General features: G+C 33.4%; 1 protein-coding gene across 1 annotated transcript; it reads left to right on the plus strand.

Moving 5' to 3' along the window:
• Positions 1-15,168: 15,168 nt before the first annotated feature.
• On the plus strand, positions 15,169-40,275 carry elB (zinc finger protein elbow B). Its single transcript, XM_085951309.1, has 2 exons — positions 15,169-15,651; positions 38,847-40,275. Exons 1-2 carry the CDS (start codon positions 15,583-15,585, stop codon positions 40,122-40,124), a joined length of 1,347 nt encoding a protein of 448 aa, XP_085807435.1. The 5' UTR covers positions 15,169-15,582; the 3' UTR covers positions 40,125-40,275.
• The last annotated feature ends 31,814 nt before the right edge of the window (positions 40,276-72,089 follow it).

The following is a 72,089-nucleotide window of genomic DNA, read 5'->3' on the forward strand; positions in this document are numbered from 1 at the left end:
ATGGACACATGTACTGCTTGAAAGAAATTTTCAGTTCCTTCAGGACCTGTCTAATTTTATATAGTCTATCTCCGGGAACCTGCGTTTCATTGTCACAAAAATGCAACATTCGATGCATCAGTTCGAAACGATTCCTGGACATGGTTTCGGAATAACATGGTGAAAATAACAATCTGTGGATAGACCAGTGTTCAGATATTTTATTCCGTGAATTCCTTGACATTAGCATACACAGCCCCAAAAATGTGTACATATCATCAATTGTGCAGTCTACCCATCGCCGTAGACGATCAATCAAAACTGTGATATTTTTTGTGGCAAATACAAATTGTCTGTTGGTCTCTCGGACTAACATTTCAACAAAAGAAATATCGATGAAACATTTGAAATAGTCCATTTCGAGTGCATCCGAAGTCAAATTATCAGCTTTGCATCCCGAAACGTTAGCATCGAAGGAAAATGCGCGTGGCTCAAACATATCCGATTTCCACTCAAATGTCGGTCTTTCAGTGGATTCCGGTGTGATAATTTCACTTTCATCGACTTCCAAAGTTTCCTCAAGTTCGACATCCGAATCATCACTTCCATCGTCTTCAGATTCAACTGTTTCGATAAGGTTATCGATTTCACCAACTTCGTCGATCTCATCCATTTTGAATAATAAAATTTGTAAAACTAAACTCGTAAATAAAACACTTTGTATACGCAAATCGAATCCGAAATACAAATAAAAAATAGTCACAACACTTAGTTCTTTGTCAATTTCTATCTAAAAACATCGAAAATATTTCTTTTCATTCAAGTTTAGTAGGTAAAATCTAAAACAAAACTCGTAAATATAACACTTTTTTATACGCAAATTGTATATGAAATATAAATAAAAACACTTGGTCACTCAATAGAAATTAAATTTCAATGTAAAAACATTGAAAACATTCCAATTATAACGCAAATCTGAATAAGAAAGCATTCCGAATTAGCATCCCGACTAAATGATATTCCGGCGACAACTGACTCATCACTATCGAATCATACCAACTGCCTATTGTACAAGATATCCCAGTGTGCAGGGGAATTTTGAGCTAACCCTGATTTGGCCTCTCGGGAAATTCCCTTATTCTCGCGATGTATGCGCCGTACAAATGTTTTTTGCTTGATGATCAGAAATGTAGTTACACGTTTTAAAATTAAATAAATAAATATTTGACTCATACAAGCGCGTAGAACGGCTCGGCGTATATCGTACGGTACGGGCGCCTGAATCACCGCCGTGCATGACGTAAACGTTACGTTACGGGCAGCTATCAGGTTAATGCTCAGAATTTGTAGTAAAATGAAATTTACAACGTAGGAATCAAATGATGTAATAATTTAATACATACTGAATCATTTATCTTTAAAAATAATGGAGACCCACTAAGCCTGCACAACTAGCATTTGGTGCTACAATATTCGGGGGATCCGGAACTGAGAACCTCTCCTTAAGGCGATACAACAAAATAATTGTGCACACTTTTTCATTCATACTTATTTGTTTTCATTGGATTAAAAATACATATTGCACATTGAGCCCTACCTAAACCAAACTATAGTAAATAAAACATATTATTTTACCAATAAAATATCCAAAGTTATCTACAATCATTTAATTGCATAATTTCCGACATTTTATAGATAGACGAGTACTTTTTGACTAAGTATTAGCTATTATGGCCTAATTTTCGCAGGGTTTAATTGAATTTTAAAAACTAACAATAATTAATACTATCTACGCATTGTAGTCTTAGTTGAATGAATATAAATACGTATGACTGACAAAGTTAACTGTGCACTATTTATTGCGGATATTATCAGCCTACCTGCCTACCTTCACCCTTCGCCACTGGTAGATAGGTATGTAGGTCATGGCCCCCACATCCTGAAGCGGGCCCTAAGGCTATAATCTATGTCGGGCCCCTCTACCTATCGCTAAGGTTAAAGGCAGTGTGTCGCTCTATAGTGACGTTTTCCAAATGGCGTACACGGTCAAATTAACCCTTAGAATGCTACGCAATGATATATCGTTGTTTTTGATGTTGGCCACAACGATCGTCGTTTTGCATTTGATGCCTGAAATGTTAAGTTAATTTTGGAACATACTACTGCTTCAGCGGTATGAAACATTTTTGATTTATTTAGTTTTATTGTTGTGTAATATAACTTGATTTATATATGTTTTGTGGCTGGGTAGGGTTAGAACTTATAACTATTGTATTTTTTTTCATCGCATCAGTATTTTTATAATAAAAGCATTAATTTCAAACACAAATTTCAGTTTACAATATAAACAAATTTCCTTTTTTATTTGTTTACAGTCAAATTCTGGGTGGAATGACAATTTTTTATTTAATATTATACATTTGAAACAGTGGGAAAAGTATTTTAGAACAGTGTTTCCCTAAAAATACTAAAGATTATACTAACTTAATTAATACTAACTTACTTATTTCTCATTTATTAAAGTAAAATACACGGATCGTGACTCCCTGAAAGGACCGTAGATTTTCTATTAAATTAAAGTGGATTTATACTATATAAAAACAATTTCATTTATAAAAAAAATAATGAAATAAAAATCATTTGCAATATTTTAAATGTTCCGATAAGCAAACACCATGAAGACCTTTTTCACAACTCAAGCATATTGTACGCGATCTTTTAACGGGGCCACCATTTTCCTACTGCAAACAATGCAAACTTTTTCTTTTCGGCCGGGTGATTTCCTAATTCCACTATTTTGTATTATCCCTCGTGTGGGATTGTTTCCAATAGCTGTTAAAAATAAAAACTCGATAGTTCGTTTCGCTCGCACACGTGGTCGTCAGTATGATAGAGCGAGAAAGAGAATTTCAATTAATTTTAAAGGCAGACGAAGTGGGGGATATCTAATAGCCTCATTACCTATTCAAAACGATAAACTAATTACAAAACGTGTTTTCATAATATTCCGATTTCGCAGAATCAATTAGAGTGGTAAGGTGTCTAAAAATAATACAATACTTTAATTTATCGACAATTATTGGTAGCAATCTTCGACCGGATTTCGCACAACATCGTAGCAGCCAAAGGGTTATTAAGGGAAGTGTTTAGTGTATTTTTAATACTTACAACCGCTTGAATTATGGAGTTAATATCAAGTAATGACACAATTAAAAATTCCATCGCACAATCACATATTTTAAAATATAATCATTATTAAAGGAAAAAAGCGCCACAGGCGCCTTTTTTTACTATTAGAGCAAATTTGTGATGTGTTTATCTGATTTATTTGGTCGCCTCGTCACGCCGGGCCCCAGGCTAGAGCCCTGTCAGTCTCCCCCTTGTGGGGGCCATGATGTAGGTATTCGTGGATGGTACGTACCGTTTCTAATAATGCAATAAACAACGTAACTTAATAATAAATCAAACTTGGTATAATCACAGAAATTGTTTCTCGTATTTTTATTGTTAAAACAATACAAGTGTGAGATATTTTTAAGACTTAAAACAATGTGTTAGAATAATAATTATGTGGTTAGGTAATCATTAATTAATTATATTTTACCTGCCCATATAATAGGTAGGTAGGTACCATTTAATTGTCGTCTCGCATGAAGTGAATAAATAGATACATCGATAACAATTGATATTTTGCATAAAATGTAGTTTGTTACCATAATAATAAATATTATATGACTATGTTATATCAGGAGTCGACAACCACAGTTCCATAAGTAAATAGTTAGTTGTCCATGTTAAGGCGATACATCGGTGAAACGGCAAATAATTTTCAACTATAGGCGCGACGAAATTTTGGACTCGCTCACTACTCGCTGGCATTCTGAGAGAGAACGTCGAGTTGGGCACACGTCAATTTGTTTCGCGATGGCGACGGGCGTATTAATTCCTGTGTAAAGACATCGAATGAATAAAAAAATCAACAATAATTCGTTAAGACGATACATCAGTGAAATGGCAAATAATTTTCAACTACAGGCGCGACAAAATTTTGGACTCTCTGGCATTCGGAGAGCGAACGTCGAGCTGGGAACACGTCAATTTTTTTCGTGATGGCGACGGGGGTATTAAATCTTAAATTGTGTAAAGATGAATAAAAACTTTACCCATTTACTTTAAAAAGAAAACATGTCAATGATTATATTATCATTATTGTTACTAATAGAACATACGTTAAAGTGCCCACCACCACCCGTCATATATGCACAACCGTGGATATGCACGGCCGCTTTCTATGACGCTTTAAACGTGTCTGAAAGAAGTGATTTTAAGTGCTCATTCCGTCCCGAGACGGAGCCGCACGGGACTGATGCTGCATTAACAGAACATTAAATGAATGCATGTTGGATTTATATGACAAAATATATTTCGTTTGGCATGCGTCATTTGCACCCGCTACCCGCAATCCGCGCATCGCCTAGCTACGATATTTTTAGACCGTGCCTCAACTGAGGTATAGCCTTAACATAAAATGCAACCAGATCATTTTAAATTATTTTAATAAAAACTGTATAAATATTAATTTTATTGTATTATGAATGAGATGTTGCAGATCTGTATAATATACATTTTTGTTGATATTATTGAAGAATTACAATTTCATTTTTTTAGGTAGGCATCAATGACGTAATAAACGAAGGTTCTTGTCTGTTTAGTGGAAGCCAGCGGCAAACAAATTTTGAAAATAGCCGATATACTTGATTATTAAAATTTATGGTTAGGTTATCACTTTGGAATTCATGAATTTTTCCGAAATCGGCTATGACAATAATTGCCACTGCTCCCGCCTGGCTTACAATAGACAAACTTGTACCCAAACTAACAATGATGTCCCACAACAACAACAATGATGATGAAGAACAATGATGATGATGTGATAAAATAATAAGTTTTCTCAAAATTTTAATTAAAAAAAATTGATATTGAAGTATTTATTATAGGTACCTACTGTGATTTCCCTCCATTTTAGAATTATTTAATTTTATGGTTTTTCATCTAGATTCTGGATTTGGAGGTGGACAAATAACACACCGGAATTGTGGTGGAAACGACGAGGTTTATTTACGTGGCTACATTTTATATAATTTCAATCTTTTGCTGAGCTCGAATAAACGTGTTTTTTTTATTTTACTGTCAAAATCCTTCTTCTTTCTTCTGCGCATGCGCGCCAAGATCCGGCGCAGAAATCAATGTGCAAAATGGTGTGTTGCCATTCTTGTTAAATTACATATTACAATATTATTAACAGTTTTATTATTTATTTATTTATTTTCGCAATCAATCCTTAATATTTGTCGGTTTGATACCGATTCGGGTTTCTCCAGATTCACAGAGACATCCCCAAATTGGGACCATTCGGGAGTGTAACAGTACTTACCCTGTTATTGATATTATAAGTTGAATGTGGCACATAACTCTGTAAAGGTTTCCAACCTCTGCATTAGATAGTAGATAGTTGCCACTTATCTATCAAAGCCAACGATAAAAAATAAACTCTATGACTACCTAATAATAGTAATAAAATAATGTATCTACTTACAAGTTACTTGTAATATAACGTGCACATTTTTTATGAATTCATTTTTATACCTCACACCTTTTTCATGTCGTGATAATTATCTACTTATCTTCTACTAACTACACACAATCAAAGTGCAAAAACAGCAATTGTACCTAATTTTATTTTATTATAAAAAGTCATGAAAAAATTTAATTTACACTAACATTTCAAATTGATTGCGTATTGCAGATAGATACAATTTTTAATAAAATAATAATCCCACTATCTTGATCGTAATATGTATTTTACTTAGGTAGATACTCATAACTAGGGATTCCAATCCCGAGATCCCGAGCTATTTTCGATACCTATGAATCCCGGGATTGATAAACATAATACCGGGATTTCGGGATTGATTTTTTTATCAATTTTTATGAAAAATAAAATAAAAGCGAAAATAAAACAGAAAAATAACTACATTAGAAATAAACTGAGTTTGAATGAAGTTTGATTTATACCCATGTGTAGGTTGCCGATTCATTTTATTTGTTCACATGAATTATTAAAAATGAGAAAGATTGGAAAAAAACAATGCTTCGACAGTTTCATATTTGGCTGACTAATTAGATTTATGATGCGGAAAGGCCATAAGTACGCCATTATTATTTGCTTTACTATTTTAAATCTCGCTAATCCATTCATTATGTCTTTACTATCAGAAACAGCAATCTCATATTAAATTCACATTATTATTTATATTACAATATTATTTACTCCAATAAACTTTGTCTTAAATAGTATAAATTATACTAGATTTATTTTTGACCGATTTTATCAATGTTATTTGTAAATATAAAATTTTTATATTAACAATAGAAAAAAAATGCCAATCCCGGGACCAGTCCCGGGATCCCGGGATTGTCAAATTGTAATCCCGAAATCCCGGGATCAGAATTTTGGCTCGGGATTGGATTCCCTACTCATAACCTTAAAAGAAAGTAGGTAATAACTAATAAGTAAACTTAGTTATGATTATAATATTATTAAATTGGCATCTCAGACTTATCTTCCAGAAACTACCCGCTGCTGATTGAATGCTTCTCCGAGCTGAGTACCTATAACCTATTTATCTTGGTCGCGTGTCGATATTATTACGTGCCAACTTCCGTAGAACGTATTTTTACTAACCTCAGCGATGATTTCTTTAATACTGACTGGTTGCGCCATTTATGCTCCCATTCCACTCCGTATCTCCTCACCCATCACCTAACCCCCAGTGTTATTGTCACCAGACAATCAATAAGCAATTATGTGTGATGAGAGACGGTGTTACAAAGAACATTCAGTTGCATCTCGATAGCGGGCGTGAGCGGGCTTCTAATAGCTTTACGTCGCTTAATTGATTGACTCAATAGATACAGACTCATTCAAAATCTATCACTATCATTCATACACCATCACATATAATCCATAAAACTGTGTCACAAAGTGCGTAAGTGTACGAACCGGGTGACCCAAAACAACAATACCGCGCGAGCGAAAGTTGAAACCAGACCACGGAGCCATCACACATCATCACAAAGGTATTCTGGCATTCTGTTCCATCGTCCCCACCCCTAGATCCGACCTCCTCATCTTCCCTTAAAATAATTACAGTCCACTGAAAAAGGTCAACCATTGAATTGACGAATTGACAAATTGACGAATTGAAATCAATTTGTCAGAAAAATTAAAAGGTGCTTAGAAATATGTAGTTCAAATCGGTCATACAATTCTCAAATTCTCAAAAAATACCAAAATCTTAAAAATAGGCGTATTTGAGACAAATATAGTTGATATTAAAATATAACTCAAAGGAAAATGAAAGTATTGTAATTAACTTCAAAGGGGCCATTATCATAACTACTAGAACACAACATACAGCAAAAACAAAACAATGATTCGGTTGGTCGATGGTGTGCGTGGGGATGGGGAGCCGGACTAAATACCTGGCAGCCGATGAGCGCGTATTCATACGTATACGTACGCATACAATCCACGAGCCGAATCATTGTTTTGTTTTTACTGTACTTCTACGCAATTAACCACTAATTTTGTTACGAGTGTCCAGTGTATTATTTCTGGTTAGAGTTATTTATTTTATTTTTTATCGTGGGGCCTCAAAATCAGTCAGTGCGTCGGGCCTCCACGTCCCTAAAGTAAATGAAAAAATCTTAACACCACTGCACAGTTATGTACTGAAAAATGACTATATTCTATAACATTTGAGCGAGAGGTTTAAAAGAATACTATTTTATGTAATAAAAATACTTTATGCAGTCATCAAATGTTTAAAATAAATATAAAGGATAATAAGGCATCAAAATTATATAAATAGATTATCTACAACGTTTTAGGTATGTCCAGGATAATGCTTTGAAAATGGAAAAAAAGCTCCATTTTGACCCACGCTGAGCACTTCCGCCCTTAAACGATCAAAAAAATTTGTTGGTACTTGATAGAAATAATACTGAAATGTCATTTTGACATGTCATATTGATTTCCATAGTAACGCACGTATATATTAATAATTTAGTTGCTAGGACCCCAGACACCTAGCAACAATTAATGGTGTCGAAATAACTTTTCATACAAAACAGAATTAACTGAAAATGAATTCAATTCTACTTAAAGATGGCTAAAAGTATTAAAAAAATGCATTGGCATCGTATTCTGATATATTCTAAAAGTTTCAAATGTCTAGCTAGTCGGGAAGTTAGTTAAAAATCGATTGCAAGATTTGTACCGGACAAATAAGAATACGAGCTAAGAAAAACGTTGTAAAAATATATAGGTATACACAATCATGAAGTATACCTATATGACGATTAATGAATTTGCGTTTTATTTTCCTGATTTAATAAATAATTGAAGTTTTAAAAGAAATGGTACCATTGAATTTGAGAGTTATTACTTTTTTTCTTGTCAAAAATTCACCATTATAACCACATAACTCAGAATAATGGTAACTAAAATACCTAACGGCTGTGTAGAAACTCGAGTGTGGAAGCATGTGTAAAGAATACGCTTGTCGTTCGTTCTGACAACTGCTCTCGTTTTATGCACTGACGCTCATTCAATATTGATGTATTTGAAGGCTGCAACACACATTATTAAAGTCTATAATGTGTGGTTCATTTTCGTAGGACACTCATACATTTTGAACCCTGCGTCAAAATGTGGTGTATTGGGAAATAGCCTATCGGAATTCTATTTCTTAATCTGTTCTGTGATAACAGTCAACAAATAGGTAGGTACCTACTGTAGATATGTACCTACCTACTTACCAACAATCGATGATATTTTTGAAAACCACATTTAAATAAAATATACTTAAGGGGGGACATGCTCGTCGAAGGTCAAAATTGAGTTTTTATTGTATTTTCAAACCATGATCCTGGACACTCCTTAAACGTTGTAGATAATCTATTTATATAATTTTGAAGCCTTATTATCCTTTATAGTAAACTTTAACTATAAATAAAGTAGGGAGTAAAATTATGTTAACGCGCGTGTTTGAACATGTACCTAACTTATTTTTTTTTATTTTTTTTTAAACGGTACATGTTCAAACACGCGCGTCAATATCATTTTACTCCCTACTTCAATTATAGTTTGTCAATTTATGGCTACGGCCGTATGTTGTAGCTTAACCACTAGGGAATGACAAAAGAAATGGCGTATTTCAAAAAAACACTACCTTATTCTTAGGTCAATAATTATTATAAAGCAATCATTATTCATAAGATGTTTATCACACTTGAATGGTCAAAGACATAGCTTATAATAAATATCTTTAGAATCATCTTGAAATGTGTTAATCTTGCCGATTTTTTGAATAATAAAATGCCTAATTCTTGTCAAATTTGGGATCACAGAGATTATCAATATAATTTTTTATCGTGAATATTTTACAAAAATTATCTCATAATAAATTATGCTAATGGTTTTATAAATGCGTTTAAAAATTAATAAATGTAAAAAATCTTAACACCACTGCACAGTTATGTACCGAAATATGACTATATTCTATAACATTAGAGCGAGAGGTTTAAAAGAATACTATTTTATGTAACAAAAATACTTCATGCAGTCATCAAATGTTTAAAATAACTATAAAGGATAATAAGGCTTCAAAATTATATAAATAGATCATCTACAACGTTTAAGGAGTGTCCAGGATCATGGTTTGAATATACAATAAAAACTCAATTTTGACCTTCGACGAGCATGTACCCCCTTAAGGTAGATTAACACTGACATCAAGATAGACAGGTGAGTAAAGGAGATGGGACCATTTGACTGCAGTCAGCCGTGAGTCAGTGGAAGGCAGGCAGAGGTAGAGTGCATACTTAGGTAGATACTACTTACCTGTGCATGTGAGAGACACTTTAAAACCTGCATAAGTATAACATTTTATGTTTACCTTACAAAATGTGCCATACTCGCACCTTTGCTGTAGCTCTTTTGACGGAATGTGATGTCTGACATGTAAGAATATGTAGAAGGTTGTAGCAACCAAACAAACACGCATATTTTACAACGTTTTTCTTAGCTCGTATTCTTATTTGTCCGGTACAAATCTTGCAATCAATTTTTAACTAACTTCCCGACTAGCTAGGCATTTGAAACTTTTAGAATATATCAGAACACGATGGTAATGCAATCTTTTAATACTTTTAGCCATTTTTAAGCAGAATTGAATTCAATTTCAGTTAATTCTGTTTTGTATGAAAAGTTATTTCGGAAGAAATCCGTAAAAATTAAAACTATTATTGGTTGCTAAGTGGGTCCTAGCAAATAAATTATTAATATTAATATATACGTGCGTTACTATGGAAATCAATATGACATTTCAGTATTATTTCTATCAAGAAAAAAATTTATTGATCGTTTAAGCTTGTCAAGTCAAGTTTATATGATTCAACATAAAATTGAAAAACGTTGTATATAAAAAGTTTTTTTTATCTTGTAATTATGTATAATATATTATAATACAATACCTGTGGTATTGTCTATGTAAACACGACCAATGGGGCTAATTAATTAATTATGTTATTTGATGATCTCGGTACTTAATTATTAGGTAAGTATGTATTTTAGTGATTTAGTTAAACTCTAATGTAATGTAAAGCCTCAATTACATTATGCTTCTTTACGAGCTGTTTAATGGCGAATTTACAATCTGCCTGTAAAGTCGCCCAGTGTAATCATCTAACAGGCTAATAAGCAGGTTGTAAACACTCGACCGAGAAAAGTTGATAGCCGGTCAACTTTACACGCTACACGCCGGCGTGTGGGCCTACTGCGTCTGCGCAGTAGAACGCAGTACCAACCTCCCGGTAAAAAAACGAACTACGTTCTGTCAAAATAGTCGCTGGCTTGTGGCTTCTCAGGGAATGGAAAGTTTTGTGTGTAATTATCAAATCGCAGTAGGTGAATCGCCCGTTTTTAAATTCGCCAACAAACAGCTCGTAAAGAAGCTCAATGTAATTGACGCTTAATGCGGGCTAAAAAAAATAATACTGCAGTGGAATAGACATAGACAATAAAATGGAGAAGATAAACTGTAGAATTAATGGATACATGGAACAGTGACGTCCCGTCGGGGTAGGCAAATTGAGCGTCGCTTGGGGGTGGCAGTTACCGAAAGGGCGGCAAATCGAGGAGAATCATTAGGTGTATATAGAAATAGCTACATAAACTTAGTAATAAAGGAAATATCTTTCCCTTAAAAAAATCAGCTCACTGGTTGGAAACAAAATGTATTAAGTAATTAGGTAGGTACTATAAAAGTTTTAACAGGATTTTTTTTTTGTGGGGTTTGCGATGTCTAGTTTACTTCCGTTGTCAAGTGTATTTTAAATGTACCTATCTGAAACCTTAGACTCGCAATATTTTCTATTGAATCAGAGATGGCATTTAAACCTAATGTATCCATACAACACATTTCTTAGATATTGGAGTCATGAAAAGATGAGAAAGAATACTTTATAAAAAAGCATTTTGGCACTGCCTAAGGGCGGAATTTTGTGTAGGGACGTCACTGTAAAACAATGTTAACTTTAATAAATAGGTATTAAAAGTTTGGATGAGAATGAAAGCGGTTAAAACCTATATAATTTTTACATATTATTATTTTATATGCACCTAATATAAATCAAACTGTACGTTGTCGTTTTAATCCTTTGGTTCATGGTGTCACGGGAGCATCAGATGTTTGTTCTGCGAAAAACCTGCCATTTGTGATGTCAATTGGGAAACCAATAAGTCTGTTTAACCAAATCACTTCGAAAATTAATATATTTGAGAAAATATTATGTAAGTATTCGCATAATAAAAAGTTTTCACTAAATGCAGACAACATTTATATGAAACTCATAGCGGAAATGAATGGTTTTCTCAGTACCAGTAGGTAAGTACCTACTTACGTAAAAATGTAGAATGAAAATTAATTTGAGTCGTAGCTCATCCTACGTTACTACAACCATCCCATCACACTGTCAAACAAGCACACAGGAGCGTAATATTCACATGTTCAAAACAAACATGCATGATGCACAAACACTTGACACTGCACTTTATTCCAGGGCTGCATTAGTGACACGACATCACTGTACAAATATAATTAGGTAAGTAACTACCCACCTACCCAAAAACTTAAAATATACAGTTAAGGATTTTTTCATACATCATGCGCGTACACAAGGAGTAGAAGTCCTCAGGTCCTTAGGAGGAATTATAAAGAATAGCCACCTTGACCATTTTCTGGGCGAGACAGTTCGCATCAAATCGTAGGTGAACATCCGTAGTTAGGTATATTATAGCTGCAGGCTTCAGACCAAGAATTCGTACGTAGACACAAAGTGCGGAGTGTCTGGGTATGAGGAAAGTACCCATCTAGGCTGCCGAAAAAAATAAAACAATTGATAACTTATGATTTTTTTTAAATCGGAATATACATTCCTACATAACTACATGATAATAATCTAATTCTAATAGATGACTGATTGATAAATAATATGGTAGGAAGGTATACCTATATCTACGTCTAGAGGTGCAGTATCTACCTATTGAAAATCAAATCAATCGATATAATGCTGATTAATTAGGAAAAAAAATCGTCATTAGCCTCCTTCAATAAATTTCTCCATATCCTCCTATCCTGAGCCAGTGTCCTTCAGCTGTCTGCGCTAGCCGCTCTAACATCTTTGTTGGCATTTAATTTACGTAGGTACCCTTACGTTTAGGTAGGTACTTCAATGAATTAATTTTAACTGCTAGCTTTTTTGAGATTATAGAAGACACATAATAGTTTGGAAGCTCTTTCTTTTCTTCTTTCACTTTCAAGTTTTGAATGAGTTGTCAAATTAAAAATAATGCTCGCCGCCATGCATAAAAATAATGGTCAATCAAATACAAATATAAATTTGACAGTACCTGTTGGTTTGTAGGCTAGGTAGAATGGTGACAGATTCTTGTAGCAGTGCAGGCGACTCATATATGTGATTTCAAGATTTCCATAAGAATATCTACGTCTACCTACCTATCTCAGTATTTGCTCTAGCCTAAATAATAGTTCAAGAAAAAATATTAAACTTAAAAGAACGCACATAACTACTAATAGAATAAAATGATTTAACCATCATTGATCACCATTCATACACCCACGGTGGCCGCGCGGCTTAAGCGTTGGACTATCACGCCGTGCGTCCCAAGTTCGAATCCTGGGTCTGGCAAGTACACATATTATTTTTCAATTTGTGTCTGTCATGGTATGGATGAGCAAGTGGCTGACTTACATTTTTCGTAAAAAACAAAATCTGTTAATACAAACCTCTACTCTGTGGAGGCCCATATTATGATCCTATTAGGATCGGAAATGGTCGAAAGAAAAAGAAAAGATCATCATTCACCACACAAAGTCACAAACCAAACATTAAAATATAATTGATATTGACCTATAGGCCATCCATGGAGAGAACCCGTATGGGGTTTCGAACCGTGTGCCATACTTAGCTTATCTTTTCTTTTCATGGAAATATATTTTCACAAAGTATATTATAAGCATCTGATCGTATCCGTTTATACCAGGGGGGGCAAACTGCGGCCCGCGGTCCGCATGTGGCCCGCCGGGTATTTTTTTGCGGCCCGCCATCATTAATTGTACTTCTGATTACGAATAACTTTTTTATATATATTTTTTTTTAAATATTGACAATAGATTAAAATTTGAAGAATTTGTTGTTTCGTAAATGTATTATCTCAGTAGGTACGTCTTCCTTGCGTCTCGTCTCACACTATGTAACCTCTATTTTCTACGTTGAACATCGTGATACATTTAAATACTTTTAACTCCGCGTTGCAAGGAAAAAAAAATTATGCCCATGGTATGGTAAAAAGTTTGAATGGATTCCCTTCCTTCGACAAATATCAAATAACAACGTGGACCACTTTCCAACGTTGAAGTTGCTGAATATACCAGAATATAAATTTGAAGAATACGGTAAAATTATTAAAGCTCTGAATGACGATTTTTCACAAAGATTTGGTGACTTCCGAAAAATTGAGACAAGTTTAGCAATAGTACGCGATCCATTTTCAATAGATATTGATAGTGTACCGACAGAGCTACAACTTGAGATTATTGATCTGCAGTGTGACACTGATTTAAGAGAATTGCATCGTCGTGAAGAAATCTCCAAATTTTACAATGTCCTTAATTCAGACAAATTCGACTAACTTAAAGATTATGAAAGGAAAATGTTCATTATTTTTGGATCAATCTATGTATGTGAACAAACATTTTCGATCATGAACCTCAATAAAAATTCTTTACGATCAAATATCTCCGATGCCCATTTAGAAGTAGTTTTGAGAATATCAACTACAAAATTAACACCTGGATTTAAAAAAAATGTACAACAGTTTCTTTCTTCTCAGTAATTTTTTTGTAATGTTTAGTTTTCGCGATAATAAATAGTGTATATCTAAAAATGGTATTTGACTTGCGGCCCGGCGCTCATTTTGAATTTTTGAATTTGGCCCTCCTTCCAAAAAGTTTGCCCCCCTCTGGTTTATACCATACACTTACACTTAAAAAATTAGTGAAAGTATAATTTCATGAACAAACATCATAAGTTTAGTATGGCACATTGATCTAAACCGCATACGGTTTTAGTCCATGGATCCTACTAATTTCAAGTAACCTGTTTTTATAATGTAGATTTTCATTGAATATGAATTTAAAAAATAGTGTCATCGTGCATGGAAGGGTTAAGTACCTAACGCACCGACACATAGAAATGCAGTATGATGCGAAGATGCATCTGCACACACATTCGCAAAATGTACGCTTCACGTGACCTGTGTCGATATACGTGTGCATAGAAACGTCATGTTCACACATGCAAAGCTCGCCGACCGACAAACGGGGTGTCAATCGTTGGAGGGGATAAGACACGGCACTCCACAAAGTCTGTGAAATGCAAAAACCAGACGTGGAGAGGGTAAGGGTGAAAGAGAGAACTGTCAGAGCGAGACAGCGAGCTCGTTACGTCACGCGCGACAGGAGTGCTTTGAAATGAGCCGCCAGTCGAATTAGAACCATTGTGCGGAGCGTTTGTGTAACACCACTATGAAAACAGCTGTCTAATTACGTGAATATTATTGACATTTATTTATGTGTTTTTTTACGTTTGAAGTAAGACATTAGTGTGTTTTTTATGGATTCGCTACACACTGGATACAAAGTTATGTGACGTAAGATTTAATAAAACACTGTGGTATTTAGTAAAACGAAATTATTAACAAATTGTGGATTTTTTAATAAAAAAATAAATATGTGGTGGAAAACTAAATGAATACAATCGTTGCCTTGTGCAAAATATTTTAATGAATTTATTACTGTGTTTTTTATTGTGATTTTTCAAAAAATATTTTCATATTGTTGTGGATTTCTGTGGATTACTTTGTGAAGATCAGTTTTTGAGGATTTAAAAAGCAAAATGAATACAATGTTGACTTCAAGTAATCAGTATCTGAGGCCGGAATATCTTACACCACTTCCAACCACGGTAAGTGTCGTTCATTATAATTTTTAAAAACTTAAATATTATTGTACCTGACTCTGACACCTGTATCTGAGAGGTTTTTAAATTTTGAATTTTGATTTTATGTTTTTATTAATCTTATCATAGGTCATAGGGTATACATTCGTATGGATACATACATAAATAGGGAGACACGTCAATACCGACAATACGACAGTAATTTATCAGGCTTATAATATAACCACGGTTATCGTGACGACGTGATTTCAGTGACGTTCTTCAGGTACAAATCTAAAAACAATATAAAAAATACATATTTTTATACGCTACCTATATCATAATTCTTTTAAGGTTCTTAAGTTGGTGAATATTTAGTTTATTTACCTAAATTATAGGTATTATGTTATATATTTTCACACAAAGTTCCTTACGTATGTATGTACCTACTTTATTTCTAGTAATATCCTTGTATGTACGAATCAGTAAACAATAACAATACAATAATACCCATAAACCATGGTAATTACAGATTACCTACGTATGTACTTGTTATGATGGTCTTCAATCACTGGGAAATGGAAAACAATTGTCACATACATAATATTATTATGATTAAAAAATTATATTAGTAGATACATTATTTCTTCTTTGACTCACTTGGTAATTTGAAATTTCGAACCCAATTCAGTGATACCGAACGTTTTTTTCTGGACGTCAGTTAAATAATAAATTTAACTGGACTAAACATAAACAAAATGTTTTATTTAGGTAACTCTAGTACCTATAATTAAAATATAACTGTAAACTTTTCTTATATGTTAAATGAAGATGATAATGTGATAATTTAAGTATACCTAACGATTAACGGGGAAATATATAGGATCTTATTTTCGATTTGAGGTTTATAGTAATTATCGCAATTAAATTTTTCGGTTCTTGGTTGTCTATTTAGTGTAAGCCAGCGGCAAACAAATTTTAAAAATAGCTGATATGCCGGATTATATTTTGTTAGGTTAGATTAGGTTATCATTTTTGAATTTTGCCGAAATCGGTTATGGAAATTGCCGCTGTTTTCGCCTGACTTCCACTTACCAGACCTGCACCGTATTTTCTTTACTATGTCGGTTTCTCTCTACAGATTTATTTTTTGCTTCTTCATTTTTTTCTCCATGGGTACAAAACTATTTTGAGACTCAAGTGGGTACAAGTGGGTACCTAAATCGCTAAAATCCTCCAGCCAAATAAAGCATCTCTAAGCCTTTTTGTTTTTTTTAATAATTACATGTCGTAGATTTGTTTTTATTTTTAATGTATATTTCTCTAAGTCTAATGGTACATGTTGAAAAAAATTATGATATTTTCCTTGGTATTATTTTCAAAATTTATTTAAGTTTCACAATTCTTTTAAATTTGCAAAACGTCATCCTACTTATCATAAAGTAAAATTAATTTTATTATTGTAATGTTACTTGCGACATCTAGTATCAAGTAGCGTTACAATTTAATACAACCGATGAAGAGAAAAACAATTCTTAGATTCCTAAGTATTTATTACAATTTATACAAATTACCTATATTATGACGCGAAGTGTAAAGTAGAAATTCATACATCTAATCGGTGGGAACTACAAGGGAAAGTTTGAGGAAGGAAAACCGATGAAAATTGGGTAACTTCCGTAGGTGAGAGGAACACACTGTTACTCGGAAACCTTACCTGTCTCTGTATCCAACTTTTTACGGACAGTGAGAGTCCAGCTTCTTTTTTGCCAGATTTAGCATTTTTGAATAGGCATCTTGCAGAATTTGCATCTGGCATAATATGCAACATTATGGTGTAAAACTCTATCATTGTTCGACACCGCCAACAGCTTAAAAGTTATCATACTAAAGCCAGAAGATTTACTTTAAAATTAAAATGGAAGTCTTTTGTACCTACAATGTATAAGTATAGGTACTTAAATAAAATTCATGTTACATATAAAATTATGACTAAATTATTTTTTCATTATATTAGTATTCTTCTTCGATATTTGTTTTTGATTGTCACACACGATGGCCGCGTCGGTCTATAGCGTCGTGGGTTCCAGGCTTGAATCCTGGGTCTGGCAACTTTTCAGTTTGTGCATGAGTCAGAGTATGGACCTAGAAGGTTGAGCAAGTTGCTGACATCCATTTCTCGTAAAAACAAAATCTGTTAATACAAACCCCCACTATGGGGAGGCCCATACGATTCTATTAGGATCGGACATGGTTGGAAAGTTTTTTTTTCCATCTAGCTTATTTTCTTACACCAACCTGGCATATGATAATATTATGTCGTCGGTGTTTTGTAAAAAGGGCGAATCAACCATTTTGGCGAAATCGAGATTTTAATGAAAATACAATAGGTATGTACCCCACTAGCTTTGTTGTGTAAAACGGCGAATTTTTATCTCCACAGGAAAGTACCTACTTAAAAACGATAATCGACTAAAATTAAATTAATTAAAATTACGAATATAAAGCGAATATTAGGCCTTTTGAAATATTATATAATAATGCCTTTTATAATGTCAGTATTCTTTCTAAGCTTTATTATAAACTTGTTAGATATTTATAATAATATAATCATTCACAGATCATAAACAAACAAATGTCAATAGTTAAAAATCCTCCTGTAAAATAGCATTTTGGTTAATTCTCCCTTTTTACAAAACACCGACGATGTATAAACAAAAGTGCTAAAAGTTTGTCATCACTAATTTCAACTACTACTATTAGTATCTACCTATTTCATTCATGTTATTTTATTACGCATGCCAATATATAATATTTTATATTATTAAATCAATTAAAATAATATCTATACCTATCTAGGTCTAGTAGTTATGGACTATATAGCATGTACCTATCTACATTCATTATTTTGTCGCCGCCGGTATGTTTATTAATCTTCATAAATCATTTTGACAGTGCGTTTTTGACACTTGGGCTAGATGAATGAATAATAAAATAATCAACGTCATGTTTTATTTGATTGATTTGAGATACAAACGGAATGTCAGTCAAAGGTTAATGCAAAATGTTGTTCTATGCATGATTAACATGTTGTCATATTAAATAAATTTTATTAATGATTAGGTACCTACTTATGTATATTATTATTCACTGCGTAGTTATTCGATATTTATAAATATCTACGGATGCCTATCTAGTTAACTAGGAGGCTCCGTAGAAAGCTACTATAAATAATGATCACCCCGTTTCTAGCTTAAAAGGCTTTCTTAAATTTCCACCCTTCATTACATCCGGCATTTAATGTAATATGTAATTTAGTCTCTCTTCAGTAGATATTGCTATATTTTCATCCATTACCTCGTTTAATACCCCGTTTACGCGTCCATGGACATTTCGCTAACACTGTAGTGTAACATGTAGTGTAAGTTACAAGATTGCATACTGGGATCTAACAAAATCAGAAGCTTCTGAATTTTCACGCGATAGGCCACTGCAAACCTACCGTAAAAAATTAACTACCCCGCGCAGCGCATTTTGACGTTTACTAGTTTTCACAACTATCAATTAATAGTACCATACAATGACAACAACGCGTCTCGCTTAGGTACGCTTAAAGAATGAGATTGGCGAGACAGTCAGCATTATTGGGCATACAGGTATTATCGCGATAGTTGAATTTACATCCTATTGGTGCCAGTAAATCCGTGCACGTGTACAGGCGCTATAATAATATGTATGTGTTAGTAATTGCTACCTGTATCTAATCAATGTTTTATACGACATACGTCGTAGGTACGTTAAATTAGAACTTAACTAAAATGATGTCATGATTAAGGATAGATTTGCTTATTATATCAGTATTACTGTTAAACTAGAAAAAATACCAGGTGCCAGTGCTACCTGTCAACATTCTTACCTAAATCCTATTTGTCCACATAACAATAACACTATTTTTTCAAAGCAATACAGGGTAACAATGTTCATAGCGAACGCGTTGATTTGAATACCAATGCTTGTGAGTAAAATTAATATACTTATCCAGGTAACTAAGCGATTAAGTTTAGCGAATTACGTGGTTAGCCGAAAATAATCCACCTCGTCCACCTTTATCCACATTGTCAGGTTTCATTATTTAAAAAGAAAAACAAATTGCTCATGGCTGTCAACGGATATGTCCATGGGCGTTTTATGATTTTCGTTACACATCTGCCGGATCCACTATACCGTTCAAATTACTGTTCCGCGCGTAAAAAGGATTTAAAAAGGTATATTATGATAAACAGGCACCATTATTGTTCGTCAAGCTGGACTTCAATACTTGAACGAACACAGTAATTGTTTATTTTCTAAATTCTACCAGTAGGTAGGTACCTATGTAAACTACGAAGGGCACTCCCTAGCTAGAATTTATCAGCCCTTATGCAAAAGTCGTCCAAAATCAAAGTCAAGAGCTTTTTCTAGTTCTTTCTTCCAAAATTTTCTCTGATATTACTTATGTAGGTAATTGGCATTTCTGTCGAAATAGTTATGTTATTGATAATACATAAATAGTATACCTAACCTGAACTTATGTTAACATTCTGGTGGGACTTGAATATACTTATTACTTAGTATCGTGAAGCTAAGTAAAATGCTTTCGGTTTAGGGAAGTTGAAAAACCCACTGTGTGATTTATTTTTAATCGACTTTTTAAATTATTTTATTCAGTCGAGCCCTAAGGCATAAAGCCCACCAAAGCGGCGCTCGGTGCGCTCTCTACGAAGTAGGCCCCCTCCCACCCGCGTATTACCCTTCACCTGTGTAATAAGGGGCTCAAGAAACACAAAATAATTATTATTATCTGCGTCTCTCATAACAAAGCAATAAAAATATTATTAAATTTCTCGGGGCTTGTAATTAATATTCACGATGACATCATTCTACCAGCGAAATATCGGCACGCAATAACTAAACAAAGAGTTCACTGTTATTAAATAATGCATTCTCGCCCGTCTTATCGACGACGCTGCCAGAAGCGTGATTTTGTTTGCCGTGTTCAATGAATGGACTACTTTGTATTTTCGTTAATTCGGCCGCTGAGAAGCCACACAACGGTGACTCATGGGGCGGGCGGGCAAAATGCGTCGTCAAATCCAGTGTGCGCTGGCGTATTTGATTACGTTGTATTTTCGATGATTCACATAGAATATGCGCGAGCGCCCCGCAAATCCGCTTTAGTGGACTTTATGTCTAATGCTTTGTTACATAGTCTTGTGATGAACTACGTCACTGGAGCCATTGAAATTTTAAATTTACCTATTAGTATAGTGATAATAATTATAATTTCATATTACCCACCTGTTCTGGTAGATGTGCAATGTTTATTATTTATTATCTTTCCACGTTTAGAAACGTGATAAAATCAGCGAAATGGCGAAGTATTATTGCCCCATGCCGGAAAATTGCTTTGCCAACATCGAAATAACTTATCTTGAAACTCGCACCGAGCGACTGACGTTGAGTAATTGATTCAAGCTGCTAATTATTGCAATACCTCTTTAATGGCACTTTTTCGACAGCGAGTGCATTTTCAACATAACCATTTTGCATAAAAACTGGGCATCCATTTTTAAGCAGGTACTTACCACCAACTAATTAACGAAACTAACTGGTTGAGAGTAATTTGTTATGTAAATAATAATTTTAAATCTAAGATAAATATCTACACAGGTAGTTATGTATTTGTTTAATTGTTGCTACAGCACATATTATTTTGCACATAAACAAATCATACAAATATATCTAATGAATGTGTACAAACTGAAATTTGTTTGAAACTAACGCATGTCCACTCTTACAAGCATCAGCGGTGGGGTTAGGAATGTACTGGCTCGAGGTACTAACTGATTTTGAGACCCTCACGATAAAAAAAATAAGTAAACCCCTAAATTCAAACTACGTACACCAAGAAAACTATCAATGTATTTCTTTCTTAAAATCACATCATATACTTACATAACTAACATTAATTATTATCGAATATGACAGTAATAACATATTCCTTATAGCTAGTAATAGTAAGGATTTTTTTTTGTGGACAATATGGTACCTACGTATCTAATTGAGTGATTATGTTATAAACCACTTTGATGTTGTTTGTTAGTTGCAGGGATTTTGTTATGCGTTGGATAATATATGTTTTATTGTCAATTTGAGAGAAATACGCATATTAATAATTGTGTTATTGGTTTGAACTGTTTGGATGACCCCTTTTAAATATTCGACTGCGTTATTTGCGTCAAATATATCCACCGCTGATAAGTATTATTATCAAGTATTTTGGACAAAACAGACATCCACAAAGCCATGCGTCCCGACTTCCGATGAAACGGTAATTTTCCCCCCTAAACATGAATACACTTCAATACATTCAACATGTACGTATGTATCATAATAATATGCATTAAAAGTTGTGGCGTAAACGCAACACACCTTCAATATTGGTAATATTTAAGGACATCCATGAGACTCAGTATTTATTGCGTTTAATGGCGTATCCATCATTAAGTTATATACCAAAACTGGCTAATGTTAACTGGCTACTATTAATAATCAGTTATTCGGTAAAACTCACTGATCATATTGGATTTAGAATGGTTATAATCTGATTGAGTAGGTTTCTTATAATAATTTCAAAAATAAGTAGTGGTTTAATATTAAAGAAAGGGAGAAGGGTGGGGATATTTTGTTGTGTGTGATAAATAAATCGGATCAAAAGAAAAAGTAAATGCTCTACAATTGTATTATTGGCATATTATGTATTCTGAACATCACAGTCGAATGTGTGTATTAGAATTAGAACGTAGTTGACAGTCACACGTGTGAAATAATTCCCGTCGGCTTTTCTACTTATAATCAAGTTTTTCTGTGTCACCACCTTTAGTTGATACGTACTCACCTAAGTATTACCTACGTCCTACTTATTTATTCATTCATAAATTAAATTCAGAGACAGACATTACAAAGTGCTTTATAATCGCTTTAATGCTTTTGCAAAATTTACGACATCCTGCTTTCGCGAAAAGCGTCTATGCCTTTGTTATTTTATTAGTTATTATGTCTCATCAGCTGTTCGCAGGGTTGCCACTTCGGATTGTTATTAATTTTATTTCACGTTTTCAACAGCATATTAGTTAATTTATTATTCATACGGACGGAGTAAAACGGTAACCAGACTAAACAGAACATGACATAGGTCATTATTTCGTTGTACCTAGTCACCCAATCAGTTTGAACATATTATATTGATTAAGATGAGATATCCTAAGCTTGCCGGCAAAGTCCCGTTTATTTGAGGCTTTTTAGCGATTAGGAATGCAGAAATTAGGTATATAATTTGATTTATTATGGTGTATTGAAAATCTGTGCTATTAAAAATCTATCAACATAATAGAGATAGGACAATTTCAATATTAAATTTATATTTTTCCTGAAAGGTCATAGTTATATTATTTATTGTTGTTCTGTTTTGTCACTGTTCTGTTTTATCATGGAACCAATAAAACAGTAGCAAAAATACAGCCAGATATTGTACATTTTGCGGTGTTTTAACGAAGTGTTTTTCGTGTAAATATGTATGTTTTTTAAATAGGGGATCCTATTATACAACATAATAAGCTGATATAATAAATTACCGTTTTTATTTCTTGTAATTTATCATCGAAAATATAAATACATATGATGAACTTTTGATACACTGTTCCCAATCATTTGAAAGATTCATTGAATGTTTTAGTGCCGGCTAAACGCTCATGCTTTACTACAAGCTTACCCTGCGCAAACCGGTTTGTATCGGGAAGCCCGTGTGTATGGACGGGAAAACTATAGCTCGCGCAAAATGAAAAGCGCTGTGAAAGTGTTCCGTATTTTTTGCACAAATTATAGCGCACAGGCAAGTCGCTACCGTCTAGCCGGCGCTTTAGATATTCATAATCTTTTAAATGTAAATATTAGAACACCTTTACTCAGTACTATCCACGATCACTTACTTGACGACGTGTTATCCTAAAGCGCTGCATTTTTTTGCTCTTTACGTTTATTTTCCGTCCTATCAAAATATATGTGTATTTTTAACTATACAAATAAATTTGTATTCAAAAATATCTCCGGTATATTCGAGACCACGTCATATTAAATAGCATCCGTCATATTATGTCGTTAAATTAATGCCCCAGTCATGTAGCACAGCTCTTTGCCTTCAACCAAATCTCATTATTTTATATATCATGTATTCTCAATATTATATTTTACACTATTAAATACAATAAAGTATACATACGTGTCTTAGTTAATAATTATAAATAGGTATATACTAATATGAATATAAGATATAAGTCTAAAATATGGATAAATAGATTAATAATTATACTAACATAATGTATGAGTGTCCGTTTGTTTTAAATAAATTATTTTTCTTCACCACCATAATTTATATGACATGACATAATAACCAAGTACCTATATTATTTTTATCATGAAGAATGTGCATACTTAAATTGTTGTTTTTTTGTTGATTTCTAACCAATTTTCTGAACAACCAACTGTTGATTGAATCAACAACAACACTCTGCGTTTGGTATAAACGAATCATTTGCAGACTAATTACTTTCTACTAATCATGTAATTCTATGAAAATAAATGCTTTCACTTGGTAGGTACGTATCTACTTATATTATTTTTTATATAAATAAATAGGTATACCTACTCGTATTTTAATTTCGTTAAAGTAATACAAATAATTTAACAATGTCATAATTAAAATATGTTTTCTTTTAATATTGATTTATTGCGCGTTTAATTTTTAAATAAATCATTGGTCGAATATTTTCAAATCGAAATTTAAATGGGCAATTATAAATACTTTAATTATTATTCAGTAACTGAATTTCAATTAAATTGTATTGGAATCTGGGATACATTTTGGCAGCCCTACGTGTGTCTGAATTGAGCAATAAAGAAGGTTTGACATGCAAATGTCGCGGTTTGTTCAGTCAATTTTATGCCAACATAAAATTTTATTCTATTGCAATCTTTTATGTGCCTTACAATCATTTGTCTTTGAATAAGCACTTACAATGTTACTGTCACTATTGAATATCTACATTCACTCTTCATCCATGCTTTGTATTCGCATACAAAAGTAACTTAAGTGCCCTTTCTTTTGTATTAATTTATTGGTAATAATTCCTCTGGTTTTTGAGACTATTATTGCCAATCAAATTTAGTACTTCCTTCAATTGCAATGACAGGTGCGTAATTAATTCTATTAATGAAAACGTATCACAGCAATGAATGTTTTGTAAATTGATTTTGAAAAGCCTATCGTTTGCTAAGTGTATTGATCAAGTTGTCATGAAACAATTGAATGAATAACCAGCAATGTGCATAATGACATTGTTTGTCGTTCATGTCGTCGGTTATATCTACTTCGCATACTTTGAACTTACGACAGTATTAAATCTATACTTCGATAAAATAATTGTAAATGAACATAGTATTGTTTTAATTTATACATTGTGTAATGGATACACATAACAGAACCATCTATCTGACAATGAATTTATTATAAATTAAAATCTTATATTATTTGCAATCAACAAAAGCATACGAATAGTGTAATAAAGATACCACAATAAAAAGTGTCGTTATTTTTTCTTTTTTTAACACTACCACAGGCCCAGAGGCCCAATGACAGTAGTGTATTTTAGCAATATAAGTGAAATAATCACAAACACCCAGACTTTGAGAAAATCACATAAATATATTGTGTCATCAACAGCTCTCGGATGAAAGGCCAGCGCCTTACGTACTGCACCGTTTTTAATAATTATTTAATTATTCTGTTAACTTCAGATATAGGTACTTGTACTTAGTACCTAGCGGCGGCGAAGGATAGAGGTAGGCTGTGCAGATCCAACTATTATTTCACACTGAACTTGCACTGACTTTGGCAGTCATACTTATTTGTTTTCATTCAACTAAGAATACATTTTTTGCAGATAGAGTTGGTTAGTTTTTAAAATTCAATTAAACCCTGCGTAAACCAAGCCATACTGGATAATAGTCATAAAACATTCGTCTGCCATTAAATCATACTTAATTTTAGATATTTTATAGAAAAGTTCACGTTATGGTTAAAAACGAAGAAATAAACCGTTCCTACATATTCTATACGTATACAAATCACAATACTAAAATATTTTAATATAATTTGTAAACCACCCTCCCTCCCCCTCCAAAAAAATACTAAATAATGTAGACTTGCAGATAGCAATTACTCAATTAAATCGATGAATTTATTTTTTCTTAAATTATTTATATGATTTATTGTACTAGACTAGACTAGTGTTTTTATTGGCTAACAATATTTATTAATTTGATAATATAGGTGGGTAAATATACTAAAATGAAAAAGAAGAAACCAACTACATACGCTTGATAACAAAAATGTTGTTTAGGCATCTATCATATAATGAAATGTGGACTTAAGTATAAGTTTTTTGAAATAGACACCATAATTATACATAATTCCAATGTTATTTTTTCAAGTTTCAGTAATATCGATGTTTGTATGACATAATAATAATTTCTACAGTGTAGGTAGGTACACCTTACCGACAATACAATATTACTTATACTTACCCCGTTTACACGTGCATGGATTTACTGCTGACAGTACGTATACTCCGCGCAGATTCTTTTTGAGGTTAAGGTGACGCATCAGTGAAACGCCAAATAATGTTCAACTGTACGCGCGACGAAAATTTGTACTTGCTTCCCATTCATTGAGAGAACGTGGAGTCGGACGCACGTCACTTTGCTGCGTGATGGCGACGGGCCAATTAATTCTAAAATCGTGTAAAGATGACTAAAAACTTTACCCATTTACTTTAAAAAGCAAACATGTCAATGAATATATTATTATTGATACTTATAGAATAATAAACAGAACATAAAATGGACGTATGTTGGATTTATATGAGAAATAATATTTCGTTTGACGGGCGTCATTTTCACCCGCGACCCGCAATCCGCACATCGCCTAGCAACGATCTTTTTAGACCGTGCCTCAACTAATGCATGGCCTTAACCGATTTTCACGACTGTCAAATAGTACCGTAAAATGACAACATCGCGTCTCGCTTACGAAGAATGAGATTGGCGAGACAGTCATCACGATATACCTAGTCACATAATATCGAGATACTATAGTTTAAAATACACTCTATTCGTGCAAGTAAATCCATGCACGTGTGCATGCGCTATTTATTATATTAGTATTTTCACACGGTTTAAAACTAACAATAATAATTGAATTTGAAATTGGTACATAATATTATGTAAGTGTTAATACCATCTGATGTTTTTCTATGAAGCAGATGGGGGGGACACTTTTGTATTTATTTATGTAGGCTAACCAACAGGATCAATCACAAAAGACTTACAATATGAGATATAAAATAAAAGAAAGTCATGGTCCCAATAATCGGTAAACACAGAACATAATTAAATGAATTTGAATAAAATATTATATCCGGTTACGAAAACTTCAATGGATTTAATGAATGCAATTTAGACAGGGGGTATTTTGTTTGGCGAGGAAAGTGTCAAAAATATTGCAAATTGTGTGTTGTCATTAATTATTATATGTGACAAAATACAGCATTCGCCACACCAGGCAACGTCACAAACTTTATTTTTCATACAGTCCATGGCGAGAATATCCTCAACCTGTAAGAGTGTAAGGGATATAAGTTCGTTCCATAAGGGTACTAGAAACCTGGACAAATCCCATTATTCTTATCTATTAAAAACGTATATAACATCTCACGAAACCAGCCCTGATTTTTAAATTTAATACCTACTTACGTTAGAATATTGTGAGCATGATGGGTTGACAGGGCTCTAGCCTGGGGCTAAGTGAGATAAACTCACAAATTTCTCTCCGGCGCAATTTCTATATGGTGGTATTGCTATAAAAAAACTTGAGGTTTTTGGAAGCCAATGTAACAAACTCCTATGTAGCTAGTAGCTACTTTGTTGGCTTAGCTTCCAATAGTCACAATATTATTATGATCCAGTTAGAAACTACATAGGTACATAGAGTCCGTATTCTATAAACTGGCGTACACGTTACACGGAAAGCATTGTGCCATCGCATTCAACTGTTGCAAGTTTTCAATGGGAGGGAACGAGATGTATGCTGAAGCGGGGGGAAAACCGGCACGCCAGCTTATAGAAGACAGACTCTACATACTTAAAAAGGCACTATAATAATGTTTTATGGAACCTCGTTATATTGTTAAGTTTAAATTGAGTAGGTGTTGCATAATTATATAATACAGTAATGAAATGCGAGTTTTCGATCAGGTACCTACTATCATTTCCCTCCATTTTGGTAAGTGAAAACAAACTGTCACTTTTATTTTGTTGTCTGGATTCGGGATGTGGAGGTGAACAAATAACACACCGGAATTGTTTTGGAAACGGCAAGGTATATTTAAGTTAATATATTCTAAATTTTTACATTTTTATACAAATTCGTTTCGATTTAATTTTGACGGATAGCGAGGTTAACACTGCTTACTGCGTTGCTGTCAAAAACGCTTCTCCCGCTAAAACCAACGGTCACTTGAAAGCCGTACAAAATGCGGCGATGCCATTCGTAATTTTTTTAACGCTTTTAACGTTACTATTTGTTGGATTTGATACCGATTCGGGCCTCTCCAGATACACAAAGACATCCCCAAATGGGGACCATATGGGGGTGTCACACTACCTACATAATTATTAATATGTAACTATATGTAGATAATTCGACTGTATAAAGAAAAAAGGACGTAATCCACACAAATTAAATTTTACGGGAGGCACTAAAACGTTTTTGTTATGGTTTTCAGTCAAACTTAAAATACAAAATAGACAAACTTAACCGTATAGTGTATAATAATTAATAATATAGTTTTTATATTCCTAATCCGATATTAATTATTGAGTTAATTAAAGAATAAACAACAAAAATGAAGCCAGTTAAATTTAGATAATAAATCGGCATTTTCAGCTTACATCCTTTGGACACATCGTGTGTTTAGTCGTGTACAACGATATTATCCAATAAAACCTATTTTGAAAAAAACGGAGAGTTACATCCTTTTTTCTTCCTAAAGTCAGAAGTATTCATAATTCAATAAAAGTAAATTTAGAGCTACGAATGAGAAACGTTAATTGTTAATACATATGTTTAAAAGCAATTACATATTTTAAAGATATATTTTTTTAATTTACATCTTAAAATTTATGAAACAAATATAATATATTCTAAAACCAATTATTTACTTATTTTATTATAAAGTTTGTATATTCAGAGAAATTTTACTAATGTAGGTACGTATACCTATTTAAGTAGGTATCTACTTAATTGTTTTAAATTTTTTCTCTGGTACAATATTATTATAACTAAAAAACACAATGTTGTGTAGGTACTTTCCCACATTGTTTAAATAAATTAATACTTACCGATATTGTCTGCTTGGCATGGCTAGGTGAAAATAATCTAACATAATAATGTATTACTTATACCAGTAGCAATTAATTAACAATAATTTAAATATTTAAAAAATACGTATATGTATTCATGTAAGTACGACTTAACTGCTTTTGTTAATTTGAAAAATTATATTGTTTAATAATTTTATTCAAATATTAATGTAAAATTTTACCTACATATAAACGGTTTTTTTGTCTAATTTCTCTGTACTCTGTAATCACATTCCATTACAAACATAATTGTCTACCATATCTCTTATTATCTGCTTGAAATTATCCTGCTAAAACTCAAGCAAGTAACTTAGTGTGATTCGTCCTTCACATACAATACCTTAACATGTTTTCGTCAGTGGACTTCCGCGTTGTGCTTTTTCCGCATTTATCACGAATTAAAGCAAAATTAATGCATGTACCTACCAGCTAGTAGGTCAACCTGAGCGGTTTACTATCAAGTCTTGAAGTTCAAGTTTTTTTATTTGCATACTGTTTGTTATACTAGATAAACATTTATATCAATATGCAGTGTCATGACATGTATTGGCATAATGTGTTGGCATGTAATATTATTTCAGATCTAGTCTGCATTTATTTTAACTACCCAATAATACCTTCTTATACATCATGATTCCGAGTTTATCTTTAAGTATATATTATACATATTATACCTATACGAATTGTTCAGACTTATTTAAATTTAAATATGTTATACTATGCCACTTATTAATTTAAATAAAAGGCAACAATATGTAGTTTAATAATCATCAGGAGTCAGGACCAGTTTCATCCGTTTCAATGGTAGATTATCAATTATTGTTAAAAAATATACGATACAGCTAGCTTTTTACACTAACACATTTTTAAGCCAAAATTATTTATTGAAGATAGTATGGACAATAATTAAATACAAAAATCTATTAAATTCTCTCTTTAAAATAAGTCAATTAAATTGACGTAGCTCTTATAAAAATATGACAATTATATTTAGATACCTACTTACTTTAAGCTGCATACAATTACTATTAATAATTTAATAATATCAGTTGTGAGTAATTCAAACAATCATAACGAATTATAAAACAATTGATAGTCGTATGTATCAGTTGACAATATCCCATTGGAGCGTGGGAAATCAGTACTGATGTTATGAACTATATGGAATAAGTATTGGATATATATTGTGTTTTATTTTAATTAATTTAATGCCATATCGTCAGAAATCCACAGTGCTTAAAGATAAAAACTGATACACCCACATTAAAATTGAGTGAACTATCAGAAGAAAATAGAATCGAGGGTAGATATTTCAACTTGAAATTACATGTATTTACACGTGAACTTATCGGCAATTAGTAGGCAGGCTTATTTTGTAAGGATTGGTTGTGTAGTTGGGTTAATGTTGTCGAGCGAATGTCTAATGACTGATTGATTACACATTTCATTAATTGACATATGAGTGACTATTGCAAAGTAGCATTCTAGCAGTGTGATTAAAAAAATAATTTATCTACTCAAACACAATACACAATTAAAGATTATATTCTATAACATAAGTAGTTATATTAAAGTAGGTACTCTTAGTGAACTAATTCAACACTATCTTAAAAATTTATAAACCAACATCTGCAAACCTCATTCCCCTCAACCCATGGAAAATATCAACATCCGAAGCGACACGGTTTAACACAGTTGTCAATTGGCATTAGCATGGTAGTTTTGCACCTTTGGAGAACAAGGTACAGCTACTCCCGATTTCTAAAATAGTAATATTGGCCTGTGTCTGCCAATAGGTACTACAAAAAATGACAGAATTCACAAGAGATACTTGTCAGAAATGGACGTCGGCTTTGGAGATCCGACATAAATAGTAGTTACACACTAAACTTTGTAGGTCATACTTATTTGAACTAAGAATAAAAAATTCAAATGGTGTTGGTTAGTTTTTTAAATTTAATTAAGCACTGCATAACCAAACCATTATGCTCAGATAAAACAATATTATTTTATCTATAAAATATATAAAATTATTTCAACAAATCATACATAATGACTTACTTTAAAATATTTAAGTAGTAGAATATTTTGTTTTTTACTTTAATCTAACTCAATCGACCGATCTTCACCTATGAATTAATCATACTTATTTGAACCAAGAATAAAATTTTCAGATGGTGTTGGTTAGTTTTTTAAATTTAATTAAACACTGCCTAAGCAAACGACAATAGGTACTTAGATAAAATATAAACAATATTCTTTTACCTATCAATATCTAAAATTAGGTATTTTATTAAATCGTACATAATTAAAAATATTTCAGTTGTGCAATATGTTGTATTTTACCCTAACCCAGTGGTCGGCAAACTTATTAGTCAAGAGAGCCAAATATCAACAGTACAACGATTGAGATTTCTATTGAGAGCCAAATTTCTTAAACCTAAATTATAATTATTTAGGTACATTGTTTATTAACTTTATTTAAAGTTTTAAGTTTTAATTAAACTATAGGTACACTGAATAAAACTTGATATCATACGTAATAATGATCTTATTTATTGGTAAAAATTAAATTGTATGTATGGTATCCATAAAATTAAATCATAACAATGACTAAATTCTAATGGATTCAAGCTCTGTACTATTCCATTTAAGTCGTTTTTTGCGACCCGGGTTTCGCCTTTCGGCATCTTCAGGCGTCGTGTACACTCACCAAAGGCAAACACACACTGACAACGAACACCCTTAACTCTACCTTATATAGTAAAACAATACAATAAAGTAGGTAAAAACTCCATTTTCCTACCTATTTAGTCAGAAATTACAACAAAAATTATTTTTTTAATTTCTGACTAAATAGGTAGGTAATGGAGTTTTACCTACTTTATTGTATTGTTTTACTATATAAGGTAGAGTTAAGGGTGTTCGTTGTCAGTGTGTGTTTGCCTTTGGTGAGTGTACACGACGCCTGAAGATGCCGAAAGGCGAAACCCGGGTCGCAAAAAACGACTTAAATGGAATAGTACAGAGCTTGAATCCATTAGAATTTAAATTCAAATTCCATCAAGTACCTTCGGTCGAAAGTATTAATATTATAACAATGACTGACAAACAGTCAACGTCAATAATGACATTGCATCTCCTTAGAAAGTTTGGGTAAGTCAGGTTTGCATATTGTTGTATTTAATTTTAAGCATGATTCCAGGTTCTCGTCAATAAGACGACTTCTCAATTTGCTGTTGGAAGATTGTATTGAGTAATTAAATACAGAACCTGATTTTTCTTGACTCTTAAACTTTAGAAAGTTCCTAAACTGATTTCTTATTGCATCACCGACAGGATATTTAATACTAAATGACGTGACTGGGTGTGTTTACCTAGTTTTAAAGTGTCTTTCCAAATTTGACTTCTTGTTATGCGCCAACTTTTACACAAATTTTTGACAAATAATACAGGTCGGGAATTTGTGGCAGAGCCGCATGTGGCTCGTGAGCCGCGGTTTGCCGACCACTGCCCTAACCTAACTCAATCCACCGATCTTCACCTATGAAAAATAGTCAGTGAGACTGATCGTGTAACTTGGTCATTACTACCAATCCTCGTTAAAAATATGTATCTATATTCAGATACCTCTCACATTTATTCGTGTATGCCAAAAATAGGCGTTGATCCTTTCGCAATGAATGCAAATACATTCACAACGCAGAAACATTAAATACGTGACATTTCAACATCCAACCAACTAAGGCCCAGAAATTATAAAATGAGAACCAGTCCGCGTTCCGGGCTTTAATATTTCCGAAATCCATCGTCTCACCGCACAGACGTGTGTATGTAGATAATGAAAATGTCTCCCTGTTTTGTGAAAGGTGCACGTCACCCGCAGGCTCGCCGCGAAGGGGTTGGAAATTGGCGGGAAAATTCTCTACCTCTGCGGCTTACACGAGTGTAGTCAGCGGCACGAAACTGGGCACGTGTAACAGCCATCGTTTCGCGGGCTTTTTACGAAATAATAGACTGTGGATAGTCTTCAGATTTGGTGCCGGCGATTCTGGTAGGTACAGCATGTTGGCACGTTGTTAGGTTTAAAAATATAGTCATTACGAATGAGATCAATTGTCCAAATCACTGATGATTAAATGACTGACAGAACCTTTTTTTAGTTAAAAAAAATTACACTATTTTAATACGTAGATAAATGGTTACGTGTAAATTCTATGTATTACATTTCGCCGTAGCACAGATGTAGAGATGGCCGAAAAATACCGCGATAATCGTGGATTTTTGCAGATAATAAGTAATGTTTATAAGAACATTTATATTATAATGATTTTTTTTTTAGAATTATTAACCATATCCTTGCTTTTTCGTACAAGGTGGTTGTTAGTAATTTCGAACAATCACAAACATCCAGGCTTTCATAAAAACACATATATATTGTGTGTCCTGACCGGGAATCGAACCCAGGAGTTCTAGGGTGGAAGGCAAGCGCCTTACGCACTGCACCATGAGAGCCGCCTTATATATGATATTGATTGGTGCCAATATCAATGGTATCAAATATCTAATAATTACTTGATCCTTACGAGCACCTACCAGAATTTTATATAAATACATAGGTACGATATACCTACCATATGATTGTATTTATTTTCTAATTTACTTACTCACCTATTTCGGTGGTATATTTTAAGTTTTTTGTTTAGTCACGAATTTGAATTCAATACTATACGGTCATACATTTTCGATACAACATCTCACAATAATTGTGATACGGCCCAACTGTACAGTACTAATTTCTGCATACGCATATAAGTACACTGCCTAGGTTAGATTTAAATAAATACGAGTAATATTATAAAGTATTTTTTTGTTTGTTTATATATGCATTTAGATATTGTAATGACACTAGAATTTTTTTCAATTAGCGTCAACAAAACAACTTAAAAAAAAACATTTCTCGTTATTCTCGTTAGTAACGATACGGTATACGCCTACAGTAGTTTGCACACATGTGTCTCTACCACATCGTATTAAGTACTATCAATCGGTAAAAACAATTTTAAAAAAAAAACTGAAAATATGTGCCTAATACTAAAGCATTTTTTTAAAAGCTTGAAATATACTTATGGAAGTAATATTATTCAAATTTTTAGAACCACAGGATTGGAAATAATATACAACGTAAAGCCCTGTACAGACCGACATACACCCATAAACGAATTACTTAACTTTATCGCTACAAATATGTTTGAAAGTTAACACGTATTCATTCACAACTGCTAATAAATTAAATGTAGGTAGATCGTAACACACCGTAAAAAATGCGCACTTGAATCAAAACAACAGTCTGTGTCTAACCACGCATCGCTAATTACCATAAAAGAGTAAAAAAAAAAAAACACAAGTATTGCCACTCTTGCTTTTTTGTCAGTATTTTACAACGTTTTTATTAGCTCGTATTCTTGTTTGTCCGGTACAAATCTTGCAATCGATTTTTAACTAACTTTCCGACTTAGACATTTGAAACTTTTAGAATATATCAGAACACGATGCCAATGCATTCTTTCAATACTTTTAGCCATCTTTAAGCAGAATTGAATTAATTTTCAGTTAATTCTGTTTGTATGGAAAGTTATTTCAGAAAAATCCGTAAAAAGTAAAATACTATTATTGGTTGCTAAGGAGGTGGTCCTAACAACTAAATTATTAATATATACGTGCGTTACTATGGAAATCAAAATGAAATGTCAAAATGACATTTCAGTATTCTATATTTGTTTGTTTTTTATTTACTTCATATCAAGTACAAGTTTGAGCATATTGAGCATAATAATTAAACAGAAAATTTAAAAACGTCGTATATAAAAAGTTCTTTTTAACTTGTAATTATTTTCAATTAATGTTCTCATCTGCGTCGGGATACAACATATATATTTATATATTATTATTTATATATATATATTTATAGTTAGGTATTCCGCCATTTTATAAAATGTCCTTTGTTTACGATCATATGTATGTTAAATCTTATAAAATCGTGAGTGTTTCTAAAAGTGAGATATTTAGCAAAAAATTTACTTATTTTTGGTTGATCCATGAAGATTAAAATATCTGTTCGCTATTTGCAATCCCTAGTTGACACTAGGTAGCTATGTATAAATACGTATAACTAAACGTAAACTAAGGGTGGTTTATTTTTACCTTACGACCGTAAGGCTTTTCATAATAATATGTCTGTCAACTGCGCAAGAACCTGCCTGAAACTGAAATTTAATTTTCAATTCGGTTTTGTTTTCCTGTCGTGAGCACCAACCGCCAATCAAAGTTGGCTTTTTATTATTACTTGTGTGTAGTAATATGAAATTTTACCTCTAACATTCTGCTCAGAAACCGCGTTATTTCAATTTTCTGATGTAGGGGTGTCAAACGCGGATTTCAGGAAACAACCTGTGCATTATGCGGTTTTCACTTTAACCACTGTAAGTAGGTGGTAGTTAACGTTTACATTAGTTTACTTATAAATTTCTGGCGCTTAATCTTAGAAGTGCCATTCTATGCCAGAATTTGACTATTTTGACCTAGGTATTACTTTAAAATATTTTATCTTTTCATGCTAGAAAGACCTACGTCACCCGATGTCATACTAGAAATGAAATTAATTAATAGAAACACACGTGTACGTTAAAAATATTTTTTCTCCATAATATTTTACACCCAGAAATCCACTAAACAATTCAGCAGGGAATGGGACAACTGGACGCCAGGACATTTGGACGCCGCACTGTCGTAGACACGTAAACAGAACGTAGACGATGAACTTTAATCAGTTTCTATCTACTTCTTAGTAGTTTTAATTAATTTTACTCTTAACATAATGTTTTTTTATTGCGAATTTTATTCGAATTGCGTGGCGTCCAGTTGTCCCGGCGCCAAATCGTCCTAGACCCATTCAGCAGGGGGTATTCTAACTAGTTAACACGGTAAAACATTTCCGTTCTTTTTCTTTATCCAAAATAACACGAATATACAAGACATTGGTAACAGTGGTAATACAGTGATAAGTGGGCTATGAGACACACAGCACTTTGTCTTACTTGATGCATCCAATCAGAATTTCCAATTATTTTTTCTCAAATTAGAGATTCTAATACTATGCATTTGGATTCAGTATGACGTATTTAAAAATATGTTGCGGGACTACTCAAAGGCACTTGTCAACTCCGGGTAAATTCTCGAAATCGCTGTACCTATCTCAATTATTCTCAATATGTAGGTACTTAATAATAATTCTCATATTCGTTCTAAAACAGTTAGCATGGTCATGAGCCGTGTTAAAAAAATATCACGTCTGACAGTTCACATCTCGGGATATGTAACTGCCTGAATGCGATACAGAATATTTATAACTTTTTTATTGATTTTTGAGTTAAGTGATATATTAGAATAGCCCTGCAGATGTTGAAATAAATCAAATGTTAATTATAGGTACTTATTTATATAAGAATATATCTAATATTTTTTTATAACCAGATGTTCATTGTTTATATTGTGAAAGTTAATAGGTACTCAATATATTGTTGGTGAGATGAGAAACAAATAATAGGCTGTATTAAGCAATCAATATCTACTACCATTATGTATTACAGATTTAAATATAATAGGTACAATGCAATTGCCACGAAAATTGCAAATTAATCTATACCTGCTAATAATACAATTTTAGTGTATTGTCGAACAAGAACATCTTGACAACGTGTTAAAACTGTGAACTAACAAGCCCTTCCTATGTAGTTAATCGAACTTCCGTTTTCAAATAAGGAACGCCCATAAATTTATCATTTCATTTTACGCTTCCGTGGTGTACGGATCTATGAATTGAAATAAGTTGATGTTTTTATAATAAAAATATGTCTTAAACGATCAGGAGTGATGTTAGAATTATTATTAGTAAGCTTTTGAATTATTGCGAAGAAGAAAAGTAGTCTCATCTAAAAAAGAGCCGATACATTATTTAAACACGCGTTGCCGCCATGATAGGTACGTCACTGAGAAGTCCTTTATATGAGACAACAGCGTCAGACAGTATGTCTGCGATTTCAAAATATTTAACTTTTGATCGGTGTTTTTGACTACTTTCATACTGAAGAACAAAATACTAACCGTTGTTTTTCATATTATTTGTCAGTGTGTTGCATTCACCAATAATTTACTAGTGATATTATATCAGACGGTTCTGAAATTACAATATGAACCTTATCAAAAATAACGCACTTGCAACAATTCATTAGAAATAGTATAGTGAGATGCGAGTACAGAGGCACTCGTCTAGATCCTAAGTACCGTTCTTTATCTAAATATGTTGAAAGAAAAAAAAACAAATCAGTCTATATTTATTTATTCATAACTAACGCAAGCAAAGATACAGAATATCGCTAGTTTGTAATACAATTTACATTTTACAACATGATAAATTATTGATATATAATCGTAACTAATATTTATATGAAAACAACTGAAATTGTCTTGTCGATTCTGTTTTCTTGCCAATAGTGCAGCGCCACAGGTGTATTTTTTGGTACCTATGTTATCTTAAAAGATTGTTTATCTGTATTAAATGCCCCAGTGGAGAAACATTGTATATAGATGTGTGGTGATTTCTAAAATTATAGGAAATTGTAGGTACAAAAACAACTTATTTCACATTAAATTCTGTCACATCGTCATCGCGTTGACTCAGAGCAAAAACTTCTAATGAAGTAATAGGCGTGTCTATGGATAATAAATTCTCCATCAATGTAAGATAATAATTAGTACTTAATGCATTTTTCTTATCATCCATATTATACTCGTATGTGTATTAATACTTTTTTATTAACATTCCTCGGAATTGTACATAATTTTATATTTCCTTCTTAACTGATAAGAATTTGTTTCAATAGTGTGACTAATAAAATAATTCTGGGAAAATGATTCGTATGCAGCTCGAATTTCAATATACAACATTATAACATAGCATAGAGTCCAGAGTCTAGAATCTAGATACATATTATAAGCAATTATTTATATGTATAATTATTAGTTCGATAATTTGATTTTTTTTAAATTTATTTCGCTTGTCATATTAAAAACACTCAAATATATTTTTTTTAACTAAAACAGTGGTACATAAACCACTAGGTATGTCATTTATTGCAGCCTTACAACAAAATTAAATACTATGTGATAACATCCTAAATACTTTTAACACTAGGTATAATTTCAGTTGTTCAGTTGATTCGTAAGAGAATAATAATATCATCACTGCGACACTTGCACCTTGTTCCTAACTTCTCAATGACTTACTCAAGTGGACATATTAAATTTAATTATCGGAATTTAGGCTTTCCGGATTTTAGCTTTCAGGATTTTGGCTTTCGGGATTTTGGCCTTCGGCATTTCAACCCAAATCCCTACGTCCCAAATAATAATATTAGACAACAACATTGATCCTACTGATAAAACGGTTGTAACATAATTTTGTATGGTTAAGTCATGTTTTGTTTCCTTCATTTCATACATTGAATGGATGTCATGCCACTTTTTAATGCTATAGAAAAAGAGATATAAATCGGTGAATTTAATAAGTGTTTTTCTTTTTTCCACAGTTGGATGCAAAAAAAAGCCCTCTTGCATTATTGGCGCAAACCTGCAGCGCGATAGGAGCTGACTCCCCAAATCCAAAACTAATCTCTGCAGCAGAAAAGGCGAGTCAAAAATCCAGCCACAAACACTCATCAGACAGCTCTAGAGAAAAGTCATCGCCATCTTCGTCAATCAGCAACAACTCCAATGAAGCTCCACCTAAGGCCAGCTTCAAGCCCTACGAGTCATGTTTAACTGCCCGAGACAAGACAAGATCTCCTGAAGAAAGAACGCCAAGTGGACAGAGAGTGCGAACCCCAGTATCTTCGAAAAGTAGTTCTGGAAATACTCCCGTTCAACCAAGATGTGCAAGCAATCACAGTTCATCTTCCCAAAGAACATCTCCGTCGAATCAAAGAAGATCTCCTTCTGAGAAAGAGATGCGGTCTAGTCCTTCTAGAATTTCACCACATATTTCAAGAAATAACGGAGATTTGTCAATGTCAAACGGATCTCTTCATAGTCCTACAGGTGCTAAAATAGGATACACCCCAAGTGTTCTCAGCTCCAGTAATGACCCAATGGTAAAAGATATGCCACTCGGTACATTCAAACCTGGACAAGGAATCCCTGTTTCAACGTCTGCGTTCCTTGGCGGTTTACCCGCTCCTGGTTTCTCCATTCCCGCTGACTTAATGGCCGGTGGCCTGTTAGCTGCACAGCATCATGCCCTTAAAACAGGAGCTTTAAACCCATACCTTAGTTATGCTCGTCTAAAAGCTGGAGTCGGAGACGCGTGTCGTGATCCATACTGCACAGGTTGTTCTCTCAGCGCGCATTTATTATCAGGATTCAAAAGTGGTGCTTGTCCTGCAGGATGCGTTCAGTGTGACCACGCAAAAGGCCCATCGTTTCCACCACCCGGTCACCCATCGGCGTATGCCCATGCCCAACTTGCCGCACTGGCAGCCGCTTCTCAACTACCTTACGTATGCAGTTGGGTGGCAGGTGATTCGGCGTATTGCGGAAAGCGATTCGCAGGATCTGAAGAGCTTCTCCAGCATTTAAGAGGACACGCGGCAGCGTTAGGAGAAGCCGCTTCAGTTGGGTCCCATCCTTTGTTACCCAGAGCTTACCCGACCCCGCCTTTGAGTCCTTTGGCTCCTCGTTTCCATCCTTACAGTAAACCTCCTCATCTTCTTCAGCACCACCAGTTACCTTTCCCAATGCCCCCACACCCGTCTCTGGCGGCGTATTTCCCTCCTTACCCGCTGTTCGGTCCTCGCGGTCTCCATCCGTGAGACTGTGACTGAGCGTTGACCGGCGAAACGCAAGCCAAATATGTGACTGTGGTATCGTAAACTCAAATCCCTGTAAATATTACTGAATAGGTTATCTTTAAGTAATTTATAATATATAAAATACTGTTCACTATCGGCACTCGGTGGAATCCCACATCGGAAAGGATACGGAACACTGACTCTGATAACACGACTCGACATTTCACTGACGTTCGCTTTTTATTTTTTGACAGTAATCCGTACTGAATATGAAATTAAAATTCTCTTTACTTGTTTTCTCAACACGTATTAAATTAAAGACCGGTTTGTAAATTAATCTGACGTTAATTTGTATAAATCCATCACAGTAATGCTTAAAATACACCGCCTCGAGCTCATAAAAATTTTGATGTCAGGCATCACAATATTAACATCAATTTATGCTCATATTAATACGAAACGTATTCATAATTATGCAGCTCGAATACATTTTTCATTATAATTATAAATAATAATATAATTAACTCTTTAATTAATATACATTAACTGTCTTGTTTTATTATTTGTGAAATTTAAATTACATATATCTGTGGTGTACAGGGATAAACTACGGAAGTCAATGTCATCGTCAAAAGACAGGATCAGGGAACACAAAAATAATCAGAAGTGGGTTGCCTTCTGGATGAGATTATAATAATATGTTATTTTCAATAGCTACGCCTGTATCACAACATTAAAGCTTGTCACGTAAACGAAACGCCTATTCAATATTAATAATGTTTGATACACTTGGCGCGTTTGTTTCTTGTGATTTATAACCTGACCGTCATAAATTAATAAAAGGAGATTTTGCATTTATATCAGCTTATTGATCGGCAGTTTTGTATTAGCTTTTGTCACTTACTGCAATTTTCTGCTCCTCTCTCCCATGGGTTCTCTTAACTTAAATTAATAATGTAAATTCAGTAAGCAAATTTGAATCCATGGCGACCTCAGTCTTAGGTAAGTGCTCCCGAGACATTCCAAGTCATAAAAAATATGCTTCACACCAAGTGTAGGATTCCATGATACGCCCGATTGATACCGGTTGTGATGCGGAGCGAGCTTGGTTTGGTGGGGTCATTAACTTCAATGTGCACATCACTGTTTAAAAAATAGCAATTTTTAAGCTCGTATTCCCATTAAATACAATTGTCCATATTAAAAATTAAATACATCCGTACCTATATACAACGCCACTAACAATGTATATATCGCACCTCGCAACTAAACCGCCACAAGTCCAAACTTACGTGTTTTGAGTTAATTGCTACGTTTCATTGTACCGAAAATTTCATATCTCTAAGTCATCAAATTCAAAACTTCATTCAATATCTAAATATATTTCATAAAACACAGTACAAAAATGCGAAAGGTGAAAACTTCAAAGCTGATTTTCTCTGTTTGACAATTTTGGATTGTTGCAGTTTAGTTGCGAGGGTGCGATATATGCTTAGTGGAAGGTATTGTATAAAACTAGATATTATCGTATGACAAGCATTAATATGTCGTAACCCACAAATTCCAAATTTTACAGGAGACAAACAACTGTACCTACTCCGTGTAATGATTATGAATATTGAATAGGTACATCGTTTGTTCTCTCCTATAAATATATTTCAACATTAACATTTTTATCAAACATTTTGTATCTAAGTATAGATTAAAATCCACAAATATCTACAGATATTAAATTTTCCCGAATTGGTGGGTATATTGCATTGGGTTTGTCATTCAACTTCAATTTATGTTCAACGTGATAATAATTCTACTATTTTACTTCTGCAATACCCATTTCATATAACTTTTTAATAGCTTTCAATTTACTAATGACTTCCGAATTTACTGACTTAAATTACTTACTGATTTAAATGACTTATATTGTTTTACCCGTACACACAGATAAACTTTTCTCTTATTATACATTATACTACTGATTATTAAAACGCCAGTCATTTGCAAATACGACACTAATAATTAAATGTCGCAATGTGCGAACAAAAAGCTTGTTCCGTATCCTTTTTATTATATTCGCTAGTCTCGAAAAGCTAAATCTACATGTTATAATATTATAATACGCGTCTGTCTTTGCGACATATCTCTCTTTTGCGACAGCTCGTATCTCGTTATTTTTCAAATAATGCGAAAAAAATGTATTGATTTGTGATCTTTGAAAGTTTGTTCTTTGGGAAATTAATCAAAAATGTATAAAGATTTATTTAGTAACAATACACAATGCAAAAAAATCGATGCAATATTATAATAAAAAAAAAACATTGTTTTAATAACATTACGTTGTTTGTCATTATATCTGAAAATTAAATAAGCATGTACCTTCTTAATACTTTACTTCAAAATTGTCTCCTCGAATCATCAGTAACGATAGAAAATTAATATCTACTAATTACTTGAAATAAAAAATTATAAACCAAGATTTTAAATAGAAATACAAATCCATAAAATGCTTTTTTAAATATTCACATATTTTTCATATCCTTAGCAAGATTATCACAAGAGACATCGACTATAAAAACAGTATGTTACTATTATATGTCATGCAAATAAAATAAAATCTATGAAAATCATCAATTACAAGCCGGGTCGCACATGTAAACTCGTCTAGACTACGACACGTCGAATATTGTTGATATTCACAAAACACAATATGTAATATAATATAACCGAATGCGACATTTTAGTTTGAAAAATACAGCGGATGTCACAAGCAACAAATTTCACCTTACAGTTGTTTTTCCGGCATGGCCTCACCTGTAAGCACGGTTGCAACAACGCGCCCAGTTTTGATTTTTTACTATATCCCAGTCGAGGCGATTTTCAATATGCCACTGAGCTAAGTTTAGTGTTAAATTTAACCTATCGACTAGCTACAATACTGCCTTCTTAAAATAAATAACCTTATATCCATATTAGGTCATTATAAGATAAATAGTTTAAATTATAAACTGGTAAAATGCGATATGCTTAGTTAAAGTTTTAATTGAATAAAATTTAACAATTTGATAATTAATATTATCATGACCGATTTCGGCCCCCTAGAAGAATATAATATTATCAGTTATTTGATATTAATATTCTTTGTAAGCAGTTTTGCAACAGTATTGAAAACAATCCCAATATAAGTTCAATTTTAATTTAAAAAATGTTAGTTAAGGCTATTTCTTTTACAAAGGCAGATTAGCAGTTAGTCATATCGCTTACGATTGTTCAATAATATCACCAAAGTTTTACTCAAATCCATAGTTTCATCCCAGTGCTATTATTAAAATATTCTGTTAGATTATCTTGTATACAAAATCAAACTGATCTGTGTATAGTAAAAAACCATCGCATATTAATATAGAATGTATAAAAATATAGAAGAAAAAAAACTTATAATTATATAATCCTGTCGACTGTATTATTTGTGGACATTGTGAAAAATCACTTAATTATTACTTTCAGATCTCAATTATTATGTCGCTTTTAAAACTCACAGGTTTATAAAATAATAAAACTATGTATAAAATGTAAATCTATTTTTCGTGTATTGGTAATGCGATGTTATGCGTGTGATTTTTATTAATATTTTGTTATATTTAAATATTGTCACTTACCAAAATAAGCTTCTAGTATCCACTATTGTAAAAATATAATTTTTATAAACGAAGACACAATAGTATGTCATTATTTTCAACTGTATTATTTTCCAACTGAAATTTAAAATGAAATAAAAACAATTAGGTACCTAGCGGACAAACTTTAAAACAATTTGTTATTATTCTATCACTATCAGTAATGTACCTTTTTAAATAAGAGGATTTTTTAAAAATACTGCCTGTTTAAATCAATGTGTTGATATTAGTATGAAATCAGTGACATTAACGTCATAAAAAATGTATTATTGAATCGGAAATTTGTTAGTCGTAATTTCATTGTTTCCACATAATAAGAAAATGTAATAATTATTATTAATAATATGTACCTATCATAAAAAGAAAATACTACATTTGGAAAATAAAATAAGCACAGTTTATTGTTATATTATAATTTAATGGTTATCATTATTATTTAAATTTGTTGTTTGAAGTCAGATTAATAAATGGAAAAATATAATTTGAAAATACGATTTTTATCTTCTTGTTTTTTTATTTCCTTTCCACAACATTCAAAAAGAGATAAGCGAATTAGTATATTATAATATATTAATTTACTAATAATTATTATTCAACATGAAAATTCATTACATATTTAATTAGAATATTGAAAATGATAGAGACATCAGTATAATACATATAAACTCTATCACTTACAAACGTGATAATTAATTAATTATATATGTATTAGCAAACAATAAATAAGTAGATGTGTTTTTAAGCATGCATCCAATCGGTGGTTGGCCCCAAATATAATAAAGAAAACTTTTTTTCTATATTATGTAAGTATATATAGATGGAACCTAAACATAAAGTCTCTTATCTATTGACTAGGTTAGTTATACATAAGTAAAAAGGAAAACATTCTTAAAAACAAGGAGAAACATGAATGAGGTGGGAAAAACAACTAATTTTTATAAAACCAATAACTGCAAAGAGAGATAGAAAATTGTATAACGGGTTTACAAAAACAGCTCCATCTGGAAGAAAATTCGATATCTTGGACTAGAAGCGACGAATTCATATCGTCACCTCATATACTAGATAACTAATTATTGTTTTTCACTGTTTTTTGAGGTAGCTATTGAATATGATTCTACATTTCCTTCTCTACAAAATGATGAAACTAGGTAAGTCAGAAGTTAATTTTGTGTTTGAAAATATTAGATAACTTTAAAACAATAAATGCATTAAATAAATAAAATAATATACCCACAATATTTTTTCATACACTTGAACATTATTTAATTGTTCCCAATTAGACAAGTACAATTGTTCGTAATAATTATAGCCTAGATTTATGTTAATCAAGTAAAGTTTAAATTTCATTTTCCCAACAATGACCAAATCAGCGTTATCTAGTTGTAGTATTGAGATGACGTTATTCATTTGAAGAGAACTGAAGGGGGAGTATAACGTTTTTAGCAAAAACTGCAATTTAACTGATTTTAACATATTTTACTGATCACTTAAATTTTGAAAATCAATACACATCTAAATACATTAAAAAGGTTTTTTTTCAGTTAAAAATGTAGGTAAGTCCTTACCTACTTATAATCTATAAATAAGCGACATAAAATGTGCACTTTTTAGTACCTACCTGTATCGAATTTTATCATTAAACTGCACCTAGATTTAAAAGTTCTTTAATATGACATTTAAAACTTAATAAGTATAAAAGGTTCATACATACCAGTAGCGAAGGGTGGAGGTAGACTATTAAGATCCGCCATAAATAGTGCTCATTAAACTTTGTTATTCATACGTATTCGTTTTTATTGAACTAACACTACAATTTACAGATTTTTGCTAGTTTTAAAAATCAATCAAACCCTGCCTAAACTAAACCATAATAGTTTCGGTATATTTTGGACGATACGAAAAAATTGTGCACACTTTTTCATTCATACTTTTTTATACATATTTACATACTGTTTTAGTTGGATTAAAAATACATATTATTACACACCTTATTGTTGGTTCATTTTTTTTAAATTCATTAAGCCCTGCCTAAACCAAACTATAATAGATACAAAATATTATTCTGTCTACAAAATATTCAAAGTTATGTATGATTTAATTCCATAATTTTCAATATTTTATAGATAGACGAGTATTTTTTGACTATTATATTCTATAATGGCTTGGTTTTCGCAAAGTTTAATTGAATTTTAAAAACAAACCAATACCATCTGTAACTTGTAGTCTTATTTCAATGAAACAAATACGTATGACTGACAAAGTTAAGTGTGTACTATTTATGTGTGGATCTAAACAGCCTACTTCCACCCTTCGCCACGGATACCTACTGATTACTGGCAATAATAAATACTTGTGTTTGATTTTTGTCGATTAAATAATATATACCTATGCGATGTTATGGCACCCTTGCAGACATCAAAACCCGTCTCATCGTTCCCATTAGAAGACACATTTTTGTTGGCAAAAAATAGAATGCATTGTTGATAACTTATGGAGACAGGACTATAGGTATTTTATCGCCGACCAGCGCTATAAAACACTGCTCGAAATCAAGTAGCCGACAGAGGAATACTAATATCAATATATTATGTATTTTACTCTATGTGGAAAATAAGTAAAATTTAAACTATAAAAGTTAATTTATAACTCGGGAAAGTTCCAAGGATATTTATTTTTTTAATATTTGCAACACAACAAAATGTCACGACGCCTAATGATAGTGGTGAAATTGTAATGTTGTAGTGAAAGATATTTATTTATTTATTTAAGAATACAAAACATTGTGGACATAACAAATCTAAATTCAAGACGTACACAACATGAGATTTACATTATAACAAATATTACAATATAGAATATAATAATAATAACAGAAAAACAAATTAAATCAAAACATATTTAAGTACAATTTAATACAGAAAAATAAAATTTTGAAAACAAAAAACATACAATTTTACACAGAATCATCATCAATCAGAACTCAAAAACAAAATACAAAGTACATCACCGAAAATGTCTATGTCTTTAGGGAGCGCATTTACTAATCTTGCACCACTCGCTAATGGTGCCTGATAGGCTTGACACGAGGAAACGGTTCCGGTCCAGAATAAATCATGGCTGCGCTGCGACCACGTAGGTAATTGCCAGGCGCATGTAAATTCAAATTTATTAGGACACCAGGATTGGAAACCATCCCTCGTGGTAACAAGCAAAAGTGTTTCAAGAGAAGAGACCGACGAGATTCAAGAGAGTGAAAAGTAAGCATGCCTTGTAGAAAGGCAGTCGGAAAATAATCATCAATCAGGAAACACCCGGGTATTGAGAACATCACATATTTATATGTATGTATTGTGAATTGTGACCTCACCGGGTTTGGACCAGGAGTTCTGAATGAGAAGCCAGTGTTTTAAACATTGAACTACGAGGGCCATGTGATTCAAAAGACTATAAAGTACTTACACCTACCAATGGGATAATGTATCAGAAATAATTATTGATTGATAGTAAGTATTTATATGCCGAAAAAAATATCTATCCGATTCTATTGTTGTAAGGCACCACGGTGATTTGAAATGGTTTAAGATCATATTAAATCAGTAAAACGGCAAATAATCTTCAGCAATAGGTGGGACGTAATTTTGCATGCTTTGCCAATCGGAGACCGACAGTCGAAGTGTTCGCACGTCAATTTGTTTTGTGTTGGCGTCGGAGGAATTAATTCTTAAATCGTGTAAAGACGACTAAAAAATGTTACGTATTTACTCGAAAAACATAACATGTCAAAGAGCACATTATTATTATTACTTAAATAACAATAAACATAACATTAAATGGATGTTGAATTTTTATGACAAATTATGTTTTGTTCATCACGCGTCGTTTGCACAATCTGTGCGTTGCGTAGTCACGATCGTTTTAGACCGTGCCTCAGCTGAACTATAACCTTAAATAAAAAGCAATTTTATAGTTAATCTAGTGATACTCAAGTTGCCGCTAAAATAAACCCGATTATAGTAATATCTCCCGGTTATGGTTTGGTTTAGGCAGGGTTTAATTGTTTTTACAAACTGACAAACACCATCTGTAAATTGTAGCCTTAGTTCAATAAAAACAAATACGTTTGGCGAACAAAGTTTAATGTGCACTATTTATGGTGGATCTTAATAGCATACCTCCTCCACCCTTCGCTACTGCTACTTACTATGATGCCATAAAATAAACAGAATCCTAAAAATTTCGAATAGGTAGGTACGTTTTATCTTCCTCGCGATGCAACATTCTCCGCCACCGGCAGTGAAGGGATTTAATAGAATTCCATGCGCGTTTTTTGAACAATACACAATAAAATATTTCCTAATATAATAAAAATGAAACAAAGAAAATCACGAGACGCCCTTGAAAGGACTTTATATGTGAGGATCGTTACGCCTGTTGCTCTGACTGCGAGGCGGCAAAGAGATAACGATATGACAGCCAGTGGCGGCAGTGATAAAGATGTTATACAGGTTTAAAAAAGAGTCGCGGTATTAATTACTTAAATAACAGGAAGCGGATATCACGCATAAATTATACCGGGTTAAATTAACAATAAATTATTTAATAAAATCAGTAAAATGAGATAAGGAGTCTGTCTGAGAGATAGTAGGTGTTCATGATAGCGGCTGGATTAAGTCGTTGCGTATAATTTTATCTTAAGGGGGGACATGCTCGTCGAAGGTCAAAATTGAGTTTTTATTGTATTTTCAAACCATGACTCTGGACACTCCTTAAACGTTGTAGATAATCTATTTATATAATTTTGAAGCCTTATTATCCTTTATAGTTATTTTGAACATTTGATGACTGCATAAAGTATTTTTGTTACATAAAATAGTATTCTTTTAAACCTCTCGCTCTAATGTTTTAGAATATAGTCATATTTCGGTACATAACTGTGCAGCGGTGTTAAAATTTTTTACATTTATTAATTTTTAAACGCATTTATAAAACCATTAGTATAATTTATTACGAGATAATTTTTGTAAAATATTCACGATAAAAAATTATATTGATAATCTCTGTGATCCCAAATTTGACAAGAATATGCATTTTATTATTCAAAAAATCGGCAAGATTAACACATTTGAAGATAATTTTAAAGATATTTATTATAAGCTATGTCTTTGACCATTCAAGTGTGATAAACGTCTTATGAATAATGATTGCTTTATAATAATTATTGACCTAAGAATAAGGTAGTGTTTTTTTGAAATACGCCATTTCTTTTGTCATTCCCCAGTGGTTAAGCTACAACATACGGCCGTAGCCATAAATTGACAAACTATAATTGAAGTAGGGACTAAAATGATATTGACGCGCGTGTTTGAACATGTACCGTTTAAAAAAAAATAAAAAAAAAATTCAGTTAGGTACATGTTCAAACACGCGCGTTAACATAATTTTACTCTTTACTTTAATTATAGTTTGTCAATTTATGGCTACGGCCGTATGTTGTAGATTAACTACTGGGGAATGACAAAAGAAATGGCGTATTTCAAAAAAACACTACCTTATTCTTAGGTCAATAATTATTATAAAGCAATCATTATTCATAAGATGTTTATCACACTTGAATGATCAAAGACATAGTTTATAATAAATATCTTTAAAATCATCTTCAAATGTGTTAATCTTGCCGATTTTTTGAATAATAAAATGCCTAATTCTTGTCAAATTTGGGATCACAGAGATTATCAATATAATTTTTTATCGTGAATATTTTACAAAAATTATCTCGTAATAAATTATACTAATGGTTTCATAAATGCGTTTAAAAATTAATAAATGTAAAAAATCTTAACACCGCTGCACAGATATGTACCGAAATATGACTATATTCTAAAACATTAGAGCGAGAGGTTTAAAAGAATACTATTTTATGTAACAAAAATACTTTATGCAGTCATCAAATGTTCAAAATAACTATAAAGGATAATAAGGCTTCAAAATTATATAAATAGATTATCTACAACGTTTAAGGAGTGTCCAGAATCATGGTTTGAAAATACAATAAAAACTCAATTTTGACCTTCGACGAGCATGTCCCCCCTTAAGTAAAATTAGTTGATAGGTATGTTGGTAACTTACCTAATTCTTGCTTACTTACCTACATTGTATGTCACGAAATTAATTTTTTTGCGTTAAGTGACTGCCAATTATACTTATGCACTTTTAATCCTTAATCCTTCCAATGTTATCGGACGTTGGAAATATTTTTAACTACATTTTGAAGTTTTTGATTACGAATCAGTAACGTCCCTAGACAAAATGCCGCCCCTGGGCAGTGCCATAATGCCACCCCATTTTTTTATACACCGGAAGTAAACTAGACATCACGAAACCACCAAAAAATTCCTGCCCTGTTTAACCATTTTGCGGCCTTTACTAAATTCGCCAGAGCGTACGGGGAGCGGGACACTCTCGACTCCCCTTGCGACTCTTCAAATTAAAGTCACTCTGATAGTTGCCATATAAATTAACATCATGCATTCGCACTTCGGTGCAAGGTTGCATCACCAGTCCCGTGCGGCTCTGCTCGGGACAAAATGAGGGCTTAAATTCTTTGATCTGGCACACGTAAGGGTTATGTTAGCCGGCCGCGTATGACGTGGCTGCATAAACATAACGGGTGCGGAGGTGGGAGTTTTATACACCATGCTCTGTTTAACCTTCTTTGTTAATTAATACATTTTGTTTCCAACATGTGAGCTGAATTTTTCAAAAGAAAGATATTTTCGTTATTAAGTAGGTATCAGGTTTAAGTAGCTATACCAAATGATTCTCCTGGACTTGCCACCCTTCGAGTAACTGCCACCCCCAAGCGACGCTCAATCTGCCTACCCCCACGGGACGTCACTGTTACGAATAGTCAGTTAAACACAAAATTGGATAACTAGTGTTGTCAACTGATCGCTAATAATATTTCAATGCACCAACGTAGTGATAAGGCTTAAAACGGGGCTCTACTCGTTAACTTTCCTTGGGCAGGAGTAGAGCAGGGCAGAGTAGGGCAGGTTCCAATTATCAATATGATGTTGCAGCGAACGGTAATTATGCATTAAAAACGTATGCACATACAGAGTTATGTATTAAAAATGCACCTGACCTGGTGTCGGTAGCGTGAAGTAAAAGTTCGATTGACCCAAACCATAAAATAGTGCGGTACGACTTAATGATAGGAATAACGAGGGGATAAGAGAGCGAGCCATTCATCTCATCATTCGCCGAGAGTGAAGAGACGACGTTGGCCCTGTCTCAGCCACGTGCTGCGGATACTACAAGAGAACATCTACGGTGTTTGCCTGTTCTTCAAGCCAACCGGATTCCGGCGTCCCGGAAGGCTGGTAAATACTATCTATATTGAAGTGTATATGGCGGATCTACTGAATGCTGGTATGACTTGGAATGACACAAGAAGACTGGTGAGCGACATGAATTCTTGGAGGCGCCGCGAAGTATCCATATGCTCCAGCTAAAGGGTGGACATGGCTGAATAAAAAGAAGATACTACAGTATTTAAGCATGCCTAAGAGAGAGAAAGTCAGTCGGATAAAGCCAACGATAAAATCCATACGGCCTCGAGTAAAAAAATCTTTTGAACCCTTTCCACTTACTTCTACCACCACTGTACTTCAACTGATATGGTGCCCAAACAATAGACTGACTCTCAAGCCAAGCATTATGAGAGGACAAAAGAGCAGCATGTCTCACCCCATCAACGATAAGTATAGGTACGTAACAGAGGTAGGTATATGTCGCATTTTGTGGCTTAATGATGGTGGACAACTTCCGATTGGACATGGTACAAGAGAAGATTATTACCTCGTGAAGTAGACTATAAGGCGCCTACTTATTTTTGTGATGAAATAATACGTTGTTATCCGGACTCGCAGTGTTAACTCTGATGTCCTATACAAATGTGCGGCATACCGCAACGGGTTAACACTCAAATGCCGAATTTTCGGAATCCGTTAGCAAACCCAAAAACCGCCGTCGAGACACGACAAGATACGCGTTTGAAATCTGTATTCCAGTGGCGTCCGACAAAGGGCGGCCGAAACGCTATCGGCGTCAGTGGCGTAGAATCGCTCCTTGACGGTGACAAACTGCCCGCCCAGTGCCGCCCGCGGAATTTCAAATTAGAAAATAAAACATTTCATTGACGGTGCCATTCCGCGGCCATTGTTGTACCATTTGGAGCGACGCAGCGGACGTTGGTCGAAGGCTTTATTGCCCGTAATCAGTTCGTTGGATTTCCACTGGCATTTGCATCGCCGGACCAATGTTAGTTATTACTTATTACAGTGGTACGAAAACGGTGGCCCGAAGTCCACTTTTGAACATTGGCTATTTTTGATACCTTGACGAAGTGTGTCAATTCATAGTAACAAGTTAGGTATCATGTTTATTTTGTCTGTCCGAAAAAACTAATACAAATTTATTCTTTAGTTACTTAGAGGTCATATAGATTGAAACCGTATGCGGTTTAGAACCGTGTGACATACTAAACATATGATTTCTGTTCATGAACATAATATATTTTCACTAAGTTTGCAAGTGTAAGTGTGTGGTGTAAACGGATACGATCTTATAATACACTTTGTAAAAATATATTTCCATAAACTGAAATCATATGTTTACTATGACAATGCCACACGGATCTCAATCGCATACGGTTTCAGCCTATGGATGGCCTCTTACAGTACTTTATTATAATCACACCTGTTCGGATCCCCTCCCCAATGCTCTTTCTGATCGGAGGCAGTGACAGGTTTAGGGACATGAAATTTCAATAAGCACCATCTATGGCATCTGCCGAAAGTTTTAAAAAATACGCTACATCGCGTCTCTCTTCAACATTGTTTTCTATGGATTATTTTCTGGTGAATCCGACCTTTTTTGTATTGAGTTTATGTCACGTGATATCAAGATGTCTGAAGCAGTCCATACAAATTGGTAAGCTGTTGAAGCAGCGCCGAACAAATTTTACCATAGTATTATTATCGATGGCTGCACATTTGTTTAAAATAATTATTAATAAAATAATTAAAAAAAAAATTCTGTATTGAAAATGATATAGAAGTAACTAATTTTAAAATATCTAGTTTACGGGTTAAATTATTAATTGTTATGTAACACATAACGAATTTTTTCAAAGATGACAATATTATATTTTGAGTGTATGTTACATTAATAGGAAAATACATACTTAAGTCAAACTTATTGTTTAAATTTATATCGTCAGTGAGCTTGTGAAATTTCATCCCTTTAGTATGTCGTTGTCATTAGTGTGCACCTATTTATTAGTAGTAATATCGGATTATCTTCTTATTTCCCGTAAGTATATCTGACTAGTGTGCTTTTCCACAGCCTACCTCTTTCCAAGAGTCACCCTTCGCCACTGGTATAAACATTGTGTAAGTATAATATTATTACCCAGTAACGAAGGGTCGAGATAGGCTGTTAAAATCCGTCATAAATAGTGCACACTAAATTTTGCCAGTCAAAACTATTTTTTTTCATTTAACAAAGACTATAATAAGTAGATAGTGCTAGTTAGTTTTTAAAATTCTATTAAACCCTGCCAAAATCAAACCATAATAGTTTACGTATGCTATGGGCGACCCGAAAAAAATAGTGCACACTTTTTCAGTCATAGGTACTTATTTGTTTTCGTTGAATGACAGATGATGTTGGTTAGTTTTTTAAATTCATTAAGCCCTGTACCAAACCATAGTCGATAGAAAATATTGTTCTATCTATAAAATATCTAAAATTATGCATAGTTTAATAGCATTTATATTTTTTTACTAGTATCTACTATGGCTTGTATTAGGCAGAGTTTAATTGAATTTTAAAAACTAATAAAAATACAATAAGTACCCATACTTATTGTAGTATTAGTTCAATGAAAACAAATTCGTTTGATTAACAAAGTTTAGAATGCAATATTTATGTTGGATCTTGACAGCCTACCACCACCCTTCGCCACTGATATTACCTAAGTATAATATTATATCAAAAAAATCATTGCAAATCTGATGCAAAAACAGTAAGCCACTGAATTTCGATTCTCGAATATCTAATTTATTTCACTTATGTAGGTTCTTACTTATAATTTCGTAATGGTTTGTGATTCAAAAGCCAAATCCGATGTGATGTGGATGCTCAGGTCGAACTTGAATTGAGAATATATGTGTAGGAAGATACTTGACCATATGGCAACCACACTTGCAGCTCGTATCAACTACAAAAGTATATCAGTGTACCCAAGTAACAGAATATGAATACTAAATACAATATGACAGAATTATGAGTAATAAACAGCTTCTTAAAGCGTTTCAATTGCATATTAAAACATAATATTTCCACGAAGCACTTATCATACTAAGTAATAAGTATAATGTTATAATATTTCTAAGAAAGTGAGCAATTTCTTATGCAATAGTTTATTTTATTGCGACCGTGGCATGATAAATAACCACCATTCAAGATTGCCACTAAAATGTCAGCTTTAACCGCCACTTACGTGAAATGAATGACTAATGTTATACGCCAGTTAGTTCAGAGTTTACCATTAACTAACTGCTTGCTATCATTATATTAAATTGTACATCAACTTTTATCAATACATTCTCAGACCACATCAAGTTTTGTTTTCTACTATCCGAATAATACAGACAAAACTAGAGAATAATGTACTCAGTTTTTATTTATTCTATCGACTGAATGTATTTGAATTGAACTTCTAATTGATTTAAGTTTTGGTTTCCTAGCCTTGGTTCACGGCGACAGGCTTTCGCATATTTTCCGTCGTATTAAGCAGTCACTTTCACTGCCAGCATTTTTTTACCAGGTCGACTAGCTTGCTATTTTTTGAATAAAATAAATCCTTTAAAAAATATGAAATAAGGATAGAATGATATATATTTGTGACAACTTACCAAATCAACATGTTTCTCGAGTTTATCGTGGATATTTTCACACTAAAATGTAAATATTATACACAGTTTATTCAAAAGTTATGACGTTTGCAAGAACGCACGAGATAACTCGTCCATGGCCTGACGCGACATACATGCTTTGACGAATTAACTCGGCTCTGGCAGTGATCAGGTAAATAATCAATTATGCTCACGCGCCATTGTTGAGATTAAAAACAAAATACATCAGTGATGGCACGTCTCTCAAATATTGTGATGCCGGAAGAAAATACACCAAATTCATTATCTTGGAAGAGCTGATACAGAATAGGTTATCGACGTAACTGTAGGATGTATAAATACATGATTCTGATTATTTTGTCCTATTTACAGCATATTAGTAAGTTATAAAGGTACATGAGTTAACTAGATAAGTACTGAAAATTAATACATAACTTATTATTGGTACCTAACTATGAAGATTATGTATGTAAGTGTATGTAGGTACTTACTTTGGTCGTCACTTCCAATCATGTATCAATAACACAGAACCACTAAATTGATTAAATCATAAGCACTCTAAGGTCTTCAAGATACGTCAAAATAATCCGTTTTAACGAAAACAATAAGAAATGCTCTGACAAGCCCAAACGTCACTATAGTCAGGACAACAATGTATTGGCTTGTATCTCTAGAAGGGGTCTAGGACGATTTGGCGCCGGGACAACTGGACGCCACGTAATTCGAAAATAAATATACGTTAGGTACGTACAGGTACTTTAAAAAAAATATTTAATATTATTATTTATATTTAAATTATTATATTATGATTTAATAGTTGGCGAGAATTTAAATATGTACACGTAAATAATGATTTAATCGTGCATATTATGTTTAAGTTCCAACGAAAAAAAGAGTTTTTTTTTTATTTTATATAAAGCCTTATTCATGGTAATTCTCAATCCGCAAGAAAAAAAAACATTATGTTAAGATTAAATTGAATTAAAACTACTAAGAAGTAGATAGAAACTGATTAAAATTCTTCGTCTACGTTCTGTATACGTGTCTACGACAGTGCGGCGTCCAGTTGTCCCATTCCCCTCCCCTTTGTCGGTGGAATTATATTATTATATTTTGCAGTTATTTCATACCTATAATACCTGTTGTAGGTATAGGTGTCTAATTTTATACTAGGTAAGATTATTTTTTGACATTAGAACCCCGATACCGATGTCATACCACTCGCCAGGTAATTGCAGCTAGCAGTGTATAGAGAAGCGAGAAATACCATTAAACGTGGGTCAATCAATAAAATGTTGAATCAATAAAAAAGAGCTGTCTGGTTAAATTGCGAGTGAATACATTATTCCTATTTTGTATCCATTTGGAAACGTTGATTTTTATTGACGGCAAGTCGTATAATTGATTTGTCTCTGGCCATAAACATGGCAGCACTGCGTTTTAGTTTATGGCCTAATCATTTTACGAGCGGAGGGAAAAAGGCTTCCATTAAATTTATTATCCAGAACTAGTCGCCTTGGACGTAAATCAAACGGCTTATGGGTACAGCTTTACTAAAAATAGCCATTTTGTTGTTCGTTATTGATACTAAAAGTCACTCTATCGAGGCGGAGACAGTCAACGATTTTGTTCCTTTCAACTTATTTAGGCAGCAGCTACCGAAAACTAAACACTATTGCCTAGGTATATTATACTCAGCGTAAAATTATTTCCTACAAGACGTTTTATGTTTATTTACACAACTTGGGGTGGTAGGTGTTACTAAATTTAGATGACGTCGGAAAAATTTATATTTATTCAGAGTTCACAGAGACTGATGAACTTGCCAAAGGATTAGTTCACTTCAGATGTGTATCGCATTTGATAACCAGATAACCGCACTCACCACTAGAAACAGGTGTTAATAGTGCTTAGTCTCAAAATTAGAGGACCTCTATGATCATTAATTGATCAACAGGCTCAGAGCTTATCAAACTAAGCTGAAGCTCAGAAATTTTGAGTGAATATTACGAAGTGAACATTGGGTTAAATCCTATTCCGTTTGCATAACGCTTGCGACTTCCAGGTCAGTGCCATCCGTGGGTCTCTTTTTTAAATAATGGCCGCTACAAGTTCTCGTAAAGTTTAATGCATTGAAAAGGTACCTACTTGTTTTGTTTTTATGTATTTTTTTTAAAAATTAGCGATATTTCTAGGTGTTGATAATGCGTGTGACATACCTATATAAACAGGTAGGTATTTATAAAAAAGTGCATATTAGATATGTCGATAATTCTTATTTAGTATTTCGATATTTTGTAAGTCAAATACTTAATATTTTTATGTTCGTATTATGTATTTTCGTATTTCATTAAGTACTTAATTTATTTTGAAACAGCCATCTGTAAATGCTAATACAAACATATAAATAAGTACTTGACAGATTTCCTCTAAATCGTGGCTTTAAATACATATATTTTTATTATTCAATGCGATGCCGGCAATGGCATATTGGTAGTGTACTTGACTGGTAATCGTTAGGTCAGAGGTTCAAATTTTATGGCACATTTTTTTATGATTTCGTTTATAAATCGATAATATACATCACTGCATACTTTCATACCGGGCTTTCCACAAATTTCAACTTAGATAAGTGCCGACATATTATTATATCTTTACCTATTAAAGTAATAATTACCTATGTTATGGTACCCATAACAATTATTTTTCTTCGGGTTTTTGAATTTCTGAATTAATATAGCGTTAACATTGACATTATATTTTATTTATATAATAAAGTCTGTATTTATTATGCATAATCCCAAAAAGGAATCGATAAGACAGTCACATAAAATCAGGCATTTTATAATATGTTAATTAAATGATATTTCCATCGGTAAATTGACTGAAGTAACATGATATTTTGCATGATAAGCATTGAATATAATATTTCGCGAGATTTTAATCAATTTATTATGATTGAATTTACATATTAATACGTTTTCGCTGCGATAAGCTTTATAATTAATGTTTTTACATTTCCCAAAATTTCTTTTCAACAAACAACACTTGCGATTTTATTTGAAAACAAATTTTACTAAAAAACAGTGCATAGTGTACTATTAGAACTATCATGGGTACTGTTCGGTTATACGGAATACAGCGGAAAACACATTTTGAAAATAACCGATAAACTGGATTATTTGTTAGGTTAACCTAACCAAACCTAACCTAACCCAACCTAACCTAACCTAAGCTAACCCAAACTAACAAATCGTCTCTGTTCTGGCAGAACACACTAACTGGAGAATACTAGTTTTGAGTAATTTGACTTTGAAGTTGTTAAAATGTTTGAAATGGTCTATCATGTGAGTTTATTAAGTAATCGTAAAAAAGGGTGACTTTAAAATAAAGACTGTTTATTTATTAAGAAGGTTTCCAGACGGTAAATTTAAATTGTAAAGACGGAACATTTTGGTATAACTAACTCGATATGTCATTTTTTCGAATTAGTGTCTTCTGCCAGAACAGTGACGAAATAATCCAGTATATCGGGTATTTTCAAATGTGTTTTCTGCTGTATTCCGTATAACCGAACAGTAAGTACCCTATTATGAATATCTTTGGACGGTAATGGAAGTCAAAATCTAACCTAACTTCGACTCCTACTCCTACAGAGTTTAATGTCCGACTTTGTTTTTCTTCAAAGATTAATTTAGAAAGAAAAATTAATCATGTAGGTACTTATCTATTTAAATATTAAAATTCGTTTAAAAAAGACTGTCAAAAAGTCAGTCGATTTCTTGTGATCGCGACTCTGAGGCGCCGGACACATAGAATCGGGCGTGTGGGGCGCTCGCGCATTTTGAATTTGAATCATCGAAAATACAACGTGATCAAATATGGCAGAGCACACTGGTTTTGACGAAGCACTGTTCCCGCCCGCCCCATGATTCACGAGTTGTTTGGCTTCTCAGCGGGATGAATTAACGAAAATACTACGTTGTCAAATATGTCAAAGCCCATTGAATACGCGCGCTGTTTTATGTTATCCGCTTCTGGACGCGTTGTCGATGGACGGGCGAATAGGCATTATTTAATAACAGTGAACTCATTGTTTAGTCGCTGGGTGTCCGATATTTCGCTGGTAGAATTATGTCATCGTGAATATGAATTACAAGCCGCCGAGAAATAAAATAATATTTTTATTGCTTTGTTATGAGAGTCGCTGAAAATAATAATTATTTTGTGCTTCTCGTGCCCCTTATTCCACAGGTGAAGGGTAATCCGCGGGTGGGAGGGGGCCTACTTCGTAGTGAGCGCCCCGAGCGCCGCTTCTGGTGGGCATCATCACTAACTCGGTTAAATACCTACACCATAAATCACAGAGGCGGATTTAGCCAGTCCTCTACTCAAAGCATCATTTTCGATTTATTTTTTAAACAATGAATGAGTGTAAGTATAAGAAAATAACAGAAAAGCTGCATTTCGTTTAACATAATATACCAGGTGTTTTAATAATTTTTGAAACTTACAGAGTAGAGTTACCTAATCATAGGTAGGCACTTACATTAGTAGCCTATTTGAAACGAGGTAGGCTCTGAGAAAAAAGTACACTTTGTCAGTCATACTTACGGGAAATAAGAAGATAATAGGATATTACTACTGATGAACACATCAAATCGATGAAATTTCAATACCTCACTGACGACATACTATGACGTGTGAATATAAATTAGGTAGGCATGTATTTTCCAACATACGTTCAAAAATATATCATTGGTGGCTTTAAAAAAAGCAGTTGGTGTTATTAATTTAATTTAATTAAATTTAATTAATGGTATGAAAATGTCAGTGTCATTGCTCTTGCGCAGTGTATTGTATTATGAGTTGAGTTGCTATTTATAGAGCCGACTTATAGGTTTACAGAATTGATCCAGAAGATAACGCAGTTATCGCGGATCAAGAAAAACAACAAAAGGGTGTTATGAACTTAACTGATACTTACAGACAAATAAATACATAGGGCGGGTTATCGTCAACTGGTTCTATTATACTACAACTAGAGTTGGGTATTTCCCGATAAAATCTCAATCTCGAGATTCGGGATTTCTAGAAAAGAATTCTCGAGATATCGGGAAATTTCAAAAAAACTGTAAAAAAATCCTAAAATCAGACAAATTCTAAAAGAATATGATTTTTTTTTATTTATGTAAGAAGACAAACAAATAGAAGTAGGAAAACAAAAATAATTCAAAACATTACTTATTAAAATAGAATTTCAAAAAACACAGACTGTCAATCGCTGCGTCTGACAATCGCGTACGTTTTTGAGAAACAAAATTCCCTGTTGAAGTTGAAAAATTGCGCTCATTTTGAGTCGAAGTTGGCTTAATTGTGTTAAATGTCCCGATCAGTCTGTGAACGTTTTATGTTTTCTGTCTACTTTTTTCATACAGAAAAATCGTTTTTCAATTAACATATAATATACAAATAATAAAGAAATCCCGATTCCCGAGAAAAGATTCTCGAGATCCGGGATTTCCCGAAATGATAAAAAAAATTATTCTCGAGATTCGGGATTGACGATCTCGAAAATTTCTCGAGAATTCCCGACACCCAACTCTAACTACAACTACACCATCCAAATAGCTTCCGTTTCTCGGCGATCGAGAAAACTCGCTAAACGACGATTGTAAATTCGCTTTTATTCGACTATCAAGTCGTTCGGCCTTTCGCATCGAGCATAAATACGCATTATCGTTAAAGTGTCTTAGTCGAGTCGTAAATATTTGTGGCTAGTTTTCAGTTTTGAGTCGATCTGTCGGTGAGATGCAAATAGGCCGTGTTTATGTGCCTGCGTATTCGTGTATTCGAGCCAAGATTACAGGGTGACCATTAGACATAGAGATTAAATTTAATTTTAATCAAATAACTCACTTAAGTGACAAATATATTATGATGCACGTCGCATACTATCACGTGAAGTCACAGAAAGCTGCCGCTACGGGAAAATAATGTGTAATGTCATTTTTATTGGTGTTTAATTAAAATGTTTTCAGACTGATGCTCTCATCCCGTAACGGCGTATCATATTATCAAAACACTGAAGCAATGACATTAATATGAACGAAGCATCTGGAAAAAAAATGACACTCACTTTTTCGTCGGGTCTGCCGAATAGCATAATCTGTTCTAACGCCATTGCAATAAAGATGATATTGCTATAAATTCCCGATGCTTTTTGTCGGATCTGCTGAATGGTTCGGTTCCAACGGGTTCGCTCAAATGAACATTGACACTGGAAACACTGTTTTAACGCCATTACAATAAAGGTCATATTGCCATAAATTCCCGATGCGTGATATCGCATAATGGAAATTGCGTGACGTCTACCTATACATGTGCGAATGTTGCTATGCGCGAATTTACTTGCTAGCTACTGTATTAGTGCGTTGTCCACAGTGACGTCCCGTGGGGGTAGACAGATTGAGCATCGCTTGGGGGCGGCAGTTACTCGAAGGACGGCAAATCGAGGAGAATCTTTTGGTATATCGCTCATGAGAAAGCGCAATACTTCGTATGCCACATGACACTTTTTGTAGATGACATGAAAAAATATCTATATTCTCTATGATTCCATCAAATATATCACGTATTTTTCGTATTCTACTATTAATCTTAATAGTGATATCTATACAAAAATTTAAGAATTTTTATGCCTTGATAGTAGAGAGTTTTCTTCATGTCGTGTTTTGTGGCAACGAGGTATTGTTTTCTCATGAGCGATATATAGAATTAGCTACCTAAACTGAGTACTTAATAACGAAAATATCTTTCATTTAAAAAAAATCAGCTCACTGGTTGGAAACAAAATGCATTAATTAACGTAAAACGTTTAGCAGGGCTGTATTTTTTTTGTCGGGTTCGTGATGTCTAGTTTACTTCCGTTTCCCTTCGACGCCCTTGGTGACCAGAAACGACACGAACACGGATTATAAAAAAATATTGTATACAAAAATAGGGCGGCATTTTGTCTAGGGACGTCACTGGTTGTCCATTAATAATGTCATTGCACTGAAGGAAAATCCCCCGCGTACTGCCAAACCCTACTTTGATATCACGCAGCCAGGCATGTAGCTTTTGTAATCCTAATTTCAACGCGGTCCATACAGACTGCTTTGCCAAATCCTACTAATGCATCATCAGTAAATTATTGGTATAGTTTTGATAATAACGTTTTCACGCCGTCTGTATAATGTTTTACTACATCCTACACCAGTGGCGAAGGAAAGTAGGCTGATAAGATCCGACATAAATAGTGCACACTAAACTTTATCAATCAAACTTACGATGTGTAAATAGTGTTTGTTATTTTTTGAAATATTCTCTGAAAAGTTGGTGTCAAACTATATGACAACATTATCAAAAGTGCATAACCAAAGCTACTGGTAGGGATGTGATATCGAAAAAAAGCTGGTATCTTTTGGCACCATATCCATACTTGGTATTGGTATGGAATCGAAATTAAGAAGACACGAATTATCGTGATGTAAAAATATGGAAAGTGGTTGATCAGCCCCATAGAGGTATTTAATTAAAAGAGGGGCAAGGAATCGGCTTTCTCATACAGCTGAATGAAGCAGGACAACAATAGAAGATAACTTACGAAAAATGGCGACGCGATAAAAAAAAATCAGGGCATCACAGAGGATTTACTTTGGTCATTATAATGTACCCATATAATATAATATTAACATTCAAATTTTGCCACAAATTGATTACCAGCCCGCCCCACCATACTTTTTCGCCATACTAGCCGGCTTCACCATACTTTCATATAACCTGCCGCCGCTAGATCAGCCCACATTAAAAGATAATAAAATTATGACGTTGAACAATTTATATTATTTATGTAGACAAATTATTTATTGATTTTCAGGAATGCGCCCAAATATTGAAAAGAAAACAAATAGGTACGTACAAACCAAAACAAAATATACCTTAAATCAGTCAGAAAGAGTGACAAGGTTGGACTATTATGACAGACAGTGAAAGCACGATACGACTTTAGCCATTTAGTCCTCCGGTACACTTTGTCATACTAAAACACGATAACATAATATGTTGTTATAACATAACATAATTGTTATATAATATTATTATGTAACAATTTTAGTTAGATCGGAAGTAGATCAAACACAAATGATTGTTTACTGATATTTTCATTATTTGAAGACATTTGTACTTGAAAACCGCCAGTCCAAGGTTTTCTCAATATACCCGCTGTCTATTCACTCTATATGATTATAGTTATATTACATAATAACGCTTTGCGAAAGTCACTGCATTATTTTAAACATAAAGATATTTATCTTCATATTTCATGTTTATAAAAAAATCAGTCGCATATATATTTGGCACTAACTATATACTGTAAAATCCTTCTTCATACGTTTAATGCTCATAATTTATTTAAATCGCGTGTACGTTTTGACGTTTATGTTACCAATTTCGACGGGAAGGTTATGGAAATATCTTTATGGTCTATGTTCGCACATTTAAACGGGCATTTAATATATCTCCCACAACTTTAAAGAACTATTTTTTTCGTAAACACTTTTCCGTTCCTAATAATTTATTTGCTACAATCATCAAAGTGTTTTATATTTTTTCGTTTCGTTTTATTGCCACTCATTAAAAAATCAAATAGGTCGCTGTTCAGTAGCTTAATCTTTTATTAATTTGATCTTTAAAGACAACCGTATTTTTGACGACTTCATAAATTATGCTGTCAAGAAAAGTTTATAGCGAATCCGCAATTTTAAAATATAAAAGCCGGCTTTAATTAATTGCCATTCAATATGTATGCTGAAACGATTAAAGTCGTATTATTTATTAGACAGAGATAGCTGATAAATATCTACACATTATCATCTCTTTCTTGTTTTTCCAAGGCAAAGCTAACCGTTTGATATTCGCCTAAAAACATATAATGCCACCAGTGATCACAAAAAGAATATTATTTTGTTGTCGCCATCTGAACAGTACAACTAAGCGATGGTTAACTGAACAACGACCATCTTGGCGCAGTAACAAACGAATGAAATGCGCATAGAAATAAATACTTGAAACACCAAGTAATATCTATGCTATCAACTCGTTCATCATTGGCATTACAATCATCGGCCCTGACACTCTCCAGGATTGTCTCTATTGCTCTCTACATTCCACAAATTTCTTTCACCGCCTTAATCTCAGTGTTGCCATGATTCTTTCTAAAGGGTATTTTTTAAGCCCAATAGAACATAAAATTGTTGAAAATACAACAACAAATTTACTTTTAATTTTTAGTATAGGTATGGGCACTTGTCGAAACGCATTCTGGACATCCAATTTTATTTTGGGCCAATTTTTTGTGCACTACTGGCCGTATATCAAGAATATGTCCTATCCTGATAAGATCATAATATATGCCTCCACAAAGTGGGGGTATTGTATTAACAGATTTTTTTTTTACGAGAAATGGATGTCAGCCACTTGCTCAATCTGTTAGGTCCATAAGTACTCTGACTCATACACAAATTGAAAAACAATATGTGTACTTGCCAGACCCAGGATTCAAACCTGGGACCCACGACTAGGGATTCCAATCCCGGGATCCCGAGCTATTTTCGATACCTATGAAAATAAAATAAAAATGAAAATATAACAGAAAAAAATACTTTTAATAACAAATAACTACATTAGAAATAAACTGAGTTTGAATAAAATTTGATTTATACCTATATGTAAGTTGCCGATTCATTTTATTTTTTCACATAAATTAATAAAAATGAGAAAGATTGGAAAAAAACAATGCTTCGCACTATTAACAAAGTAATTCCACTATGATCTCATACGTTTTACGGCAGTTTCATATTTGGCTGACTAATTAGATTTATGAAGCGGAAAGGCCGTAAGTACACCATGATTTGCTTTACTATTTTAAATCTCGCTAACCCATTCATTAAGTCTTTACTATCAGAAACAGCAATCTCATATTAAATTCATATTATTATTTGTATTACAATATTATTTACTCCATTAAACTTATGTATTTCCAAGATTTAACGATACAATATTAACAATAAATGTCATAAATAGTATAATATACTAGATTTATTTTTGACCGATTTTATCAATGTTGTTTGTAAATACAAAAATTTTATATTAACCAATGGAAAAAAATGCCAATCCCGGGATTGTCAAATTGTAATCCGGTAAATCCCGGGATCAGAATTTTGGCTCGGGATTGGATTCCCTACCCACGACGTTATAGGCCGACGCTTAAACCACGCAGCGATCGTGGGCGTTAGGCTTAGGTAACATGAAATATTTTCGGAGGACTTCTCAGTAATTTACTGTTATCTCTGTGCGCACTCAGATTATCAGTAAATCCAAAACTGCTAAATTTTAACGCTACAACATTGGACGATTATATTGGATCAGGGAGTCTAACTCAGAATCAGACGGTGGGGAATAGGACCTTTAGTCAGCAGTGAAAGTGTTTCCGGTTCTGATAGGTTGAAATGATTCTTAGGAACATTTTAAACCTATGGTAAAATATGAATAAAAAAGCTAGTACATAACTTTGGAAATTTTGTATAAAATGAAAACATACCTCCCGACTATAAAATAAGAATTTATTTTTTATCGAAGTTCCCTCAACGTCTGGTACCTCCACTTTAAGGCTGAGATATGGTCTAAAAAGATCGTGACTAAGCGATGTGCAAATGACGCGAGCCGAACGAAATATAATTTGTCATAAAAATTCAACATGCGTCCTTTTAATGTTATGTTTATTATTATATTCGTAATAATAATAGTATATTCATTGACATATTTTCTTTTTCAAGTACATGCGGAACGTTTTTTTAGTCATCTTTACACGATTTAAGAATATATTCCTCCGACGCTATCACAAAACAAATTGACGTGCTCACAGGTCGACTATTGCTCTCCGACTGGCAACGCGGCCGAAATTACTTCCCACATACTGTTGAAAATTATTTGCCGTTTCACTTATGTACGCTCTTAAGCATACTAATGTCAATAGGGTTTGGAGCACAGTCATTAAAGATACTTTTATTGGTTTTCCACGCCTGTTGGTCATACGTCAAGATAATCTCCAGACGACAGAATCACCGAAAGATCCGATCTTTCCCATTATTATCACAACACTTCATTGTCTGCGATTTGAATGAAATACATAATATAAAAGTGTAAGAGGCGATTTTAAAATTCATTTTAGAAAGAGAACAAAATATCGCAGATGACCATCGCGATTTTACTATTCGTGGAAAAATTTTAATTGGCCGGTAATAAAATGTAGCGAGATTTAATCGCGACAGACGAGGCGGGAAATTTGCGTTTCTCAATTTTTATTTGAATGAAACCCACGTGTATAAAAATACTTTCCACCATTGATATTATAATGAACTGGATGAACTATATGAAAAATAAAAGGTCCCTAGTCGGGTCTAGGACGATTTGGCGCCGGGACAACTGGACGCCACGCAATTCGAAATTAAATAGACGTTAGGTACTTAAAATATATTTAATATTATTATTTATATTTATATTATTATATCTTCTCTGTTCTGGCAGAACATACTAACTGGAGAATACTAGTTTTGAGTTTTTTGACTTTGAAGTTGTTAAAATGTTTGAAATGGTCTATCATATGAGTTTATTAAGAGCGTACATAAGTGAAACGGCAAATAATTTTCAACTGTATATAGAACGAAATTACGGCCGCGTTGTCATTCGGAGAGCGATAGTCGAGGCGTCTGCACTTGCACCACGTCTGCACTGCGTTTGTCATGGCGTCGGATGAAAATATTCTTAAATCGTGTAAAGATGACTAAAAAAATTTACGTATTTACTTAAAAAAGAAAACATGTCAATGAATATACTATTAATATTACGAATATAATAATACACATAACATTAAAAGGACGCATGTTGAACTTTTATGACAAACTATATTTCGTTCGGCTTCCGTCATTTGGACCCGCGACCCGCATTCCGCGCATCGCCTAGTCACGGTCTTTTTAGACCATGCCTCAGCTGAGGTATAGCCTTAAGTAATCGTAAAAAGGATGACTTTAAAATAAAGACTGTTTATTTAGAAGGTTTCCAGACGGTAAAGTTCGAAATAAGGAACATTTTGGTATAACTAACTCAATATGTCATTTATTCGAATTAGTGTCTTCTGCCAGAACAGTGACGATATTATGATTTAATAGTTGGTGAGAATTTAAATATGCACACGTAAATAATGAATTATTAATCATGCACATGTTTAAGTTCCAACGAAAAAAGAGTTTTTTATTTTATATAAAGCCTTAGGCATGGTAATTCTCAATCTGCAATATAAAAAAAAAATATTATAAGAGTAAAATGAATTAAAACTACTGAATGAATGAATGAAAAACTGAATTAAAAGTAGTGGATAGAAACTGATTAAAATTCCTCGTCTACGTTCTGTATAGGTGTCTACGACAGTGCGGCGTCCAATTGTCCTGGCGTCCAGTTGTCCCATTCCCCCCTAGTCTGTCCCCAGTAAGCTAGTATGTCCATGGAATTATGGTTCTGCCAGAGTTTAATAAATACTTACCTACAAATTAGCTTCAAAAGAAGCGTGAAACACCAATACTTTGCTAAAAAAACTATCATATTTTGTTTCATCATGTTTATAATGTTATGTTTTTTACAATAATTAATATTTAAATAACTACAAGATAAAAATAAAGTTTTATATACTACGTTTTTAAATTTTCTGTTGAATCATATAAACTTGACAATTCTATGTACCTATTAATAAAAACTTTTTATTGTAGATACTTGGTAGAAATAATGAATAAATATTATAGAATACAGAAATGTCATTTTGACATTTCATATTGATTTCCATAGTAACGCACGTATATATTAATAATTTAGTTGCTAGGACCCACTTAGCAACCAATAATAGTGAGTAGTAAATATTACTTTTAACGATTTTTTTCTGAAACATACAAAACAGAATTAACTTAAAATGAATTCAAATCTGCTTAAAGATGGCCAAAAGTATTAAAAGAATGCATTGTCGTCGTGTTCTGATATATTCTAAAAGTTTCAAATGTATTGCTAGTCGGGAAGTTAGTTAAAAATCTTGGACAAACAAGAAAAAATCTGTACCGGACAAACAAGAATTCGAGCTAATAAAAACGTTGTAAAAATATTATTTTAAACAGTCTCTTCTTCCATTAGCCCAATACCTTGCTACCGTGATTTTTTCTTCTATTAATTCATTAAATCTAATACCGAATAATGAAATTATCTTAAAGTAGACACCCACGATTGGCCGCAGGGCTTAAGCGTCGGCCTATAGCATCTTGAGTCCCGGGTTCCAATCCTGGGTCTGGCAAGTACACGTCATATTGTTTTTAAATTTGTGTATGAGTCAGAGTATGGACCTAATAGATTGAGCAACTGACTGACATCCATTTCTCGTAAAAACTAAAATCAGTTAAGAGCGTAGGTACTTCAGTGAAACGGCAAATAATTTTCAACAGTCGGTGCGACGAAATTTCTCACTCCTCACCTGGACTCACCAATTGGAGACCGACAGTCCAAGTGTGCGCACGATGATTTGTTGTGTGATGGCGTCGGATGAAAATATTCTTAAATCGTGTAAAAATTACTAAAAAACTTTACGTATGTACTTAAAAAAGAAAACATGTCAATGAATATACTATTATTATTAGTAATATAACAATAAACGTAACGTTAAATGGACGCATGTTGAATTTTTTGACAAATTATGTTTTGTTCGTCACGTGTCGTTTGCACAATCCGCGCATCGCCTAGCCACGATCTTTTAAGACCATGCCTCAACTGAAGTATAGCCTTAATACAAACCGAGTGCCATGCTTTGGGTGAAAACAAAAAAAAAACAAAATAAGTATTAGGTACTCGTACTTACTTTTTAATCTGCAGTGAGTTACTCGCAGCGCAGCGATATTTTCTTGGTGGAAGGGAAGCCATGTATGATATTAGATCACATCATGAGTTGATAATAATATAACAGGCACATTCCCTTAACAATCAATAAAAAATATTACTTATAGATATTTTTCAAAATGGACCCTCCCAAACAAATTTTCCGTGTGCGAGCCTGTAATATAATAGTCATCATCATCAGCCGGGGTCAATCCACTGCTGGATGAAGGCCTCCACAAGCTTTCTCCAACTCTCTCGGTCCTGTGTCGTTCGCTGCCACGTATTTCCGCCGAACTTTACCAGTTCGTCAATCCAGCGGCTTTTAGGGCGACCCTGTGGCCGTTTCATACCCCTTAGGTACCATTGGATGACGGCATTTGTCCAGCGGCCATCCTTTTGGCGAGCAATGTGTCCCGCTTATCTCCATTTCAGCTGTTTAGCAACGTCTATTACATCGCGTATTCTTGTCTGCTTCCTAACCCATTCGTTTCTCTTACGGTCCTTTTGCGTGATGCCCAACATGCACCTCTCCATGCCTCGCTGTGTGACTCTTAGCCTTTGGACATCTCTCGTGTTGAGGGTCCACGTCTCGCAGCCATACACGGCACGGGTAGCACACATTGGTTGAACACCCTACGCTTAAGACATAATGGTAGGTCACTCTTGAAGATACTATTCAGACGTCCGAAAGCACTCCATCCCAGCTTTGTTCTTCGAGCAATTTCATCGTGCATGCTTCCGTCTATTGACACCTGCTGTCCGAGATAGACGTAGCTGCTGACTTGCTCGAGTTGGGTGCCAGAAATACAGATATAATAACAATATAATAGTAAACAGAGGAAACCGGTCCTAATCCTTATTAATGTGTATGTGGATTAAATGTATGTGTATTTATAAATTGTAATTTCACTGTAATTTACTAATGTATATAAAAATAAATAAATAATTTTTTTTATACGGCTTGAATGAAGGCTTATCGTCCATAGGAGGGGTCTTACATTGAGGACCACAAAATGTTTCCTGTAGAGATGTGAGAGAAGGTGTCTCTTTATGAAATATTTGAGAAGCTCCCAGATAGAGAGAAAGATTTATTGAGCAATAAATCGCCGAGAGTGGGTTACGTCGGCCAACATATAGCAGACAGATATGTCGACATTTTTCTCAATTTAAACATCAAATGGCCGCGAGGAAAATTTATTTCCCGCGGCGGCCGGCGTACAAAGCGCCAACTCGCGGCCAAATGCCCAACTAAGACGCACTTTATAAAGCTTTATCGCTCGCCGCCCGTGAGTTTACGACCGCGCAGTTTTTCGCGCGCTAATTTTCGCGTTAACGAATTTATCTGACAGATAAAATATTAACTTTATTTGCGAATGTTGGGTACTTATGAATGTACGTACATATATTTACACCCTGATTAAAAACTAAAAAATCATTTTAATAATATCTAGGTAACTACGTTACGTACCTACCTAAGTTACTATTATTGGACTAGTTTGATAATGTGTCCGGCGGACACCATCAGGCAAAGGCTAGCATACAGAAAAATAATTTGGGGTAGTTTATTTTGAATAAATTAACCATAATATTTTTATTGATTTATATTTATAAGAAGGCTGGGAGGAGATGGGGTGGGCTAAGAAAATCTAACATTCACCCCGCCTACTTCTCAACACTTCACCCGCGGAATACAACACTTTTCTAGGTATATTTTTCATACCAAGACACTTAGGTGGTGGTAAGTATGTGCATAACAGGTAAGTATGCGGTACCTTTTAGTAATAATTATTTTTTTTAAATCGCACACTGTTTAATAAATGTTAACATGAGGTATGTAGGTAGGTTCCTACCGAAAGCATTCAGAATGAATAAACGAAAAATTGAAAAAAAAAACCCTTGGAAAAGAAAGGAATTGAGTTGGCTAAAGAGCCTAGCCTGAGGGCCCGCTTCAAGATGTGGGGGCCATGGTGCATGGTGTCACATACGGAACGGAATATAATGATTCTGTTACCAATGTTTCCATCCCTCACCATTGAAAAATACTCTTAAGAATAAAATTAGAGGAGAAGTGAGGATTTGAAAAACGAATATTCGGCACAATTTTTTTGTTTAGCATACACCACTGGGTCTACGTATTGTCTACGTGTTAAAACTGTGTACTAACAATCCCCCCCAATTCAGCTACTAGCACTTCTGTTTTCAAATGAGAAACGCCTCCAAATTTATCATTTCATTTTACGCTCCCGTGGTGAACGGATCTATCAATTTACGTAATTTGAAGCTTTTTATAATAAAAAATTGCCTAAAATGAACGGGAGTGATGTTAGAATTATTATTAGTAAACTTTTGACTTATAGCAAACAAGAAAAGAAGAACCAATATAATATTTAAATAAGTCTATAGCACGCGTTGCCGCCATGATAGGTACGTCACTAAGAAATCTTTTAGATGCGACTACATTTCTTGTTGTCGGACAATAGGTAATTTTAATTTTTTGACCATTCAAAATCATTTAAATAAAATACAGGTAAAAGGATCTCGGCGCGAGGACTTGAAACCTGATCTGAAACGAAAAAACTAAATAGATAATAAAGCAAGCAAAAATCTTGTTAGATATTTATAATTAATAACAATAAATAATAATATATTTGAACAATGTGGCAACACTGAATGATTTACAGCTTGATTCATGATATAATAAAACGATACTCTTTCTTTCCACGGCTAAGCTCATTTAGGTTTTACTTCAGAGGCGTTCATGTGAAAAATTATGTTTATGAAAACGTCAACAATATCGATATTGGATATTTTGTTTTCCAGTTTTCCATTTAACGATATAAATCTATCATATTTAATATAATTAACATAAATTTACATAATGTAAAATATTTTATATAAAATTGGATATTCAGATAGGTATATACTTGCTAGATTAGGAGTTCCCAAGCTTGTTCGGTTCATGGCGCTCGTGATGCACCGCACCGCACTCATCAGTGCCTGCTCAACAGTAAAAGATGCAACAAAATCACTCTCATTTTCTTTTGCCATCACAAGGGTCTGATTTAGTTTTTGGGTAACAATTGAGCAAACTGTAATGATTTCTATGCGCAAAACTATAGGCATTTAAATGGTTCAGTGAAAATATTCTAATTGGAGTCGAATCGCTGTACTAGAAAATTTAATTAAACTGGAAAAAAAATATGTTGTATTATTAAATAATATTTTTGTACGTAGATATTTTATTCTTAATGTAAATGTCATTATAACAATCTTGTGTACCTACTTTTTTACCCATGCTCGTTTACCCTGTCTCGACTAAGGTA

This window comes from Rhyacophila brunnea, unplaced genomic scaffold (genome assembly GCF_057557595.1).
Source record: "Rhyacophila brunnea isolate RB1 unplaced genomic scaffold, BYU_Rbru_1.0 scaffold_10, whole genome shotgun sequence".
Lineage (NCBI taxonomy): Eukaryota > Metazoa > Arthropoda > Insecta > Trichoptera > Rhyacophilidae > Rhyacophila > Rhyacophila brunnea.

Coding starts and splice junctions, on each gene's coding strand:
- elB (XM_085951309.1), top strand. CDS start 15,583: ATGAATACAATGTTGACTTCAAGTAATCAGTATCTGAGGCCGGAATAT. Junction 15,652..38,846: donor TTACACCACTTCCAACCACG/GTAAGTGTCGTT, acceptor TTTTTTCCACAG/TTGGATGCAAAAAAAAGCCC.